The 70,675-nt window shown below is 34.4% G+C and overlaps 8 protein-coding genes, 1 long non-coding RNA gene and 2 pseudogenes across 9 annotated transcripts; 5 read left to right on the top strand and 6 right to left on the bottom strand.

Moving 5' to 3' along the window:
* Positions 1–5,281: 5,281 nt before the first annotated feature.
* LOC120176090 lies at positions 5,282–6,690 on the bottom strand (annotated as a pseudogene).
* Positions 6,691–12,713: 6,023 nt separating this feature from the next.
* LOC120176050 (9-cis-epoxycarotenoid dioxygenase NCED1, chloroplastic-like) lies at positions 12,714–14,750 on the bottom strand. Its single transcript, XM_039182561.1, has one exon. It carries the CDS (start codon positions 14,748–14,750, stop codon positions 12,942–12,944), a length of 1,809 nt encoding a protein of 602 aa, XP_039038492.1. The 3' UTR covers positions 12,714–12,941.
* Positions 14,751–34,047: 19,297 nt separating this feature from the next.
* Positions 34,048–34,639, top strand: LOC120176049. Its single transcript, XR_005521293.1, has 3 exons — positions 34,048–34,092; positions 34,197–34,397; positions 34,608–34,639. It is a non-coding gene; the product is annotated as an uncharacterized LOC120176049 (long non-coding RNA).
* Positions 34,640–35,572: 933 nt separating this feature from the next.
* Positions 35,573–39,488, top strand: LOC120176088 (polyadenylate-binding protein-interacting protein 9-like). Its single transcript, XM_039182594.1, has 10 exons — positions 35,573–36,135; positions 36,611–36,721; positions 36,805–36,849; positions 37,811–37,883; positions 37,980–38,092; positions 38,244–38,303; positions 38,410–38,457; positions 38,566–38,634; positions 39,285–39,346; positions 39,431–39,488. Exons 1-10 carry the CDS (start codon positions 35,863–35,865, stop codon positions 39,486–39,488), a joined length of 912 nt encoding a protein of 303 aa, XP_039038525.1. The 5' UTR covers positions 35,573–35,862.
* A 501-nt stretch (positions 39,489–39,989) lies between these two features.
* LOC120176087 (exopolygalacturonase-like) lies at positions 39,990–41,814 on the bottom strand. Its single transcript, XM_039182593.1, has 6 exons — positions 41,734–41,814; positions 41,236–41,306; positions 40,862–41,147; positions 40,442–40,792; positions 40,282–40,308; positions 39,990–40,196 (listed from the first exon to the last, which is right to left on the bottom strand). Exons 1-6 carry the CDS (start codon positions 41,812–41,814, stop codon positions 39,990–39,992), a joined length of 1,023 nt encoding a protein of 340 aa, XP_039038524.1.
* Positions 41,815–45,412: 3,598 nt separating this feature from the next.
* Positions 45,413–46,745, top strand: LOC120176086 (receptor-like protein 14). The gene is made up of 3 exons (XM_039182592.1): positions 45,413–45,437; positions 45,522–45,659; positions 45,847–46,745. The coding sequence occupies exons 1-3, from the start codon at positions 45,413–45,415 to the stop codon at positions 46,743–46,745; spliced, it is 1,062 nt and encodes a 353-aa protein (XP_039038523.1).
* A 640-nt stretch (positions 46,746–47,385) lies between these two features.
* On the bottom strand, positions 47,386–50,912 carry LOC120176085 (protein NARROW LEAF 1-like). The gene is made up of 6 exons (XM_039182591.1): positions 50,892–50,912; positions 49,997–50,347; positions 49,693–49,836; positions 49,305–49,545; positions 48,172–48,672; positions 47,386–47,698 (listed from the first exon to the last, which is right to left on the bottom strand). The coding sequence occupies exons 1-6, from the start codon at positions 50,910–50,912 to the stop codon at positions 47,610–47,612; spliced, it is 1,347 nt and encodes a 448-aa protein (XP_039038522.1). The 3' UTR covers positions 47,386–47,609.
* A 72-nt stretch (positions 50,913–50,984) lies between these two features.
* Positions 50,985–51,584, bottom strand: LOC120176073 (serine/arginine-rich splicing factor SR45-like). The gene is made up of 2 exons (XM_039182584.1): positions 51,316–51,584; positions 50,985–51,057 (listed from the first exon to the last, which is right to left on the bottom strand). Exons 1-2 carry the CDS (start codon positions 51,510–51,512, stop codon positions 50,985–50,987), a joined length of 270 nt encoding a protein of 89 aa, XP_039038515.1. The 5' UTR covers positions 51,513–51,584.
* A 654-nt stretch (positions 51,585–52,238) lies between these two features.
* On the top strand, positions 52,239–54,123 carry LOC120176070 (DNA-directed RNA polymerases II, IV and V subunit 8B-like). The gene is made up of 4 exons (XM_039182582.1): positions 52,239–52,345; positions 52,754–52,911; positions 53,679–53,770; positions 53,853–54,123. Exons 1-4 carry the CDS (start codon positions 52,270–52,272, stop codon positions 53,962–53,964), a joined length of 438 nt encoding a protein of 145 aa, XP_039038513.1. The 5' UTR covers positions 52,239–52,269; the 3' UTR covers positions 53,965–54,123.
* A 146-nt stretch (positions 54,124–54,269) lies between these two features.
* Positions 54,270–54,994, bottom strand: LOC120176072 (auxin-responsive protein SAUR76-like). Its single transcript, XM_039182583.1, has one exon. The coding sequence runs from the start codon at positions 54,773–54,775 to the stop codon at positions 54,359–54,361; it is 417 nt and encodes a 138-aa protein (XP_039038514.1). The 5' UTR covers positions 54,776–54,994; the 3' UTR covers positions 54,270–54,358.
* A 4,424-nt stretch (positions 54,995–59,418) lies between these two features.
* LOC120176126 lies at positions 59,419–66,642 on the top strand (annotated as a pseudogene).
* The last annotated feature ends 4,033 nt before the right edge of the window (positions 66,643–70,675 follow it).

Below are 70,675 nucleotides of genomic sequence, written 5' to 3'. Positions count from 1 at the left end.
CTCTCAAACCAGGTAGCTTTCTCTTTCCAATAAACCAATAATTTGTTCTTCGTTTCTTGACAAGCAATAGCCATCCTCTACTCACCAATGCTATTTATACAAGCCACAATTAATCACACTAAAATCTGTTATATTTGCAGACTAATTAAATCATTGTATATATTACCTGGAGCTAATTCTTCTGAGCTGGTGAACCAAGGTTATGGACATGGCGAAGTCCACAACAGTTGAGTTTCTGTTCATATACATAAATCAAACATAAGAAGCTAAAGATCTATATACATGTATGAGAAATAAGAACATACAGCAAAGTGGTGAAGTGGGAAATGGAAGCTTCAGCATCGTGGGAGAACATGGAAATCACATCTATTACGAACTGAGGATTTTCTTCATTTTGTAAAAATTTTACATGGTCGAAATGGTGATCTAGTATTCCCAGCAACCAACCATTTAACTCAGATATAAACTCAACATTATTTCATAAAAACAATAATAATAATAAGAAAACATGATCATGCATGGTCTGAATGTAGTCATTGAGCTGTTCTGAAAGTTTTGTCCCCCCACCTTCTTCTTGGGGAGGAAAAGATCTAACGTTTCTGTCTGAAAGTGAAAAGACTGATAGTTATAGTCTCAGTCTTTCACTTTCAGCTGCTGCAGGTTATAGCAAATCTTTGTGCTTATCATATGTTGTTTTCTAGTTTTCAGACATTGTAGCTATCTTTGTGCAAATCGTTTCTGAGCTGGTTTAACGTGTCACATCAACATTCCATTACTGTAGTAACAGTTGTTAATGACTATTAACGTTGAGTGACCATTTTGTAACAAATGATAACGTTAGTGGCCGATTTATGACTTTTCAAACATCAGTGGTGAAAACGAACATTTATCTAAATATTAGTGACCATTTGTGTAGTTTACTCAACATATATTTGTATGATCTAGATATATTTTTGGGTAAAGTACATAAATGGTCCATCGACTATTGGGTATTGTTTTATTAAGTCCCTCAACTATTAAAAGTTACACAATGATCCTCTAACGATAGGATGTTACTATTTTTAGTCTTTCAACTATTAAAAGTTATAAAATGGTCACCAAATTATTTATGTTTCAAACTCATCATTTTTCGTTAAAAAAATGACAATTGTCTAAGTTTGACATTAACATGATGGTTGAGATATTATACTCGTTTGAGATTCTGTGATCAAATTTTATCATATTACGGTCAGCATGTTAACGTTAAGCTTAGAATCCCGTCAATTTTTTAAGAGAAAATGATTAACACATAATGAATAGTCAAGTAACCATTTTCTAACTTTTAATAATCGAGAGACTTAATAAAATATTATCCTATAGTCAATGGACCATTAGTATACTTCACCCTATATTTTTTTAGTGTGAAGTATATAAATAGTCCTCAAACTTTATGGCGCTTGTATTTTGGTAACCCACTTTTGAAACTTGCAATACAATCATCGAACTTTTAGTTTTTTTTCATTTGGTCCTTGTCGTTACCTCCATTCGTTTTTGCTTACGTGCACTTAACCCCATCAACTTTTGTGATGTGGTAGCTTCTTCTTCTTCTTCTTCTTCTCATTCTCTTTCTCTTTCTCATTCTCCTTCTCATTCTTCTCCTCCTTCTTCTTCTTCTTCTTCTTCTTCTCCTTCTTCTTCTTCTGCTTCTCATTCTTCTCCTTGCTTTTCTTTCTTCCTATTCTTCTTCTTCTTCTCTTCTCTTTCTTCTTCTCTTTTCTCCTTCTTCTCTTCTTCTTCTTTCTTCTTCTTCTTCTTCTTCTTCTTCTTATTCTTCTTCTCTTCTTCTTCTTCTTCTTCTTCTTCTTCTTCTTCTTCTTCTTCTTCTCTTTCTCCTCTTCTCCTTCTTCTCCTCCTTCTCCTCTCTTCTCCTCCTTCTCTTCTTCTCTTCTTCTTCTCCTTCTCCTCTTCTCCTTCTTCTTAATAAAATATTATCATATAGTCAAGGACATTAGTATACTTCACCCTATATTTTTTTAGTGTGAAGTATATAAATATTCCTTAAACTTTATGGCGCTTGCATTTTGGTCACCCAACTTTTGAAACTTGCAATACAATCATCGAACTTTTAGTTTGTTTTCATTTTGGTCCTTGTCGTTACCTCCATTCGTTTTTGCTTACATGCACTTAACCCCGTCAACTTTTGTGATGTGGCAGCTTCTTCTTCTCCTTCTTCTTCTCCTTCTTCTCCTTCTGCTTCTGCTTCTCCTTCTTCTGCTTCTGCTTCTGCTTCTTCTCCTTATTCTCATCCTTCTCCTTCTCCTTCTCCTTCTTCTTCTCCTTCTCCTCCTCCTCTTTCTCCTTCTTCTCCTTCTCCTTCTTCTCCTTCTTTTTTTCTCCTTCTCCTTCTTCTACTTCTTCTTCTTCTTCTTCTTCTTCTTCTTCTTCTCCTTCTCTTCCTTCTCCTCCTTCTTCTCCTCCTTCTCCTTTCTCCTTCTTCTTCTTCTCATTCTTCTTCTTTTTCTCCTTCTTCTTCTTCTTCTTCTCCTTCTCCTTCTTCTCCTCCTTCTTCTCCTCCTCCTCTCCTCCTCCTCCTCCTCCTCCTCCTCCTCTTCCCCCTCCCACACTCTCGCAATGAAATCTCAAAGAAAAAACCTTGTCATTTCTTGAGTTCTTTTTCTCTCTTTATTTTCTAAAGAAAATTCAGCTTCTCTATCTACTTTCTCAGGAAAATCCACTTAAAGTAGTTTGATCTGTTGCTATTAACTGTTAGCTTTTTCCTCAGATGGGAGTAGGGAGAAACTGGGAAAAAGCTTCTTCTCACACACTCTCTTTTCCTTCTCTCCCTACATACCGATATGCATTCGGATACTGAATTATTACTAAAACTGAATCTCTTGAGCTTTTGTCTCGTACAAAACTTGGCTACAGCAATAAGAAAGAATTCCGGTAAACACGAAGTGCTAGATATGGAATATCACAGTGGAGAATTTAATGAGCTTCAAAGACGATCGATGCCAATGCATGAAGTTATCATGTTCCTCATTAATTTGCATTTCGTTAAGGATTGAATTGGCTTTTACATCACTTTATGCAACTTATCATGTTCCTCATTAACTATGCTTAAAAGACCAAGAAATAACATGTTTTTTTATTGGAGAGTTTCCGTTAAAAACGTTGATTTGTGCTTTGTGCCAGGAGGAACATCCATCTTGCAGTTGATATGTCTGCTCTTTACACTGATGCTTTAAGTAGCCAACTTAAGTTCACTGGAGTCGTATAAAGTTTCAGCTTCTGCTTTGTTTTTTGCTTTCATTTTCATTTGATTCTTTTACATCCTAGAAATAAGGACTTACATTGAAATTGCTCGTACTAGGCATTGAAAATGGACATTCGCGTCAGCCATGTTTTACCCCGATCGATCATTTTGTTGTCAGAGAGTGTATAGATGGGTAATAATCCTAAGAACACCGAGTAGCATCCGAATGCATTCTATTAGCATTTATATTCTATTTTTGATGATATATTCATGCAACTTCGGGAAATGGATGCAACGAGTTTCAAGAGTTTCAAAGACATGAATGGCACATCGGTGTGGTAAGCTAATTGTATTTTACACACATTTCTTTGATGGTTGTAACTTCATGCATCGGCATCGATCGTCTTTGAAGCTCATTAAATTCTCTACTGTGATATTCTATATCTAGCACTTCGTGTTTACCGGAATTCCTTTTTACTGTCTTAGCCAACTTTTGTACGAGATAAAACCTCAAGAGATTCGGTTTTGGTAATAATTCAGCATCCGAATGCATATCGGTATGTAGAGAGAGAAGGAAAAGAGTGTCTGTGAAGAAATTTTTTCCCAGTTTCTCCCTACACCCACTTGGGAAAAAAGCTAACAATTAATAGCAACAAATCAAACTACTTTAAGTGGATTTTCCCGAGAATGTAGAGTGAAAAGCTAAATTTTCTTGAGAAATAGAGAGAGAATTTAAGAAATGGCAGGTTTTGGATTGATATTTCATTGAGAGAGTGTGTGAGAAGAAGAAGAGAAGGAAGAAGAAGAAGCTGCCACATCACAAAAGTTGATGGGTTAAATGCCACACCAGCAAAAACTAATAGGAGGTAACATCAATGACCAAAATGAAAATGAACTAAAAGTTCAATGACTGTATTGAAAGTTTCAAAAGTTTGATGACCAAAATGCAAGTGCCATAAAAGTTCGGGGACTATTTATATACTTTACCCATTTTTTATCGTAAAAATTAATCAAAAGCCTTTTGACCATATCTGATTTTATGTGAATATATAACCTTGAACAAAAACAACATGAATTGTGAATGAGGAATAAAGGTTAAAACTTCACTAGGCCTTGTCGAAACACAATGAAGTCGAAACAATAATGCATGACAACACCTTAGAAACTTGCCAAATGCCGATGGCAACAATCTCCTGTAATTAGGTTAATGTACATGATCGTAAAGGCAAAACCACCATTCCCATAAAAGAGCTAGCTTCCCTGACCTCATTTCCCTATTATTTGAATTCCAACAAAGTAAAAGCCTTATACTCCAACTAAAATAAAACAAATTGCCATATGAAAAGAAAACTAAATTAACATACAAGAGCCTCAAATTGAAATATGATGTTCAAGAAGTATAACAAGGAGACGGCCAGACATTTCAAATGACAGGATTTACTAATGCCAAAATGCCGAAAACTTTCAGGTTACAGATTGCATCTTGGTAGCATAAGCTTTTAGGCTAATGCCAGAGCATATGACACAGATACAAGAACAAACTATGATAGAATAAAATCAAAACCAGAGCAAAAGCGGCAACCATCAGACACATTCATTTACAAACCAAATCTGTAATTACCTAGATAAACTGTTACCAAGGTTCCTGGCAGGTATTAGAAAACTAGACTAGCCATGTTATTACGAAAACCATTGTGCATGCCAACTAAATCGTAAGGACGACCAGAACAGTAGCTACAAGAGCATGGCATGATACATTCATAGTGCAATGGTTTAATCAAAGCAAATCAGGTGAACTATGGATCAAAAAGAAAAGAAAAAACATGGTCATGAAAGGATCAGAAGCCACGATCCTGAAACGCCCTACATTAGCGGCATGTTTTTAATAAAATAAAATCATGAAACAAATTCACATCAAAGCAAATAAAATTAAAAAAGATAAGCAATTCCAAACATAACAAAATATGCTTACCTACGTGCTATTTCGCAAGCATGCAACGACAAAACATAGAAACGGCTTCATAAGTTACTCTCTATGCAAAAAAAAAATATTATCCCAAGTTACCAACAATGCGGGCTACAAAATAACCATGATTGGCTACTCAAAGCCAGCTTATCTAATAGGCACAATAAGTTATCATTCTTTAAAATGCACATAAAAAATATCATTATTTACTAGCACTTTATTTGTCTTCAGACTTGTAAAATTCCAGCATCAACCTGGCATGCTCCTTGACCAATTCACTTCGCTCAATGAAAAGCTCCAATTCGGCAATTTGCAATTTCCTCCATTTCGCTTCCAAGGCCGCCTTCTTTTCGCAGTCAACCATATCCAAACCATTCTTTAGAACTTCCTCTTCCAAGCTAGACACACCGAACCTCTTATCAAACAAACTATTGCCTGAACTCTTAGCCACCTTCTTATCCATCTCCATTGGCAGCCCAGCATCTACTTTTTTATCAGGTGAAGGGTACAACTCTGCTTTCAATGCAACCACTGCCTTGTTATTTGCCTTGGCCTTCCCATTGAACTTAGCAGAAGACTCAACTTTCCCACTAATCCCTTCTTTGCCCCATATCTTTTTCGATAGCTCGAAAGCATTCTGCTCATGGGCTTTAGAGAAAGTTCGATCCTCACCCTTTTTACCTTTTCCGGCATTGTTTTCAAACTTTTTCTTTAACCTTCTAATCTTATCCATCAATTGTGCTTTCGTAACATCGGTATGAATTGATTTCTTAACAAAATCATAAAACGCATTCATATCAGCACAAGGGTCAGCCCCTTTTTTAGCAGAGTAATCCAACATACCTTTCAACAAGGCAATCTCGTCTTCACTGAAACCCGCTGGAAAAGCTGCTTCTTCGCATCTTCACCAGTCTTTTTCACCTCCTCCACAGCAGTAGCCGTTGTATTCCCTTCTTCCCCGGCTTTCTTCTTGGGTCGTTTCGCATCCTTGGCATCTTGCTCAATCTCAGCTGGCCGTTTCAACGAGGAAGAAGCCAAGGGCTTGTAGGATCTGGGTTTCTTCGCATTCATGTCTTCCATGGGTTTCGACGCAAGAGGCTTTACAATCGGCATGGCCATATCGGATTCGGATTCAGATCCGGATTCCGACCGGACTCCTCAGATTCTTCGTTTCCCATGACGGGCGTGAGGGTTTCAGGCTTTCTAGGGGGCGGGCTCTTCTGGATCAATGGGTTAGAGTGGGTTTGGGGTTCTTCCTCTTCTTCATCTTCTTCTTCTTCCGCTGAAGATCCTTCGGAGGAAGTCTCCTCGTCATCTTCAGATGAAGAAGCGGCCGGTGGGACTTCAGTGAGGTTTGAACGTTTGGGTGCCATCGATTTTCGATAGTCTGAGAAAGAGGGAGAGAGGCTGATTAGGGTCTTGTTTTGTGTTAGACGGTTTTGTAGGGGAACAGCGAGGCGTGGAAAGTCGAATTGAACGTACAAAAAGAGAATAGAGACGCATCCAATCGGTGTATCCGAGTCCGACTCACCTCCGATTTTGATTTTCAAGTGTCGATCTCTTTCAAATTGACTTAAAATTTGGGCCGATCATTGTTTTTTATACATGGGACAGTAAAATATATAATAAATTGAACACATTTAATATTTAAACTATCAATTTTAATATATTTTAATATATACATTTTTAATTTTTTTAAAATTATATTTAATGTTTAATTTCTGTTTTATTTTAACATCTTATTGTTAAAAATTTAATGGACAGATTTGTCAACCGTCGTGTCTACAATCGTCGACTGTTGAATATGTCATTGATGAAGCTTAAACTTTTTAGTCCGCACATTTTCGACCCCTGAACGCGATTCATCCTTCGTTTCACCAGGTAACGCTTAAATCTCTCCAAATCGATGATGGATTCTTTGATTTCTTCATCGTCTGATCTCCATGATCTATCGCCCGATGAGCTTGAAAATGGACTATATTAGTAACTCTTCATTCTCTCGTGGTCCATCGTTTGGATTGGTCGTCCGACCACCGAAATTATGTCATGTCAGTTTTTTCATTAAGTTTTTAAATACTGATATTAAATTGAAACAAAAATTAAACATTAAATATAATTTAAAAAAAATATTAAAACAAATCAAAACTGATAGTTTAGATATTAAATGATAATTTACCTAAAACATATTTATGCGTTGATGTATTAAGCAAGTAGACTGTACCTCTCTTTGTTATTGATATAAACCTACTATTAACTCATGGCTCCACTGTACACCACTTTTAGAGAATTTTTTATAAAATAGAACGGTTAGTTTTACTAAAAGCGGAAATATTTAAAATTATAATAAAAGTTTATAATTATCATTGTAAATTAAATATATAATTTAAATATTTTTTTATAATATTAAAATTAATTATTTTAGATTATATAAGGATCATACATAAAAAATATTAAAAATCCAATCAAAATACTCGAAAAAGAAATAGATATTATTAATAAATCTATCGGTAAACGAACCATAAAAGGAGATTAAACTATTAAAAGATCACCGTGTACAACAAATCAAAGTTGAACGTCGTGAGAAACCATCCACGAACGAAAAATCGCATATCCAAGTTCAATCTGAGGGTCATTTATGTAAGGAATATCAACATGATTACAAATAAGCATCATATTGACCCGTCGTAACCTCATCAAATCAAATCCTGAGAAAACATAAAATAAAAAGAACGGTCAAACGGTGAAATAGTAGGTGTCTTCTACGGGTGAAGTGAAATCCAATTATGAGTAAGATTTAAGTTTCTTCGACTATTATCGAGAATTTGAAGATGAGTTTGTCACGTTCTACGAGTGACGTTGAGCATTATTAAAGATTAATATTGTTTAGTATTATTAATTTAATTTATAAAAATTAAAAATTTTAAAGTACTCTACGTATAATTATAAATTAGTTAAAAATTTAAAAGTAAATTATTTAAAATAAAATATATATATTATTTTTCATAATATTTTTGTAACAATAAAAAATCTATAATTTACCTTTAAAAATTATTTAAAAATTTGTTAAAAGAAAATAATGTAATTGATATTTTATTTTAAATAATTTACCTTTAAATTTTTAACAAATATATAATTTTATGTTCAGTTGTTTAGAATTTTAAATTTTATAAATTAAATTAATGGTGCTCAGCGGTGCTCATTGTTAGTAATGCTCAGTGATACTCGCCAAATGTTATACAATTTTTAGAATTTGAATCAACTATTTCACATGCGGCACTTCAAAAACTTCTCTCGAAAAAAATAAAACATTCATCAACATAATAAAAAAGGTAAATTGCATATTTAATACCTACACTATCAGTTATGATCCATTCTAGTACTTAAATTTAAAAAAAATCAAAATCATACATAATGTTTAGTTTTCATTTCATTTTAGTACCACGTCGTTAAAAACTTAATGTGTTTAGTACATAAACTATAAATTTTGGTCTATTTTAACACTCAAACTTTCAATTTTTTCAAAACTTAACGTTAAATTTTGATATGTGTATTAAAATGAAATAAAAACTAAACTTTAGGTATAGTTTTAAAAAAATGGAGAATTTAAGTACTAAAACGGATTAAAACTGAACTGGACGCGTAATTTACCCTAATAAAAAATACCAAACGCCCCAACAATATTTTAGTAATTTGGGGTCACTAATCAAATACATCTCATCAAAGGCACCCACTTGATAAAAGGGAGGGGGGGTCACAATGCCAATTTGCTTTGCCGTTTAGGCCAACTTCTAAACAAACTTGTCTTAATCAGCCATTGATGTCTGCATTTAAGCCTTCCTCTCAGCTCAGTTACCTCGTATGTGGGCAGGCGGCGGTTTTTGATCAATTTGTCTATTACTCCTTTCCATTTGCTGCCAATACTCTTCTTCGCCTATTCCTCACGTTGAATTTTTTTCACCTTTAAAACATCATTTTCATTCATTAAATGTCAAGTGCATATATGAATTCTTAATCTTCGGTCTACAGCACACCATGTCCTTTCGAGTGGAGCTTCCACCATAAGGGAAATCTGGCATGAAATTAGAAACAATGGTGATAAAGTCCCTTGGCACACCTTAATTTGTTTCCCTCAACACATTCTTAAACACAGTCTTATAGCATGGATGGCATTTTTAGATAGACTCCTACTTGTTATCGACTTTTACGTATGGCGATAAATTCTAACGGGATTTGTGTACTGTGTAACGATATGCTGGAAAATCGGAATCACTTGTTCTTTAGCTGCTCCACTGCTTCTTTTTTGCGCACAGAAATTCTGCTCTTTAACGGTTTAAACACACACATCTCTTCTTGGGAGGAAATGGTATCATGGAAAGGTAAATCCCTTATTTCTACTATTCTTAAACTTGCTTGGTGTGCAAGCATTTATGTCTTGTGGGAGGAACGCAATCGAAGAATCTTTAAAGGATGCTCCAGAATTGCCGAGGAACTTCTCAACAGCATCAAAGACTTTGTTGGAATTAAACTTAGGGGGAAAACATCAATAGACTTGATCATGTAAACTCCAATCTTTATAATGCTTGGGGTATTGCTTAATTAATCACTTTTTGCATATATGAATTTTTTTCTCTCTTTTTTGGGGGATATTTTTCATTTTACGTTCAAAATATAACGTTCGTGATTGCCGGCAACCATGTGTGTGTGAGGCGTTGCATGATGCAAACACTATTGTAAGTGTTCATGTTATAAATTAGGGTACAATATGTGTGTTTAATACCTAAACTATCAGTTTTGATCCATTTTAATACTTAAATTTTTATTTTTTTCAAAATCATGTCTAACGTTTAGTTTTTATTTTATTTTAATACCCTTGTTAAAAACTTAACGTTAAGTTTTAAAAAAATGAAAGTTTAGGTACTAAAACCGACCAAAACTGATAATTTAGGCACTAACCGCATTAAATTTTTAACGACGGGGTACTAAAATGAAACAAAAACTAAACATTAGATATGATTTTGAAAAAAATTAAAGTTTTAGGTACTAAAACGGACTCAAACTGATAGTTTACGTACTAAATACGCAGTTTATCCTATAAATTTAATATAATGGTAAAATTATATTTTGATTCCTTAAAAAAATCATAATTCAATTCATAAAAAAAGATTCTAATTTCTTTTCATGTCATTGCATGTCAACATTGATTTTAAGGATATACCCTCCTCGAAAAGGCATTATGTACATTGCCTTGTTCATAATCACTTTTTTCCACCTGAAATATCATCTCTTTTCATTTTCCTTCGTCCCCTTCCCTGGTCCATTATAAACGAATTGATGTCTTTGTTTTCTTTTTTTCTGCTGATGACAATGAACAATTCATCTGCAGGAGAAAGATTTATGCAAGTAGCCAACACATAACTTTATGTTATAGGTGAACTTATAACATTCTATGGAAACAAATTTATAATATTTTAGGAGACAATAATAAATTATCAGTAGAAAATACAAAAAAAAAAAAATAACTAAAATGTAAAAGAATCTAAAACTTTTAGGAGACAATTACCCTAAGTTCCAGTACATCACTGTAAGTAACACAATGGGACGAAACATGATAGTCATGTGTACGAAGTTGCTTATTGCATGTTTGAGCAATGCTCAAGGGATATGAAAAAAAAGGCTTAAACGTCAAAAAGGTGTCCATCGTATACCTTTTTTTCCAGTTTGGTGTCTGCCTAACGTTTTTTCGTTCCAGTTTGGTACCTAACGTTTCATTCCGTAATTCAATTTGGGTATGGCCGTGACGGACCGTTAATTTCGACCATTAAATGCCACCTGACATTTATTTAATATTAAACAATGAATTTTATAATTAAAAATATTAATTAATTAATTCTCTCTCTTCCCCTTCCCTCTCTTCCTATCCCCTCTCTTCCCCGTCACTCTGCAACATCCATCCATGTCTCAACTCCCCGACTATTATTTCTCCTTTTCATACTCCAATGCTCTCCGATTGAACCTCGAAACCTCCATAAACAACAAACCATTTTACTGTAGTAACCTCGAAACCTTTTCATACACACAAAGCTTTGCTAGTCTGGTTACGGGCTGTCAGTTCGACACCAAACTGAGTTACGACCGAAATTAACGACCCATCACGGTCTAACTCAAACTGGGTTACGGAATGAAACGTTAGACACAAAACTGAAAAAAAAAAAAAGACATCACGTTCGACACCTTTTTGACGTTTAATCCAAAACAAAACAACTCCATGATTTTTTTAATAAGGTAAATATTTTGTATCAAGTTAAATCATTAGAATTCATAGAAGTATTTATGTTACATTATTTGAATTTTTACAAAAAATATATATTTAATATATTAATATAATAATGTTTTGGGTAAACTACGCATTTAGTATATAAAGTTTTACTTTTGGTGTGTTTTAGTATCTGAACTTTTAATTTTTAGTAAATCATACCTAACGTTTAGATTTTTTTTCATTTTAGTACCCGCCGTTAAAAATTTAAAGGCAGAGTTGACGTTATATTTTTAAATTATTTTTTAATTTTTAAATTATTATTTATATTATTATTATTTTTAAATATTATTCAACTAATAAAGTAGTGACACATGTCACCACCTTATTAGATACAAAATTAGAATAAACTCCCAAAGGGAGAGCTTGCCGATCTTGAGTCTCAAAGGGGAAGAGTGAAATTAAATAATAATATAAATAATAATTTAAAAATTAAAATATAATTAAAAATGTCACATCAGCTCTATTGTTAAGTTTTTAACGGCGGAATACTAAAATGAAACAAATATTAAACATTAGATGTGATTTTGTAAAAATTGAAAGTTTAAATACTAAAACGTACCAAAAGTGAAACTTCATGTACTAAATGCATAGTTTGCCCTAATCTTTTCTTTAAAGAAAATATTTAAAAAATATTAATATCCTTTCTTTTCATGAGGGTAAATCTGAATTATTAACATTTTCAAGTTGTTCTTACACTCAAAGGGCTAATGAAGTTGACATGAAAATTATCCACTCTCCAAATCGAGAGCTTTCACGATTTGCACGATAAAACTTGAAGAAGAAAGATTCTGACAGAAAGTGTTACAGTACTTAACAACTTGTAGGAGTTGATGGCTTCAGAGAAACATTAAAAAAAAAGTCCAATCTGTCGTTTTTCCATGAATGATTTGGCATTTAACCGTGCTGTATTCTCATTTGCTCATTGTTTCTAAAAATTTCAAACTTGGTTGTTCTTTGTCAAACCAGACCAACCACTAGACATGCAAGACAAATTGACTTGTCCTGTCGGCTGTCTATGGAAATTTAAACAATCCAGGCACTTTTCTGGTACAGGGTAGATATTTAAGGTAATAAACAAAGGGTAATTAAGAAACATTTCATTTACTGTGGATTTCAGGTATTCACAAAGAACCGGAGAATTACAGAGGAAATACTATTTTTCCTGTGATTTTATGTACTGTTTGATGAACACACAGTGAAACAATAAGCAGAAACCAGCTGAGCTTCGATAGTCAAAAGCTACGAGCTGTGTTTCTCAAAATCTTTTCGCCTTAAAATATAACCAAAAAGGTGGTGTAAAAGTGTGGGACTAATCCCAAAAAACAGGGTTTAAAAACAGAGGAAGAGATTACGGGGACAATCCTATGCAAAGCATCCCTCTGGTAAATTCTTTCCTTTTTTAGCATCGAAAATGGCTGATGGAATTAGGCCTGTTTTTCCAAGTCCCTTGAGCTTATGAATGTTCCATGAAAACCGTATGGAACTCGAGACGGAAGTTGAACCGTGGATTCTAGCTTTAAGTGCATGGCGTTCACTATCTGCAGTTCTGATGTCCAGGTCTTTTCGTCGTGGCTGAAGGCCAAAATATAGCCATCGTCTTCGTCCGGAGAATCGGGGTTTCGAGGGAAGAACAAAGGCTCGCCGCCATACCTTTGTTCTCCGTAGATATACTTGTTAACCTCGCCGGTGGATAGGTCGACTTTGGCAAATCCCGACACTTTAGGCCAAGGCTCGGCTAGAGCTAAATATGCATACCGGGTTTTTCTTCCGAGTAAGTTCTTGTTCACCATCCCTGCCTCCAAGTTAACTTGCTCGGATTCAGATATGATGGCGCGGCGAGTCGACTTCCCGGTCTTCAAATTCAGTCGAATTTCGGACAGAACACTCTTGAGATTCTCTTCACATTCGTTGAAGATGGAATCCGGGGGAGTCATGCAAGAGCCGATCACAACAACTTCATCGGTCTCCGGCTCTTCCCATGCATTCCAAAGATGGAAACAGAAGCAATCAGGTGCCTCAATCCATTTAATCCCGGAAGCATCAATGGCATTCTTGTCCAATACCCCAAACCTTGACACCTTGTTCTTGTCATACACAACTGGTGAACCACCATGAACCATTTCACCCAATTTGAAAACTACTTGCTGGTCCGGGATCACCACAAAATTCTCAGTGATTGCGAAATCGTGCATCATGGTTGGTCCGTTGACCGGAATTTCGACATCAGGTGATTTCTTACCATTGGGTGAGAATTTAAAGTACTTGAGATATGGCTTTTGGATAACATCATAGCTGAGAGCAAAGAATTCACCCGTTTGGGGATCAACTTTGGGGTGAGCAATCATTGTAGACTTTAACTGTCCATCAAAATCATATCTGCCCCTGGTTTTCAAGTCACCGGACGGTGTGATACGAACATGGTAAGGCAAATCATCTTCGGACATGGCGAGAAGGTGGCCATTGAAGTAAACTAGTCCAGCGTTCGCAACGCCGGTACCATGGCTCGGATCGACGAGTCCGAATAAGCCTCGAGCGTAGAAAAGTAACAGCCTAGCTATGCCTGAGTGGCCATGGAGTTCACCTATGGCCTTGGGGAAAACCGGACGCCCAAAAGATCGTTCTTGAACAAGACGGTTGGTTTCAGTGAACCTACAAGCGTAGCTAGCTGAGCCATTTTTGAACTGAACCGCATGAACCATCCCATCCCCATCGAAGAAATGGTGTCCGGCCACCGGCTCATGAAGCGGGTTCGCCCCGTTTCGAGCGTAGACACCCTGTATACATTCCGGGATTTTTCCGATAACGGGGAGTATCTGCTTGACTGGCTTCTCAGGGACAGGCCCAAAGTTACCGGCGATTTGAACTCTGGGATCGGCTGTTTTGGGCAAAGGATGCCGACGCTCGTGAGAGACTAAAGCATTCTCTACTGCATCTAAAGCCATAGCCGCCGCTCTCTGCAAGGGATTCCATTGCTGGGATTGAGCTTTCTCATCATCACAAGAAGCATGCTTCGTGGAAGGACTGGAAGAAGGCGACGGAGGGAAAGCGGGTGATTGTTGCTTAGGAAAATGAAGAATGGAAGGAGTCTGAAGAGAACACGAAATGTAGGGTTTCCTCTCATCCCTCCTCTTGAAAGCTATGGAGGAAGAAGCTGGTTTTGAGCTTGAAACAGGGAGTTTAGCCTTAAGACAAGGACTCCCACTAGCAACTGATGATGCCGATGAAGATGCCATAGGGCCAGTTCCTATGTTTTGGACTGAATAAGTGAAATTTGATTGGCTCTTTAGAAAGATTAACAAATATGAAGAGAAAATGTGTGCTTTTGTTGGCTTAGGTGACGTTTGGTTGAAGAGAAAATGTGGGGATCCAGTGGAGTGAGTGTTGGGGAGAGATGAAGAAGAAGGTATATATAGAGAATGGAGAGAAGGGACGAAGTCCACTAAAGACATGTAAGAGGAGACCACGTGTTACATTTCAGTAGTGATGATGGGGCTCACCCTAGGGTGAGTTTGAGTGACAATTTTTAAAGTGATTTAGACGACCTGTGTGGCGGGTTTGCGTGACATATTTGCTTAATCCACACTGATCACCACCCCACCTTAACTAAACTTTTAAATTTTTTAAAACTAGATTTAAAGTTTATTTTTTGTTTCATTTTAGTATCACGTTCAAAATTTAACGTTAGATTTTGAAAAAAAATAAAAGTTTAGGTACTAAAACGGATCAAAATTGATAATTTAGGTACTAAACGCATTAAATTTTTAACGGCGGGTACTAAAATAAAGCAAAAACTAAAATTTAGGTATGTTTTAAAAAAAATTGAAGGTTTAAATTCTAAAATGGATAAAAAACAACCGTTTAGGTACTAAATACGTAGTTTATCCTATATTTTTTCTTTCTTTTCTATAACGACATCAATTTTTATGTATTTTTAAGATATAAGTTGATGTTTGGAATTGTTATTTAATAATAATGATCGTAAAAATTAATTAAACTGAATCTCATTATCCAAATTTGGTAGCAATTACTTCTGTTTAATTAAAAAATTTGTGTAATTTACATTATTAGTAATGTGTTATGAACAATTGTGAGTAGGAGAAAGGGAAATAGAATCGTAACTTCATAAAAAAAAAAACTTAGTAGTTAGCATCATATATAGAGTAATTTTATGCTTCGATAATAAATCAAATATGATACATAATCATAAATTTTTAATTAAAATGATATATAATAAAAATAATAATATGAATTAATAATTTTGAGAGTTGATGTTCGTATTTCACCCGTATAAGTCGTATGTAGATTAAACTATAATTATTGTACTTATAACTTCACTAATATTATATTAGTTTTTAATATTATTTTTGGGTAAAGCACACAAATGGTCTCCCAGTTATAGGGTACTGCTTTATTAAGTCCATCGACTATTAAAAGTTACAAAATGATCCCCTAACTATAGAGTGTTGCTTCGTTGAGTCTCTCAACTATTAAAAGTTATAAAATGGTCTCAAATGGTCTCCCAGTTATAGGGTACTGCTTTATTAAGTCCATCGACTATTAAAAGTTACAAAATGATCCCCTAACTATAGAGTGTTGCTTCGTTGAGTCTCTCAATTATTAAAAGTTATAAAATGGTCTCAAATGGTCTCCCAGTTATAGGGTACTGCTTTATTAAGTCCATCGACTATTAAAAGTTACAAAATGATCCCCTAACTATAGAGTGTTGCTTCGTTGAGTCTCTCAACTATTAAAAGTTATAAAATGGTCTCAAATGGTCTCCCAGTTATAGGGTACTGCTTTATTAAGTCCATCGACTATTAAAAGTTACAAAATGATCCCCTAACTATAGAGTGTTGCTTCGTTGAGTCTCTCAACTATTAAAAGTTATAAAATGGTCTCAAATGGTCTCCCAGTTATAGGGTACTGCTTTATTAAGTCCATCGACTATTAAAAGTTACAAAATGATCCCCTAACTATAGAGTGTTGCTTCGTTGAGTCTCTCAACTATTAAAAGTTATAAAATGGTCACCTGACTATTCACGATGTTCCAAAATTGACGGTATTCGGAGGTGAACATGTTAACTGTATTATGATAAAAATCTGACCTAGAATCTCAAATGGCAATCATATCTCAGTCATCATGTTATGTTAATGTTCAACTTAGACAATCACCAATTTTTTAACATAACATGACGAGTTTGGACGATAATGAATAGTCGAGTGATCATTTTTGTAACTTTTGGTATTCAATTGACTTAACAACACAACATTCTATAATTGAAGGATTATTTTATAATTTTTAATAACTGAGAGACTTAATAAAGTAGTATCCTATGGTCGGTGACTATTTGTATAAATTACCCTTTTTCTTTTCTTTTTTTACATTGGTAACAACCGTAGAAAATTAAAATGGAAATGAGTAATGGAATGTCGCAGCATGGCACTACAGATAGATAGGGAGGGTAGCGGCAGACCACGTCTAACCCCGCGTTGCGTCCTCAAACGAGAGTGGTTTAGGGAAACACGTGGCGTTTGCTGCTTTCCAACCCCAGAATCCAAGTCACATCGTTTGTCCCACCCACACGCTTCTCCAACAGTAACACCATATACACATTCTTTAAGAAATTGTCCGACCAGCTCAGTTGGTAGAACGTAAGGTTTTTAATCTTGTGGTCGTAGAATCGAGTCTCACGGTGGATAATTTATAATTCTGACTGTCGGAGGTCTTCCACGAAAACTGCTCTCAACCTGGTGTTGGGGGCAGCCTACTACCTTACCTCCCCTCACCCCATTACATATGGAAATAATGTCAGCTAATTTATATTATAATAAGATTGAAGCTTTTGAAATTTTAATTTTAAATAGAATATACAAACATAAATGAAATACATTTTTAAATTTTAATCATGTTTCGATAGACTCGATCTAATTCATGTTAACGCCATGCTTATAACGTTTGCTAGTTGGTGATCGAAAATATCAAAGCCCATAAATATGAAGTGATGACTCGGTTTGAGTTGTCCATAAAGAGCACGGCATGTGTTATATCTAATACATGTTATGTTAATTAAAATTGACGTCCAATAATTAATGATTACTCTTCATCAATTTAAAGTCATAACGCACGTATATTTCTCATTGATATACGTAAATAAAACAGATATTTCCCATGCAATTAATACTTAATTGGTCAATAAATCAATACTTAATATTTTTAACAGATTACACTTGGCAGCAAGGACCATATATGTAAGTGACAGTGGAGGGAATATTTATATAAATATCATACAATATTAGCCCTACGTAAGACGACATAAAGCATTAAAGTAAGTTAGTCTCGGTGCATACAAATATTATGGAAATATTTTTACCCAAAACCCTATAATATTTGTTGTTATGCGTTTTTATAAAATAATTGTCCAAACTATAGCGTTTTTATGAATATGTTTTTAACGTTACAAGCGTTACGACTTTAAGTGTCCGGGCCGTGAACGTCGTTAATTTTCTCCGTTAGGTGCGCATGTCGCATTCAAGTAATTTTAAAATTTTTATTTAAAATTAAAAAAATAAAATTATATTTAAAAAAAAATTCAAAATAGACCCACAACTTTGAAAATCCTCATTTCAACTCCTAAACCCACATTGGTCGTCGACCTTTGTCGTTTATGAAGCTCCACTCGACCTCACCTCTCCCTACCGATCAATAACCCTATGAAATTGCAACCAATCGATGATCAATCGATGTTTTGTACCATGCGTCGCGATCCCGACGCTCAATCGACGGTAATTATGGCAGTGTATGACTAGGAAGATGACAGAAACTATGTCGACGATGATGGTCGTGGCCGGCAAGGGCGATGGTGGTGGGTTAGAATTAGGGGTTCAGTGTTTTTTTCTTGTAATTTAAGAGAAATTAGGGTTTTATACATATAATAATAATTTATTTTTAAAAAATTCAAAATTATCAGAATGTGACACGTGTCACTTAACATAGATAATTAACAACAGTTACGGCCGGGACACCAAAAATAATGACGTTTATAACATTAGGCACTTGGATCATTCAAAAAAAAAAAGTTTAAACACCTATTCATGAAAAACTCTATAGTTTGTATACTTTTTTATAATTAAGTCTTTTATTTATTGTTGTTACTTAATTTCATGGTTAAAATTACCGGACTCTAAAAAATTTAGATTTAAATCGTAAAGACGATATTATTGGAAAGGATGATTAAAAATCTTGAACATAACCTATAAAATGTATCAATAATAAAAAAATATTAAATGGAATCCATGTTCAATTATAAATAGATAACTCATACATAATTTGCATATAAATTAGAAAGGTTTGAAGACTATCAACCTCTCAAAATGGTTGTCCCTTGTTCCCATATGTAATGGGGTAAGGGGAGGTAAGATATTAGGTTGCCCCCAACACTAAGTTGAGAGCAGCTTTCGTAGGAGACATTCGAATTATGAAATGCCCTCCATGAGACTCGATCCCACGACCTCAATATTAAAAACCTTGTGCTCTACCAACTAAGCTGGATGATCATTTCACTATCAACCTCTCAAAGAAGGTCTTAATATGAACTCCAACCCTCCAATTTTTTTAACACTAATTATTAGCATATCTTCTGGGAAAAGATTTTGTTTCCTCAAAAGCAAATAATTGTTTTTAAAAAATACTTGATTCCCTATTCCAATTTATTTTATAAAAAGCATACGATTTTGCAGTGGGAGATTGTCTCTTCCCCTAATGTCATGCATGACCTTAAACCGCTCAAAAGTTTAATATTACACTCCTTCACTTTATGATAATATTATTAAAATTAATTAAAAGCCAACGGTTGGTTAATTTGTCGAAAGAAGACATATTAATTTATAATAAAACACAACATTCTCAAACCCTTCAACGTGTCCATCAATAGGATGTCTCGTGCCCACAATGGTTAGATTTAATTATTTTAATGTGTATATTGTATTTATTCTTGTATAATAGAGATTTCATGAGTTTAGCGACTAAATTATGTTAATTACGACCTAAAACCATGTTATTCAACCTACCTGCATGGAATCATAGATAGCATATACACGTGCACATCTGTCTTTTTTGTGTTTATTTGTAAAGCACTCACATGTTAGATTTTTGGCAAATAGAAACAACAATCATGATTTATATTTGCATTATTGATTGCATTAATGAATTGATTTGAGTTTAAACTTATATAAACATGAAAAATATTTTATTTTTAATAATTTTTTAAATTTTAAATCGTTCGTTTCGATTTAAATTCGTACATATATATACATTTTGTTTTACTTTTCATGTTTCTATTGTAAAAAAATATATATGTTTTAATATTTTCATTTCTGAAAAAACAAGTACTATTTCCATTTACCAAATATTTGTTTACAAATTGTGAAAAAATGAAAATTATCAAAAAAAGGTTAATTACGAATTTAGTACCTAAACTATCTGTTTTGGTTCGTTTTAACAAATAAACTCATTTTTTTAGAAACCATACTTAAATTTTAGTTTTTGTTTCATTTTAGTACCAAACCATTAAAAACTTTAGGTTTTGTTTTATTTTAGTATCCCGTTCAAAATCTAACGTTAAGTTTTGGAAAAAAAATGAAAGTTTAGGTACTAAACACGTTAAATTTTTAACGGCGGGTACTAAAATGAAATAAAAACTAAATGTTAGGTATGATTTTGAAAAAATTGAAAGTTTAGGTACCAAAACAGACCAAAACAGAGAGTTTAAGTACTAAATGCATAGATTACCCAAAAATAAACAGAAAGTGATTAAAAAGGGACAAAATCAGTGTTGCAAATGTAATAGTTGCACATGTAAGGGCATGGAAGTGGTAAGCACATCTCATGGTAATAAGAGATGAAAATGCAGGCCGTTGGATCACATGTCCACATGGTGACATGTGCTACTATCAGCATAATTATAGTGAAGTGGAAATGATAGCCTAAATAAAACATGTTAAAAAAACCAAATTTGGGGTGGAAAAAAGCCAATAAACTGTTTTTTTTAATAAAATCACATGAACATAATAAATTTAAATAAAATAAGTATTAGTGGTCTCAAGATAAATATCTTTGATCTTGTACCATGAAATGAGAAATATCTTGTACCATTTGTTGCATATTCATATGAACTAGCAATATCATAGAAAGAAGAGTATTCTTGGAAAATATCTTAAACATGCATTAGCAATATTGTACATTATTTTGTAGCATTTTAAAGTGTGAGTTAACACAAACAATTTCTTAAATACAAGGGTAAAGTACACAAATAGTATCCTGACTATAGGATATTGTTTTATTAAGTCCCTCAACTTTTAAAATTTACAGAATGGTCCTCTAACTATAGAGTGTTGCTTTGTTGAATCCCTCGACTATTAAAAGTTACAAAATGGTCACCCGACTATTCATTATGTTCAAAACTCGTCCTTTTATACTAAAAAATTGACGGTATTCTGTGCTAAACATTAACATACTGACTGTGATATGATAAAATCTGATCCTAGAATCTGAATCGACTGTCATATCGCAATATTCATGTTAATGTCCAGCTCAAACGATCGTCATTTTTTAACGAAAAATGATGAGTTTGGAAGATGATGAACAGTCAGGTGACCATTTTATAATTTTTAGTAGTCGATGGACTCAACAAAATAAAACTCTATAGTCGGAGGACAATTTTATAACTTTTAATAATCGTGAGACTTAATAAAATAGGATCCTATAATCGTGAGGCTATTTATGTATTTTATCCTAATTATAAAAAAAACTAGCTGATCCTATTCCCATATGTAATGGGGTGAGGGGGAGGTAAGGCAGTAGGTTGCCCCCAATACCAAGTTGAGAGCAGCTTCCGTGAAAGACCTTCGGCAGTCAGAATTATGAATTGTCCACCGTGAGACTCGATCCCACGACCACAAGGAATATATTAGGATCACACTAGTAACAATTTACGGTGTTCATGTAAGAAATCGTCAAGTTTATTGATGTGAAAATATTCAATCGACTGAATTTTATTAATTTTCTTAAAAGTCGTTATAGATTTGACATTAATAATAATGAAAATATTTTAAATTATAAATAAGTTTAATAATTAATTTACATCGAATGATTTAAAATTTCTACAAAAATCAACCAAATTAAATTGATCTCACCCCTAAAAAGAAATTTGGAACATTTATTTCTTTATGAAGAACTAAAAGCGATGGTTAATTGCCACTAGTAAAGTTGCAATTAATTTATTTGATATACCCTGCAACTTGCATTACCAATAGCCAAAATTATCTGAATTTAAAGAAGCTGATGAACAGGAATCTTATGCTAGGGTGAATTTGAACTTATAAAATTTTAGGAGACGAAAACAAATTTTCAATAGAAAATAATTTTAAAAATCTAAAAAATATGATAATTTTAAATTTTTAGGGGACGAACGTCCGCACCTGCTCCATCGGGATCTATACATGCTGATCGTTGAATAACAGTCTTTTAGTGTCTCCATTGGTGATAGAAGAACATCCTCTCAAAGAATAATTCAATTTTAAACTATTAGACCAACAGACTTTACCTGAAAAAACGTCCAACTGCCAACTAACATTTACCTTTTGTGTGTGTTATCCTTAATCAATAATATACCAAATAATTAAAATTTGTTTTTATATACCCACTAATGCTTAGCCTATGAGCTTCAATAAAAGCATATAGATAAATTATTTTAACAAAGTGCATCTACTGTACATAAAAGTTTATAACACAATAATTATCATTAAGTTGAACCTCAGAAATTCTATTATTATTGGGAGGAAAAAAATACAAACTCCAAATATAGATCATAAAACGGACATAAAACATATTATGAATAACCCATGTACAGTACAATAATTAGACATTTGCATATGCATGCCTCAATTATTTACCATATTTTTGTTTATGTGACCCTAATATGAGATGGGATTAGCATTAATGAAAGGCAGCTGCATTGATGATTGGTCTTGAATATGGCCCCATATGAAAAGGGAGTGTTGAACTAAGGCACATGGAGGGCACATTGTTTGGCAGCTGAAGGATGGGAGGGTGGCTACCCAAAACAAAATTGGTGGGTGCTACTTTGTGCTGTGTTTTGTAGCATTGCATTAAATAGGGGATGGCTTTAATAAGAAAAAGAAACTTTCATTTTGTTTTCGTTGTACACTTATAAATACATGATGCATTAAATGTAAAAGACTTGTAAAATGATAATTAAACGATCTTAATCAACGTCTCATAGACATTGATCAAGTGGATTTTCACACCCTGAATTTTTGAGATTTTGTTCGAGGGATTAAATTGTGAAAATTTTAAAATTTGAGACCTATTTTGAAAATTTTCCTTTGGTCAAGGACTTGAATGGTGATTTATTCCTTTTCCCTTAATTCATGTTCGTCATTGGGTTTTTTTTACATGGGAGAGCCATATTAGTAGAAAACATTAGCCTTCACCCTCTGCCTCATCGTAGTTCATCGACCTCCGATCGCCGGTGGCGTGTACCACCACCACCAACTTGTTCTCCATTGTCCCCCGATCAAAACATTGTATTAATTTCTCGAAAGACGCCGCCGATCGATGTGCAAAACTAGGTGAAGCCGTCGAAACCCACTGTTGATTTCTTTGCAATTTCGACCACCGTGAGCATCTGTAGAACGTGACGTCACCACCAGTCGACTCGTCGTCCTAGTCCAGTCAAAATCCGACCAGCCTCGCCCTAGTTAAGGCCACCGTTCATCGCGAATTAGCAGGCAAAGTTCATACTTTTTATTCTTGATAATTTCCAAGCGCATTCGAAAAATATATGGATCCTATAGTGTGTTTCTTATTAACAAAAATGTTTTCTCTGACTTATACAAAGTATGTTTTCTGATGTCTGATTTATGATTTCTGACACAAGGTACAATTAGCTCATGATTTCTAATATTAATGCCTGTTATCTGATATGTTTTGCTGGGGTACTGTCCGGGTAGGTTTCTGGAGGCTCTGAGGTTCAGCTAGCTGGTAATTCTTTATGTTCTGATCATTAATAATAAACTCCTAAATCCTAGGGGTATAAGGTAAGTCCTTATGGATGTATGTTCTGGGGGTACTGTATTTGGTGTACGGTTAGAGGGAAACTCTATATTTTAAATAAAAACCCAACTTTGATTTACGTTTTCTGATATTACTGGTTTTATCTGAAACTGTTTTATTGGGGTATTGATTGGGTAGGATTCTGGAGTCTCTGAAGTTCAGCTAGCTGGTAAATCATTTTTGTTCTGATCATTCATATTGAACTCCTAGATCCTAAAAGTCTAGGGTAAGTCCTTATGGATGATGTCCTAGGAAATTTAACATGGAGTATTCAGATGGATGGTACTACAATGATTTTAAAAACTTATTTTACTGAAATAACTACTACTGTTTTTAAACTATGATTACATTTTATTCTGGTTTTGAAGGAACACACTAGACGTTTGTTTCAATCTCTGAACCTGGTCTTTTGAATGTTTCCTCTAAGCTATAAGCTACTTGTTTGTTACCTGAAGAAATATCAGTGGAACCTCAGCTCATCACGAAAACCTGTAGATGCTTGAATCAATGAGAAAATTTTTATGCTTGTCATTTATTTTCATGTCCTTCAGCATCACCTAGTAGTTCTATATTTTTGAGCTACCAAAGCTCACTCTTTTACTCACCATTTCAGGTTAAATGAATCAATCCAATGCAACTATCGACTTTAGTAATGGGGGTTCATTCAGCTTGGCTTATAGAGTAAGATACAAGCGTAATTAGGGGCATGTAGGTCATATTTGATTTTTATACCGAGTCAAAAAGTTGTATGATTTAAATTCTGTTTTTAATAGTTGAATGGTTTTTCTGTTTGTTTTTTCATATATAAATTGTTTTACGATTTGAAATTGTTTAGCATTTTTTTAATTTCTCATAGACTTTTTTATTGTGGGTCGCTCAGTGGCTCTAATGTGACACATCGGATCGGATCGGGTCACCTTTGTCAGTCTGAGGGTGTTACATGGATTCTTTGAAATGTCTTGGCAAAAACAATTTTTCCCAATGCCTTGCTTGTATTTTATTTTTATTCTTTTGAATTTAATTTAAAAAATTTGTTGAAGAAATAAAAGATATATGAAGATTGTAAAAGGTCCATCTTTTCTAGTTTAAACGAATAATCACAACCGGTAGTTAAATGGCAATTGATTGCTAGCATGATTTTCAATATCCACTAAGGATGAGGATGATAAATCAGTTAATATGGTTTCATGTCATTCTTTAAGTCTTGGTTGAGAGATTTATAGTGACCGTTAATGTTGTTATCAGACGTTAGATTATGATGACTATTTGTAAAATGATAACTTTAATAGATATGATTGGTTGATTGAAATTGTTGGACTCTAACAAATGATATGAACCCGCCATAAGTTATGTCAAAGTGTCGCGATTTCCCGAGAGATAAAGACCTCTTGAAACCTATGTCTAGAGATGTTTCTCCAAAAGTCTTGATATACGAAAATTAATCCCGTGAAAGAGATACAAAGATCATACTATAAAAAGAAAAATCATTATAATGTGATATTTATTGTGAAGTATCGTTTTTATTGTCTGCACGTGTTAATCGATGGAATAATGACGAATAAATGGATTACTTCATCTATCACATAAGATGGAAAGTTTTTTTCCTGATTAATGGTAATAATAAGACAATATTTATTTAAAGATATCTCTCAGTCATTTTGACATTGAACACTCACCCCCTAACATTCCTGATGCTCGAACATGAGACCTCAAGAAATAATAACAATTCATTTACTACTAAGGTCGCTCCATTCATGCTGAGATCGAAAAATCAAAATAATAATGCTAGACAATTTTGTAACGTGTTTGAATACTTAAAAGTTTATTTAATTAATGTGTATATAACTATTTGTGTGTAAAATAAGTTAAGAAATGAAATGCATGAGAATATCTAGAATATACCGTATTCATGCGTCAAGAATTGTCGGCGATGACTTAGATTAATTACATTGAACTTTCCTCCCTCCCACTTATAGTAAAATGCCCACCCCATATGTTATAGATTTAATTTTTTGTCACATTGCTTTCGTTGGCCTAAAACCAAAACAATGGGGACAAAAATTAGAATGATAACAGAGAAAACTTTCTGCAAATAAGAAAATTGCAACTACATGACTGCGATATTTAATTACATATATGTGGTGCTCGAACCTGAGATCATATTTGAGACCATATTAACAAGGGATAATAACGAGCCCCTTAGGCCTTAATAATTGAGGTGACTTGATTATTTAAAATTTTAAAGGTAAACTACGCATTTAGTATATAAATTATCGGTTTTGGTCTATTTTAGTACCTAAACTTTTATTTTTTTTAAAACCATGCATAACGTTTAGTTTTCATTCCATTTTAGTACCCCGACGTTAAAAACTTAGCGCGTTTAGTACATAAATTATCGGTTTTTGTTCGTTTTAGTACCTAAACTTTCAATCTTTCCAAAACTTAACACTTAATTTTGAATGGGGTACTAAATGAAATAAAAAACTAAAGTTTTTAACGGAAGAATACTAAAATGAAACAAAAACTAAACTTTAGCCATGGTTTTGAAAATTTGAAAGTTTAGATACTAAAACAAATCAAAATTAGTAGTTTAGGTACTAAACACATAATTTACCCAAATTTTAAATAGGGAAAAATAGTGGAATGTAGAATAAAAGCTAAATGGGTTTAGATAAAGTGGATCCAATTTTGTTCCGTCACTCCCACCACAAAAATGTCGACCCACATTCAATTTAAAAGTTGACCTACCTAGGGCTGTAAATGAGACGAGACAGATCACGAGCTACTCGAGATCGATTCGGTCGATGCTCGATAAATACTCGGATCGAATGGACTCAACTCGAACTCGAGCTCGACTCGAATTCTTAGCGAGTCGAAATAAGCTATTTGATACTCGACTCGAAAAGCTAGTGAGCAGCTCGAAAATATAATATATTAAGATTTTATTTTTTTTAAATAAATTATTACTAATATTAATATTTATGTGTTGATTTTTTTTAAAAAATACAATAAGTTTTCATATATTTAAAGTTCAGGTTTGAGTTTGATTTGAAGATTCAATCTTGTTAAGTTTAATAATTTTTTTTTTCATTTTGAGCCTTTTCGAGCTGCTCACGAGCTTCAGTTCAGAATTTCGAGTTCGAATCGAGCTTAATTTCAAAGTTTTCGAATCGAATCGAGCTTCATTTCAAAGTTTTCGAGTCGAGCTCAGTAATACTCAAGCTCGACTCGACTCGTTTACCCCCTAGTCCTACCAATAGTCATGGAGAAAGCAAAAGGCAGCATAGATTATAACCGGTTAACTCTTTGGAACGTGTTTGGTAGTGTCAAATCAATCCACATTATGTTAAAATCATGCCTATATGGATAGAAAGCATGGCTGTTTCAATCCACTGGTCCCCTAGCATCGTTGTTTTTTTTTCATTTGCCAAACAGGCCGTTATTATATTTTTATCCCTATGTATTTATGATTCAAAGTTTGTATCAAATTACATAACTATTTTTCTTTTTCCTCATGCAATTACGCAGACCTCACCTGCTGGAAAGGGGGGAATTGCAAACAAGTGAAAAACCTTATGGAGTTATGGTCCTCATGCAAATACCCCTAAACGTTTAATTGTAATGTTTGCATGTTTAATTGAGATTCAATTGCATGCTAGCTACATTGAACATTGTGTGTGATGAATACTAAGAAATTTTAATTTGTTTTCTTCTGCGAAATGTGCGTAATGTGGATCTGATCTGTCCAACATGATTGAAACCTAATGTACGCTCAGGTATCCGGCTCGGACTCCTAGACCGGGTATGGAGTGTTACAAATATAAACCATAAAATTTGGGATCTTAGCACATAAAAAAGATTAGCATGCAATAATAATACCAAATGATAGCGTTTTTCAAATAGAATAATTTTATATTTCACGGCTTAATCCAAAATCCAAAGGGAATTGCTCAAAATGGAAAAAAAATTCTCTTACCTAGGGTTTATGTTCCACGTCCAAGAGGGAGAAAAGATGAACAAACTTTATGAAATTTTGATTAATTTCATATTAATTTATCCTTTATTTAAGCTTAATTAAATTTAAAATTTATTTAATTGAGAAATGACAATTTTGCCATTAATGAAACTTGATAATTACCTTCATACCAAGTCACATAACCCTTATCATCTTTCCAAAGTCAAGATTGACAAAATATTATGCCCTTTACCATTTTAGCCATGGATATTTCCAAAAAATTATGGAAAGATTTTTTTTTATAGACACATACGTTAACAGCATAAAATTTTTAAATAAGATGGGTACAAATAAAATTTTATGGTGGAAATTGTCTGTAAAATAAGTAACTAATCGAAGAAAACTCAGATTTCAGAGTGAAAACAAAAAAAATTAGTATAGATAGACACTATCAATAAAATAATTAACTAATTGCAGAAAATTCAAATTTCAAGATAGACACATGTCCATTACCACTAAGTTGTGGCTACACCACTGCTTGACGTTGATCATCAGAACTTTTTATTATAAATATTTGACAATGTATTTGTAACCATTTTCCTTTATGTTAAAAAAAGAACAGATTTGGTCGTGGTTGAATGCTCATATGTACAATGATGACTAGAATTAGATTCGGCATATAGGATCATATAATTCATAGAACCGAAAGGAAAATTACACGTTGGAAAACGCGTGGAATTTGTCCAAAACCTCATCCTAATACATACAAAGTAACATAAATAAGGGTAAAGTATACAAATGGTCCCTCGATTACAGGGTATTGCTTTATTAAGTCCTATAACTATTAAAAGTTACAAAATAATCATTCACTATAGCATGTTGTTTTATTAAGTCTCTAACTATTAAAAAATATAAAATGATCATCATACTGTATATCATGTTCCAAATCCGTCATTTTCTGTTAAAAAAATTGACGTTTATCTAAGTTAGACGTTAGTATGATGATTAATATATGATAGTCGTTTGAGATTCTAGAATCATATTTTATCTTGTAACAATTAGCAGGTTAACATTCAACTCAGAAAGCCATCGATTTTTAAAGAAAATTTGCGAGTTATATAATGAATAGTTGGGTGACTATTTTGTAACTTTCAATAGACAAGGGACTCAACAAACCATTTTATAACTTTCAATAGTCAAGAGACTCAACAAAGTAACACTCTATAATCAAAAAATTATTTTGTAACTTTTAATAGTCGAATGACTTATAATATCCTATAGTCAAGGGCTTATTTGTGTACCTTACCAAATAAACAATTGTGACAATGATAAATCACTTCAAGGGATAACTAATTGATTATCTATACAAAATAGATACAAAATTGTCATCCGACTATAGAATGTTGTTTTGTTAAGTCTTTCGACTATTAAAAGTTACAAAATTGTCATCCAATTCATCATGTTTCAAACTCATTCTTTTTGGTTAAAAAATTGACGATTGTTTAAGTTGAAAGTTAATATGATGATTGAGATATGATAGTCGTTTGAGATTCTGAGATCAGATTTTATCATATCATAGTTATCAAGTTAACGTTCAAATAAGAAAATCGTCGACTTTTTAACGAGAAATGAAAATTTTGAAACATAATAAATAATCAAATGATCACTTTATAACTTTTAATAATCGATAGACTCAACTATATAATCAAAAGATTATTTTTTAACTTATAATAATTAAAATATTTAATAAAATAATATCTTATAATCTGAAAAATCATTTGTATATTTTATTTTTTTATTGTAATGAAAAATCTTGTATTGTTTCATGGACGCTCTCAATATGTGCCCAATCAACAACCGTCATTCCTATTACTTGTAGGTTAAGCTCAATAACCAATGGATGACCATCATTATCGACAAATTATTATAACCTTTAATTGTCACGTTTTAATCTTACAAACGCAACAAAAAGAAAACCAAAAACTGGACCCACAAGCTGCCGCCAAGGACAGTAAGCCTTTCATCTATCGCCATGTAATAATAGTTTGCACCTGAACGCGTGTCGGTCCATGCATCTCTAACCACACATCCATGGAGGCGTGCCCAAAATCCCGAACCCCTTTGAGTTTTGACTCGGTGAATAACTAAACTCATTCTGAGCCAGTCAACTCATCACTTTGCTTAAAACCAACCGCACCGCACTACCGCAGTTCGTGCTTTTCCAATCCGATTATGACAGAAAAAGGAGGAAAAGAAAGCAAGTGTAGCGTTGAGATGTAATGTTATTTAAGATTTTTTTAATCAGGATGGAAGTAAAATTTTATAATAGGATGAACTTAAACTTTTAACATTTTAAGGAGATAAATTTAAAATTATAAAATTTTAGAAGATAAAAATAAAATTTTAATAAAAAATACATATAAAATATTTAAAAATATATAATAATTTTAAAATTTCATGGCATTACCCTTCTCATCCTTCCCCATTTTTTAAATTTTTTGAGATTCCTTCACGGCATTACCTTTGCCACTAATATCAACTTTAATTTTCATAATTCAATAAAATATAAAAAATTTACCGGTTTAAATAATTCAAAGAAATACCAACAATGAGTAGTTGGTGTAGTGGAATAATACACTGATCTATTAAATAATGTTAGACATTCGAATCTTGACGATTACAAACAGAATAAATTGAATTATGAGAATTGTTATTGTCTCTGCAATACCGATCCAAATTAATCAATCAATAGATCATATATCAGTGGTTATATCAAAAAAATCACTCTTTCGAAATATATAGATGTTCTCTTAGTAATATTATTTATAAAAGTATAATAGAATCTAATAATAGTTCAAAATCATCCGTAAAAATATTAAGATCTTTTTCATTAATGAGCTAGAGGAGTTTACATCAAGCAAACATGTTTTTGTGAACCCAACATGAACTTTACGTACCAAAAATAAAACCCACATGAACCTCGTTATAAGCGGATGAAGTCTATAAAGGCCCAAGTTCTGTCTCAACAAAGGAGCAAAGCCTGTTATGCGTTTATACTCAATAAAGCCCACATGAACTTTGTTTATAAGCTAATATTTTTTTAATCGAATTAAATATATGAATTTTGAATTAAATTAAATTGAAATTTTCCCATCCCTAACTCCGACACCTCTTAATTTATTCTTCATTTTGAATATCCTTCAAATCACATAGCCCAAGATACAATGAGTGTTTTCGGCCATCTTCTTTGTAGGACTTGTTTCACTATTGGGTGAGCTAACCCAAAATTTGCAAGGCTTTGTGGTTGAATGTAGTTTATTTATTAGTTTGGGATGCATTATTTGATAGTATATGTTCAAAATATTTTTAATGATACGATAATGAACACTTAAATACCCTATAGACATATTAGGGATAATAATTTAAAGTGAAATCGATGGATTTCGGTTCGACCCAATTTGATACGGTCGATTTTTTTTTTCAAAATTCCGGTTCAAGTAGGATCAGGTTGAATTTTTTAAAGGGGTTAGTTGGGTCGGGTGGAGGGTGAAAAACTCCGACTCAACCCGACCTGACACGAGTTTAAGAGTATAATTTATTCAAATAAATTTAAGGATAATTGCTATAATAATTCCTCTCTATTACTATTTTTAAGTTCTTATTTTATATAGGGTCATGTCGTATCAGAACGAATTTTACTGTAAATATTCAGGCTGGGTCATGATCAGGTAGAGGATATATATTTTTAAGGTTAGATTGGGTCGGGTGGAGGGTATATATTTTTTGGATCGAGTCAGATTCGGGTTGAAGGTATGTATTTTTTTGGGTCGGGTCTGGTTGACAAAAAACCTGACACAACCAAACATGTTGCCTTCCTTAAGACAAACGATATGCTCGAACTCAATACCTCTAGGGATAACAACTACCCTTTAACCACTGTGATTGCTTGATTCATGCTTGAATTTAGTTTTATTATGTTTGTCTACATATTAAATTATTATTTAAATTTAAAAAAATATTTTTAATAAAACTAAGGTGATACAAGGTAATATCTCTTTTAAAGATTTTAAATTATTTAACAATGAACGCTCAAACATGTCTACAAATATTAGTACTCGAACTCGAGATCTCTAAGAACAATAACCATCCCTTTCACTATTGAAGTAACTTAATTCGTATAAAACAATTTTTTTAACTTAAAGTATTGAAAATTTTCATTTTTTTATTTCACTTAAAGAAATTCAAGTTTATATATATATATATATATATCGATTAATTTAGAGTATTTACAAGTAGTATGGTTGTAAAAACTTCTAATCATTTGACATTAAATATTTAAATATTATGTACTCTTTAATACTCAAATTCAAAACTTCTAAAATTAAGAATCATTTCTTAATTACTGAGATAATTAAGGTCGTGCTAATTTTTTTTATATATTAATTAAGCACTACCAATAGTAATAAAATAATTTAAGAAACTAAAGAAAAGGAAAAAAAAGTTGCCATCCAATACAATTACCCATCTGTCAAACTCAAACGTAATCACCACCGTTCATCGTGACCTCAGTGAGCGGGTTCCACATCAGCAATAAGTAGTAACCGTCTCTTGATTAGCTCGTCTATTACCAAAACTAAACTCACGGGCGGGCGACAACATCATTATGCCGCCTACTTCTTTCTGGTTTGTGTTTACATCCCGACTTTTTTTCCCACTCCCTTTCTACGTAGGCAAGCTCCCGCGTGTATAGGGAGATCGTCAAAAGGCTGTCTTAATGGGCAAAAGGCTGCAATTAAAGCTGCTAAAAAGACACAATCCAACAAGGTAATTTTGATCTTCGGGTTCATTTTAGTTGAATTTTCCCCATCTTCTTTTGATTCGCTTTTCAATTTTGACTTCTTTTTGTGGGGCAGCTTATGGGGGAAATTTGATTTGATGTTTTAACTAGAAGTTCTACTCGATTGATTGCTTTTTTGGGTAAGTTTCAGTTTCTGAAATTTGGGTCTTTTTCTTTCTAATCTAAAGCCCCACCATTTATTCTCTGGTCAAGATTTTACTTTCAGTTGTAAAGGTAAGTTTTTTTTTTCAATGATTTGGGATTGGACATCATGAGTGGTTGAATTGGTCTTAAGTGTGTAATTTGTTTTGATTTTTTGATTTATTGTTTAATCTTTTTCATGGTTGTGGAACTTGGATATGTTTTTTTTTGGAAGTGTTACGACTGTTATTAGAGATTTGTGTAAATTTCATAATTCAATTGTCTTCTGCTAGTGTTTAGCTCTCACTATGTTTTGTGGATGGAACCTTTTTTGTTCCTTTTCGTTTTTGTTATCATAAAATATAATTTTGAGATATTGCTTTTCATTTTTGTTCAACTTGTTGCAACTTTCGTTGTTTAGCCTGAAAACTAGGCGTATGTATTGTTGGGTCTTGCAGGATCCAAGTAGTCAAGTGTCTTTCTCGATGTTATCAATCATGCCTATTTGTCCATTCTTAAATGTTTATTGTTCATAATCTTGTGTGTGCATAATATGTATATCTGGAGAAACACTAGCATATATACAAACACAGTTCAGATATGTTTTGTGTCCTATTTTACTTATGGATGGGTTCTAACTCTTAAGAGTTCGGTGGCGCCTTTGAAAACAGTAATCTTTCTTGTACTTTTATTCGCCAGCTTAGGTTTTATTTTGATTTTTTGCTCGTTTTCCGTTTCTTTGTCATTTATGCTTAAGGGTGTGATTGTTAGCAAGACATTGGGGAGGAAAGAATAGGAACAGAAACTGGGTAGGATTATGTGATGTTAGATTTGGCATAAATATGATGAAATCTAGGGCATGTAAATTGTATGTTTTATTCTGTCTTCCCTGTTATCTTGTAATCAAATGGATATGTGAATTGTTTATGGTCTGCCTTTCTTCTTCAGATATATGAAGAACAAGTGAGAGCTTAGGTGGTTCAGTCAGAATGGATTCTTCTTGCAACTGCATAGATCCACAATAGCCCCCCGGATGATCTGTTGATGAAATATCAATATATTTCCGACTTCTTCATTGCACTTGCTGAATTCTAGTAAATGGGCTTCATGTTTCATTAAACCTGTCTCCTGACTTACCTGAATGTGCCGTTGGTGATGAGAAGCGCCTGATGCAAACAATTATAAATGTTGTCGGTAATGCTGTGAAGTTTTCAAAGGATGGCAGCATTTCAATCACGGCTTTTGTTGCAAAAGCAGAATTACTGAGAGATTCTCGAACCCCTGAATTTTTTCCGTGCTTAGCGATAATCACTTTTATTTTCATGTACAGGTTAGTTCCATTGGTGTCAGTTGTAATTTTTTTTTATCTTAGAGGTTGCTAATGTTTATGTTTTTTTTTGGCTACTGATACAGGTGAAAGATTCAGGCATTGGGATTAGCCCCCAAGATATTCCCAAGTTTTTTACCAAATTCTGGTGGCAGTGGATTTGGCCTTGCAATTTGCAAGAGGTATACACTTTTTTCAGAGTTCTTCGCGTCTTCCAACCCCTATACTGGTGGTTCAGTTTTTCAGCTATCTACCTGATGTTTGCCTTTTTTAATTATGTGATCAGGTTTGTAAATCTAATGGAGGGACATATTTGGATTGAGAGTGAAGGTCTTGGTAAGGGATCTACTGCTATCTTCATGGTAAAAATCGGCAGCATCCCAGAACGGTTGAATGAATCCAAACTTGTTTTCATGCCTAAAGTACCACCAAATCATGGTCCAACAGCTTTTCCTGGGCTTAAAGTTTTGGTTATGGATGAGAATGGGTCAGCTTCATTGTGTTCATGTTAATTTCTATTTATTTGATGAGTATGTTTTTGTCCATATCTCATAGTTGCCGGTAATAAGATATGTCGGGTACGCGTTGCTTGTTCAGTTACAAATTCTTTTCATGTATGCATATCCTATTCATTAATGGTACTTCTTTCTTCCATGCCAAGTGAATATGAGCATTGAGTTGTTATGTTGTAATGCAGGGTTAGCCGGAAGGTGACCAAGGGGCATCTTGGCTGTGATGTAACAATGGTAAGCTCGAGCGAGGAGTGTTTGCGTGTGGCTTCTAACGAGCACAAGATTGTTTTCATGGACGTTTGTACTCCCGGTATGGATGGTTATGAAATAGCGATCTGCATGCACGAGAAGTTCACAAAACGCCATGAGAGGCCGATAATAGTAGCGCTCACTGGAAACACGGACAAGGTGACGAAAGAGAGCTGCATGAGGGTTGGTATGAATGGTGTTATATTGAAACCAGTTTCACTTGATAAAATGAGAAGTGTTTTATCGGATCTTCTGGAGCACCGAGTTCTATTCGAGGCAATATAAACAGAGACGAGAGTTTCGGGTGATGGACCGGTGACGGTGAAAACGGAGGCCGTGGAAGAATTTCTCTTGGACGGCGTACATAGCAGGCAAAAGCAGAGCATTCGAAAGGAAAATGGAGAATTCAGAAGTGGGGGCAAAATAACAAATAATTTTTTGTGGGGTTTCTTGTGCAAACATGCAATGCAAAGTGGTTTTTCAATACTTTGTTTCAAGGAACAAAACTTGTAATTTACAGATAATGCATAATTTTGTTTATTAGTATTATTTCAAATTCTCTATTACTAATTTTAAAGATTTAATTAGATCTTAAGAGTTGAAATTCTAAAGATGAAAAAAATAAATTATAAAATAAATAGTAACTTGTAATCTTAACTACCCAGCAAAACAGGAGTTAAATATCCCCAACTTAATCTGATATTAAATTTTAAAAAAATAATTAAAAATATTTTTCTTTTATTAGATACATTTAATTTAAATTTCAACAAATGTGAAATATATTTTTATAGGGAAAAAAGATAGAAGCTAACTGAATTTTTTTTTATGTTATAACACTCGTATTCTCCCATTTTTTAACTTTCATCGCTGCAGTCTCTTCCAGTTTTGCTTTCTCTTTTTTGATTTTGATGTATTTGTCAGTTTAATTAAATCACATCCAAAAGAAAAAGAGAACCCAATCTGCATTTTCACTGTCATTTCCATTTCTAGACATTTACAATGGTTATCTATTATGAGGCACATCGATAATCTTAATTGTTCTCTCTAAAGCTCTGAACTTTTTTGCTCCGTAGTGAGAAAGAAGAAATAAAGACAACATATTTACCAAAATCCAATTACCATTTCCTCTGTTCATTGGGTTATATTTATTTATTTATTTATTTTCTTTGGGGGGTTTTGGGTTTTGATTCTATGGCTGCAGTTGCTGACAAGTCAGGTGAGGCAGCGCCAGTAGCCGCAGCTGCTAATGACAAGAAGAACAATTTGGTGGTGGAAACAGCCAAAGCAGAATCAAAGGAATTCAATGTGCAGAATCTGGTTGATATGTTCACAAAGCTGAATCCTTTGGCCAAAGAGTTTTTCCCGTCATCTTATAATCAGAGTCAGACAAAAAATGACAGTAAATTCGATCAGGTGCCTGCTGATAACAAATCAGCTGGAAATGTGAATCACTCCAACAGAAGGGTATTTTTTGTTCTCAACTGAATTACATTTTTGTTTAATACTATGTTCTGAACGATGGGTGTTTGCTAATTCTTAGTGTTATTTATTTTTCTTTTGGGAAAATGGTCATCTTTCCTGTGAGGGTTTTTGTGGATTATTGATGGATATGCTTTTGATTGCTTAGACAGATCGGGGTTCTAAAATTTGCTTCCTTTTGTAATCCGAATGGTTACGCATTTGCAGTCCGATTCCTGTCTTTGTTTAATAAAATTCTTCATTTTGAACTGGTTTCTGTTTTGCTGTCATTTGTAAGGTTAAGCTCAATTAGTGTCAGCTGCTCTGTTTTTGAACTTTTTTTGGACTGTTGGGTCTCTATTAATAAAGTTGACAGAATTAGCTGAAAGGTTAAGCTCAATATTAACATGTCATGGTGTTGCATTTGTTCTTTAATTTCCGTTGGTTACATTTGGCAAATGGCTATTTTTGTGTTTTCCAGAGAAGAAACAACTCTAGCCAAGGTAGGAGAAGGCTTAATGGTAAAGCTTTTCGAGCTCAGCGAGATGATAGCATTAGGCAAACAGTATATGTTTCTGATATTGATCAGAATGTAAGTTTAACCAGTGACACCATTTCTTTTTTCGGGTTTCATTCTGATTTGGTGAAGTCACTTTTGAAAATCATTTCTTTCAGGTTACTGAAGAGCAACTTGCTGGCTTATTCAGTAATTGTGGACACGTAAGTTAAAGTTCTGGCTTTAAAGTTTCCGTTTTAACTCTGTTTGTTCCTCCGTGATGCTGCATCTTGCACAACTTCATTCCTTCTAGGGCTGTAAATGAACAGGGCTCGACGAACTACTCATGAGCTGTTTGTTAAGCTAAATTAATGTATATGAAAGAAAATTTTATGTTCGTTTATTAAATGAACAAGTTTGAATAGAGGTGCGTTCGGTTCATTTTTGTTTACAAACAAGCTTGCTTATTAGTTCATTTATGATCTCCTTTATTAGTTTGCTTATTTATATTTGATCTTTTTCTATCAAAGATACTTAATAAATATTTATATTTATGTTTGATTATTTTATATCTAAAAGTTTAGAATTATGTTCATTTATGGTTTGTTTGTTTGTTTATTATTCATGAAAAGATTTTTAATTGTTTGTGAACATGTTCAATAATACGTTCATGAACATATTTTTGAATATGTTCGCGGACATTAAATAAATACTCCTATCTTTAAGTAAACAAACATTAATGTGATTATGAAATCCTTAACGATCACGAACCATACCTAAACAAGCTTAAAAATAAATAAGCAGACATGAACAAAAGTCTGTTCATTCGAACTCGGTTCATTTACAACCCTAATTTCTTCTCTCATACTACATGTGGAATAATTAACAATAATGTTCTAGCTTTATCATTTAGCTCCATCTCTCTCTCCATTTTCCACTTTTGTATCTTATTAAGGCATGGTTCTGCATTTCATATTTTGGTTTTTTGTTTAGAGCCTCATAAAATTCCAAAAGAACTTATGAATTTGATTTCGAGGGTTTAGTATCTCCTTTCTTCCCGGGAAAAAGAAAGGATGTTGCCGCTTTGGTTGATACTGCTTGATAGGATTACTTTCTTTGATAGCTTATGGGGCAGATTTCTGTATGTATGACATTTCTAGAGTGGGTTGGAAATTATTATTGAAGGTTGTTGATTGCCGAGTTTGTGGTGATCCGCATTCAGTTCTTCGGTTTGCATTCGTGGAATTCGCAGATGAAGGTAAGCAGCTGCTAAGGACAAGACATGAACTTTTGTTTTGTAAATCAATGCACATTTATTCACATGTTACATTTTATATGAACTTTGTTTTCACAGAAGGTGCAAGGGCTGCTTTGAACCTCAATGGGATAATGCTAGGGTTTTATCCAGTTCGGGTCTTGCCATCAAAAACCGCCATCCTCCCTGTGAACCCCACACTTCTCCCTCGGGTATGGACGAGTAACTTTCCGGCTCTTAGCTGTCTCGGTTTGGAATATAAGTTCACTTTCCAATGACATTTCAATATTACTAAATAGCTATTGACGTTTCTCTATAGTTTTCTTTTCGACTTGCCGTTAATTATAATAACTACAATTGCAGTCGGAAGATGAAAGGGAAATGTGCACCAGGACAGTTTATTGTACAAATATTGACAAGAAGGTAAACCCTGTGTTTGCTTACATTAATGTTTTGAGTTCTGGACTTTTATCACTGCTGTAATTGGTTGGCATCTTTTTTTACTAGAATATTTTTACTTTGCTTGAAGGTTTCCCAAGCTGAAGTGAAGAATTTCTTTGAATCAGCCTGTGGTGAGGTTAGCATTGTATCGATACTATGCATGCCCTTTTCCGGCTGTTTTCGACTAGAAGACTGAAGGTAGAAAGGTTTTGAAGGTTGACATCGATTTTATTTTAATTCTCAGGTCACTCGGTTGAGGCTTTTAGGGGATAACGTGCATTCAACCCGTATTGCTTTTGTTGAGTTTGCCATGGTAAGTTCATATTTTCAGGATTCAAAAAAGATCCGGGTTCAGATTATGTTTATGATACTTTGAAACCTATTTTTTTGGCTCTGGTTCTAACCAGTATACCACAATACCTGTTATGCTGTTAAATTTATTTTCATCCACGTCTCTTTGCAAACTATTTGTGCAAAAATCTATCCGCTCTAATTTCTTCTCTTATACTCTAAATGGAGTAATATGTTCGGCTAAAATCAGCCTTAACTCCTAGTTTTGAAACATATCTGCAATTGGTTCATAGTTTTCTATTTGAACCTCACCTCTTTATCTCTAAAGAGGAAATGATTAGTTGATTAAGTCGATTCTATATAAATATGAGTTCTTCTTGGAACAAGTCTCCTATCTATGACTACATTTAGCTTGTAAAGGATGTATGATACTGATCGCATGAGTCGAATGGCTTCTACCATAGTTCATTAAAATGTTGCAGAACATCATAGATGTTATAGCAAAATGTTGCAAGATCAAACGGTGTGTTTGAATGTATGTGCAACGAGCATAACGATGCTTTTGTGCATGCATCCTCTGTACGGTGCAACGAAGCTGTGCTTTATTACTTGTTTTCCAAGTGATAATATCTCCTTCATAATGTTGTCTGATAACTTTTCCTTTATGGACAGGCTGAAAGCGCCATAATAGCTCTTAATTGCAGTGGGATGGTGCTAGGATCCCAGCCCATCAGGTGCGTGTCCCTGAACTTGTTGCTTTAAATTCAATGATTGCCATCTAAAGCTAATGCTGTAATGCTTATATTCTCATTTTCCAGGGTAAGCCCTTCGAAAACACCGGTGAGGCCCCGAGTTACCCATCCAACATTGCTTTAACCATTCAACCAAGTCATTTAAGATCATGGATGGAGGAAGATGATATCCCAATGGAAAAAAGTGTCGAAGGGATGCTCGAATACTTCCCTTTTTTCTTCTTCGCAATCGTTTTTCATTTTTGACGGACGATATTGTGATTATGCTTCGGATTGAGATTTGTTTTTAATCTTATTCCATAATTTTGTTTAGACAATGTTAATCCCATTAGGGTTTCTTTGCCTGCTAGTTTATGATTATAATAAGCATGGTCTTGCCCAGGGAGGAATCAAATGCACCTGTCGTAATCGTACTGTTTCTCGTAGGAAAAATATTTTTACCGCATGTGCTTCAAATAACTATCTTTATAGAATAATGACTACTAAAATAAGCTCTCTTTTTTTAATTAAAGAGTTGAAACAGGAGAGCTACACACTATATATACCGAGAATCTGCAGCAAAATACATAGCCAGAACTACAGTGTAAATATAGGTTTTTACTAACTAAAAGCAAGGGCGAGGGTTTTAAAGGCCGAAGCTACGACCAATAACATTTGAACACGTGGATTTCAAAGATAATCCACGTTTAGAATGAACAAAATTAACGTCAGTCATCACTATATTCTTGCATGGGAATTTCTTGCTGCATTCAAAAGAAACAGCAACTTCAGAGCTTGTAGTTCCACGTGTGTTCCTATATGTAAAATCTCTTATTTGAATATGAGATGATGCCTGAAAAAACAAAAACAAGATTAGATCATTAAGATTTTGATTAAAATGGAGAATTATATTAGCAAAAAAATTGATTAGAAATTACCCCTTGATCAGTAAGAGGGCAATACGTCTGATCAATAATGATTGGGTTTAGAACTCAGTCCATAACAATATCTTGAGGCAAGAAGTTTGAAGCAGTTTCCGGAAATTGAGATGCCCATTATTTAATTCTAACACCATTGTCGGTTTGACTAAAGGTACACCCCTGTCACGGTCACGCCATGAACATGCAGTTCACCATGGTACTTGCCAAGGCTTCCGATGCTGATACCATGTCCAGGACCACAATGAACATTCGAAACTTCGATGTTCGAGCTCCTGGAAAGGATGGCTACACAGTCGTCACCGGTGCTTATTTTCGAGTTCAATATCCGGATGCCGGAAGACCTCCCCATCTTGATTCCGTCGGTGTTGGAACTTTCTGCCGGGGCCAGTACTTCAACGTCTGTTATATTTACGTTCTTACATCCGTGGAATGAGATGTGAGTTTGGTTACTATTGACTGATTTTACGAATTCAATCCTCGAGTTCATCACCGAATCAAATTTGAGATTCTGGGATTAGAACATATCAGAAATACTAGATAACAATTTTTTGTCATGAAATAAAAAATATATACTCACAATTGGAAGCGGCCTGCAGTTAGGGTCCTTGTGACAATTATTGAAACGCCAAGCAGAAGGTCCTTGACCATCAAATGTTCCACCACCTTTGATCAACAGAAGACTTACATTTCGAAAATTTATCCAGTTTGAAACAGCAGAAGGTCCGGGTAAAGCCTTCAAGACTCCGGTCATCAGAAACATTATCGGACGTTTGCATGGACCGGAAAACACAACCGGTCCGAGCACGTAATCTCCTTTGGGTACATACAATACCGAAGCTCCATTTCCATTGCATGCATCGTTTCATGCCCGAAGAAAACCCTAAATATTACAACATAAGCATTCATTCAGAGAAACAACAAAAAAATCCAGTTTTGGTACTGTATTAATACCTTCTCATTATCTGTTCGACCGTCGGGAACGACGCCGTAGTTTCCAACGTTGATAGTTCTTGCTCTTTATGCTGATGCAGATGAGATGAACAGGAAAGTTGAGAGCAAAATAGTAGCAAACACAGTTTTGAGAGCCATTGCCTTGTAAATTATTCAAAATTTGTGGAAATATAACTATTTCACAAGGGGACACATATGGGACACGGGTTCTTTTATTGTGATCGAAGACTCGGTGTTTCGGGGCCACACATTTACAAGGCCATGCTTGGTGGACGTTTTGTGAAGTCAGCTTCAGCCACATATGGCAATTTAAAACTACACGTGGATAATCTTTAATGTACGATTTTTTAATTCGAAAACAAATGTTCATAATTAAATCCATAATTTCTAAGAATAATGATCATTTCTTTAGTTATTAAGACAATTTGATTCGTGTACTTTTAATTTTCTTATTTATTGGTTTTGTTTCAAATCAGTTCGACATAGGTAACGTAATACGATTATATGCTGTTGAGTTGAAGAAATCCAACAACGACGAAGAAAACAAGAAGTCAACCAAATGAATATTGCAGCCGTCATTGAATAAATCAGCCTTGAAAGTTCCTTAAAATGACATTAGAATTAATTAAATGAATCCATACTAATTTTTTTTGTTTCTTTTTCCGGAACAAACATATCACAACAAACGAAAGATTACAAAACCAGCAAAAGTTCAAACACAAGACAACAGATTTAAGTACAAATCTGAAACACGAAAAACAAATTAATAATCATCGTGAAAAGGAATTAATATTAAAGATATTCAAGCATCTAGTACCCGATTCCCTAGTAATTTATTCTTTTAATTCGTTTTCATATTGCAGACAGCTATATAAAAAGCTTATATAAATGATTGATTGTGTTCTGCATTTCCTATTCGTATCGACGGAGAGTTAAGGGATTATAAGGATGAGTGGGGGTGCGGTTGTTTCAGTCATCTTTGCTATGGTGTTATTTATTGTGTTAGGGTCTGTAGTTGTGGTTAACTGTGCAGAAAAGAAAGGTAATGAGCAGCAGAAGGAGGAAGAAGGTGCAAAAAAGGAGAAGGAAGATGGGGTTGATGCAGGTGAAGTTTTGGAAGCAGCCGCAGATATGGTTGAAGTCATGGCTGAAGTCGATGCCGAACAAGTAGAAGTTGGCGTCGAGGTCTGTTGTATCTGCTTCTCATGATACTTTGGCTATATGCGTATATTATATAGATGAAGACGAAGACTGAAGATGAAGGTATATATATTTATGTTATGATAAATTTAGTTCTCGTGTCGTCTATATCTTTTTGTAGTTCTATGTACATAAAGCTATGGTTCATTACTTTTAAGGGTAAATTACACAAATGATCCCTGACTAAGCAGTGGTGGAACATAGTGATAAAGTTTGGGGGCAACTTTAAAATTAAAAAAAAATCAGAGCTTTAAATTAAGAATTTTAAAGGGTTTAGTTTGTATTTTCCCCCCTAAAGATTAGGGTCTAATTAAATTTTTTAAAATTTTGAGAGGCTTTACGAGAATCTCCAAAAATTATGGAAGGGGCTTAATTAAGAACATTCAAACAATTTAAAATTTAATTTGAATTTCTAAAATTTTGGAGGGCCAAATTAAATATTTTGAAAATTTAAGGGTCTAAATTATAATTTTTAAAATTTTGAGGGGCATGGCCACCTCTAGTCTAGCTTGTGTTCTAGTGTTAAGACTAAGGGTACTATTTTATTAAGTCATTTGACTATCAGAAGTTATAAAATAATCACCCGACTATTTATTATGTTTTAAACTTGTCATTTTTCGTTGAAAATTGGCGATTTTCTAATCTGAACGTTGACATGAGGACAACAATATGATAGTTTTTGAGATTCTATGATCAAATTTTGTCATATCATAATCAACATGTTAACGTTCAACTCAAGATACTGTCAATTTTTAACGGAAAATGACGAGTTTGAAACATAATAAATAGTCGTATGACCATTTTGTAACTTTTAATAGTTAAAGGACTTAACAAAATAATATTTTATAATCAGATGACCCTTTTATAACATTTAATAGTCATGAGACTTAATAAAGTAATACCCTGTAATCGAGGGACCATTTGTATGTTTTACCCTACTTTTAATTCGTTTCATAAAATGTATATTGATTAATGAAGATATGAATTATCGGTGAATGAAAAATTAATCAATTCTTTTAAAAGTTATTATTTCAGATAGGGTTCAAATTAAATATTTAAATAATCAATAAGATATTATCAAACTCGATTCAACTATAATATGATGATATGTTACAAGTAATTTTTTTATTAATAATTATATTCTCTATTGATTAAAATGTCACAAATTGTATTTTTTTTGATAAACCTATCGTAAATTATTAAGTGGGTAAATTATATAATTCGTCATCAGATTTTAGATTTTGCCTTATTTTGATTATTGAGATATAAAAAGTTTTAATTTTATTGTTAATTTTTTTGAGCTAATTTTTTCTTTAAAACTAAAATATTTTTTAATAAATCTGAACTGAATAAAAGATAATATTTGTTGAAAGATTTTCAACCCTTTTACAATAAACGTTCATACTCCTACATAAGCGGTGCTCGAATCTGATACCTTATAACATGATAACAAATACCTTAACTACTAAAATCTCCTGATTCGTGTTCAACTTTAAACTATTTCAATTTCATCACTGATCGATTGTCCCTGATTTTATAGTATTAATATTAAAATATCTATTAAAAATAAATATTAAACATGTGTGTTTTTCTCTTAGGTTTAGTTGACTTATAAAAATAAGTGGACATTATCTTTCTTTACTTTATACTATTGAATAGAAGTTGAAAAATTTTATAAAATTTTTTAAGGTTAATAACGAACTAATCCTAAACAAAAGTTGAAAATTAGAAGGGTATATTTAGAGAATGTGAATACTTGACTACAATATATTTTAAATATTAGAAAAATTATAAATATAAACTTTCCCCTACTGTTATCTCTAATCTATATTATCAAGTACGAACCAAGCGACCTCAGTGGTAAATGAATTGATGTTATTCCTCAAGGTTCCGGGTTCAAGCACCAGGAATGTCAGTAGTGTGAGCGTTCAATATCAATTGGTTGAGAGTTATCTTTGAACAATGTTACCTTGTACTTACCCAGATTAATAAAAAAAAATATCTATAGTACTAATAAACATCGCTTCAAAAAAAGTTAAAGCTCAACTTGGAGGACATGTTTGAAACACATGAATAGCCAGATGACTATTTTGTAACTTTTAATAGTCAAGGGACTCAACAAAATAACACTTTATAGTTGAATGACCATTTTTTAATTTTTAATAGTCAAAAGACTTAATAAAATAATATCCTATAGTCGAGGACCATTTGTGTACTTTACCCTATAATTTGGTCATCATGTTCACTCAAGCTGATGCGCAAAGAGCTTGTTCTGAAGAAAAAGAGGACAGGGCTGTTAGAACTGAAGTCGTTTCTTAAGATACAAGTCATGAATGGTGCAGAGCATGTTGTACTGCCTTCATGGGTCGATGATCCGATGAGTGATTGCTGTGGCTGGGAGAGACTTAGCTGCAACTTCACCACCGGACGGCTTCAGAGGCTCTCCCTCTTCAATTGGAACATCACCTTAGTCCAGTCTTTTAAACATCTAAAAACTCTCATTTTAGCCTACAATTGTATGAGATGGAAAGAGAACCAAGGTATGGTTATTACATACATGATCACATCTAATATCTTTAAATTTTTGGCTCATAATATCTTGTTTATTGGGTCTAATGGTTGGTCTAGGCTACAACAGCTGGAGACGTTGGATCTTTCGTATAACATTTTAACAAGCAGCCATCTGCATTCTTTGAGGAAACTCAAATCGCTTAAGAATTTGAACCTTAGTGGCAATTCCTTTAACGGATCCTTCCCTGCCCGAGGTATACATGTTGGAATTTAATCAATATATATATATATATATGACGATGATGATGATTCACACTCGTTGATTTGTGATAATTATCCTGGTTCTGTGGATTGCTCAAAGCTCAGGAACGTAATTCTGCATGATAACTCCTTCACCGGTACTAATATTATTAGGTTTCTGGGCTCACTTCCGCCCCTTAAGTCTCTTGATCTTTCCGATAATTTTATGCGAGGCACTCTGTCGAATCAAGGTACGTAAACATGCAAATTCTTTTTTTTATTTCTAAGGAAAAAAATATTTGATGAAGCTTACATTATCTTTGCTTTGTCCGTAGATTTGATAAGATTGGAGGTATTAGATTTACGCAGAAATATTATGGAAGGGGGTATTCCTCAAAATATTGGGAAGATATCCCATCTTAAAGCTCTGTATTTGGCAGATAATTACTTCAATGGCTCTTTGCCGGTCCCTGGTAATTGTATAACTAAATTGAGGTGAAATCATTGTTTTTCTTGTAAATTATTGAAACTCCTCCTGCCAGGGTTTTGTGAATTGAGGAGACTTCAAGTGTTAGATAATAGTTTCCAAGGAACTCTTCCTCCTTGTCTAAGCAATTTGACATCTCTTAAGATTCTTGATCTGCGTCATAACCTCTTCAGTTACATCATATTCAAAACCAAGCCAAAACTTTCTTCGGTTCATGGATATTAGCCATAATGATTTTGAAGGTTCCTTCTCTTTTAGCTCCTTATTCAATCACTCCAAGCTTGATGTGGTCGTAATTGGGAGCACAGGAAACAAACTACAGATTGATAATGATGAACAAGCAGGGATTCCATTGTTTCAGCTAAAGGCATTGTGGTTTTCGAATTGCAACCTGAAGAATGCTCCTCTGTTTTTGCTAAACCGGCATCGGTTAATATGGGTTGATATCTCGCACAATAACTTGAGCGGAGCCTTGCCTATCTGGTTGCTTGAAAATAACACTGATCTACGGTTTCTGTACCTTGGGAATGGCTCGTTTATCGGGAATCTCGATCCTCTTCCGGAGAATCCTATGAGTCGTATGGTTTATGTTGATGTATCAATCATATTGAAGGGCAACTTCCAATGGATATTGGACTGTTTCTTCCAAATTTTACAGTATCTCAATTTATCCAACAACTTGTTTGTAGGCGAGCTCCGGTCCTCGGTTGGTGTCATGACGAAGCTGTCGTGGTTGGATTTATCCTTCAATAATTTATCAGGGGAAGTTCCACATGAACTGGTAGAAAATTGCATTGATCCAGTTGGTTTGATGTTGAACAACAGTTTTCATGGTGAATTCTTTTCCACTCACTTTAACTTGAGTGGAGTACAAGTGTTGAGACTGAGGAACAATGAGTTCACCGGAAGTCTAATAACAAAGAAGGAATTCTATAGTTCCATGAAACTCTTTGATGTTAGCAACAACAACATGGCCGGTGAGATTCCTAATGGAATAGATGCTGAGGTTCTTTTACTGCGGAGCAATTCTTTTGAAGGCCACATTCCATGTCAGGGACGGATCTCCCCTTAGGCCCAAGGGGCCCCGACCCATGTTAAAATTTATATATTCGATATAATTTTATATTTTAATATCATTTCAATTCATGTAAAAATAAATATTTAAATTTAAAAAATTTATTAAATCTGTGTTCTCAAAATTTTGATCTAATTACAATTCAAGTCATTATAAGTTTAAATATTAAACAAATTAAAAGTTGTCTTTTGAGTTTTGAGTTTTTTTTTAATTTAGGGTGAATACAAGATAATATCAGTAAAAAGACTTTCAACTATTTGACAATGAACACTCATACTCCTACATACGTGTTTGAACTCGGGACCTCAAGTATAACAATAATCCCTTAATCACTAAGGTCGTTTGGTTCAAGTTAAATTTCGAGTTTAAATGCCTAATAAGTCTTTATATTTTTTTTAAATAGTCTAATATAATATTTAATTCTGGCTCCGTCCCTGAATTTCAGCCCTGGAAGAAAATAAAACACAGGCAAAGAGGGAAAAAGAAAGTTCTTTACTGAATCACTCTTGTGTAATTTACTTTGGTTAACTCGACCTAGTAAAGTTACAAAGTTAGGCTCCCAACCCTCAAGCTCCAAAAGGGGTTTTCACTTTGGTTCTTTTGTGCTGGTTGAGGCTTCGGAACGCCTCCGCTTGGCTTCGGAGACAGCCTTGTCGAATAAGTTTTTATGCATGGGAGATCTTCCGATGAAGCTTGGAATGAACTGGTGCTCTATGCTAGGACCAGCATTCATACCATCTTCCAAATGGAACTCAGTTTTTATTGTCGACGGATTCGTTTCTGGGCTGTTGCAGTCTACTTCTAATGGGATCTGCCGAGTCTTAAAACCTAATGGCTCAATTTTGTTTTCGCTCATGTCCTTTAGAAGAACACGTTCCGGGGGTTCAAAGAGTCCCCAACCGTGGAGGCAATAGCTGCTGCCAAAGCTCCTCTTTGTTCTTGCACTGCTTCTGCAAATAAAAAGAAATGAAAGTGACATTAGGAAAAAGTTGTGAAGTCTCATAGCCAGTTTGCATGATGCATGCAATAGATGAAAATGGCCTTTCATAGCCTAAAGACCATAATTGAAGTGTAAGGTCAATTTTCCGGCATTATATTTGGATTTTCATTCATCATAGGGGTTCGATCATTCTCGGTCTATGTCTATCTCGCCAAAGAAAACTCTTAATGAGGAAAGTCAACCATGATACATAAACCCAGATTACTCACTTGGAAACGAAGAGAATATGTCCTTGAGCTAAGGGCCTGTACCTATCTTTATGATCAGCACGAAAATAACACAGTAAAGGTTCAAAATTTCAATCACGGCATCAAAGACGCACGTCGCTCCAGTTGTTCTAAGCATCATTCTGAAGACGAAATATGATATAAAATAAAACTAAAATGATGGTAGGCAAAACAAGTGTTAAAGGAAACGAAAAACCTTTAAGCCCTTCCTCTGTAACTATAATATCAAGCTCAAGGAGGTTCAGCAGTCGCCCAAGATCAACCCCACTGGTCCAATTTTCGGGTTGTTGTCCAACTTTTAGCTTAAGCCGACCCCGGTTTGCAGTTCCACCCCATATAATTCCTATTGGCCTTGTCTTCTCCCCGTTTTCACCTTTCATAATGATGAGGCTTCCACTATCCCCTTCAAGGTCGAAACACTGCTGATTTTCGCCGACAACAAGAAAATCGGTTAAGAAGCATATGCCTTTTTCATCGTTATATTCAAGGGCATAAGCTAATACGGTTCCCGAGGTTAAGCCAGAACTCCTTCCAACCTTCATAACTTGCTTGCCAATAAGGCTACCAATTGGATACTGTAAATCGATAACCTTGACATCACCAATCTCACCAACACCTTTAACGGATGTAATAACAGTGGACATGTCGAAATCATCAGCGAACGGGATAAATGCACCATCTGCTCTGACAAATGTTTCTGCAAGTTAATGGAATTGTTAGGGACACGATTGAAAGTCAGTTCAAGAAGTGAAAAATGGCAAACACTAGCAAAACCTGCTGAGCAGATCAGATGGGAAACATGAAAGAGGATAAGGAAAGAATAGCAACAAAGCTAGATACGAACGGCGGGAGTTCCGCATTTAACCAACTAGTCCAATGATTGAAAAAAAGTAATCCCAATGAGATCCCATTTCAATGGTGCCATAACTACATATCATATTCCGAATAATGCAAGGCATTGAAAAGATACATAAGCAATATGATATTGAGACAAATACGTCAAGCAAGGTAAACAAAATCCCATTTGAAAACAAATGCAAAATTAATCGAACATGAAGAAGGAAGCAAAGCATAAATCATATCCACCTAAAAACCAATAAAAAATGCATAACGGCGAGCTGATTAAACCTTAAACGAAAAATGGCACGGAGTTTGTAATGAACCAATGGTATTGTCTAGATTTCTAAAGAAAACTGAAAAATAGCAGTTCAAAAGCTTCATAAAGATAACTTCAAAATAGTTAAGTAGTTCGTTCGTGTTGCAGCATAAGCTTCCAACACAAAATTAAAATGTGAATTAGCAAAACCCAAGTTATCATAAAATTCTTACCCGGGTTTATTCCGGAAAAAATGCCATACCAAAGATCGTCTGTGATGAATGAAGTAGCTCTCTCCACTGCACCAAGATATACACCAGGGCCAAGTGTTGGAGGCAAAGGATGGAACATTTTTTGATTTGGGTAATCCAAGTCAACTGCAACATGGCCATTTGTAAGAAACCCAACCTGTCGGCTGCCGGTTTGACTTTTCACAATCGCACCCAAAGTCCCATATGTTTCCTGGTTTGCTACCTGACAATAATATACCATATAGGACTAGTCTGGAATCTAAAGCTTGCTTTGGAAGTTCAGAGTTCTCAAACATGCTTGTATACCATAAAGATCTACCAACTACCAACCATAGAATTAAAAACATTGCGCAAGGCAACTTGAGAATACCTGAGAACCAGAGCCAATAAGCGGGTCACCCCCACGCAAATCATCCACAATCTCCGTGTACAGCTGCTCTTTGGGTGCTGGCTCAGGCGCACCGAAATACGAGAACTCCACAACATCCACATCACACCATACTCCTCCTGGCCCCTGATTAAAGGATTTAATACTTATTTTACCAACATATTGACCCGAGCCCAACTAAAAGGGGTTGAAACAAGATAAAAACCAGTGTAGTCAGAAATGGAAAGGGTCAAAGAATACGAGCAACATATGAAAGGGGGGATGATAGGAAGTAAAATTGAATAACCTCTAATGCTGTAGGTAGACATTGGATGGGACTGAGCCATTGCTTGTCAACTTTCCTGGAGACGAAAACGAGGATAGCAGGTATGTCAGTCAGCACTCCCTTTTTAATACGAAAACCGATTGCCGTCCCAAGACTGCAGCATCTCAAAATCTTGCTATGAAATGCTCTTATGGTCATCAGCTCGAGTAACGTCATTGCTTGTTGCCCTTTCGGCATCCGACCAAGAGTCTCGGGCAGAACTCCTGTCTGTAGATTAGCGAACTGAACGAAGGAAGATGAGGATGGCAGCAGCAGTTCCTTTCGGAATCCAAAGCCGATTCCTCTGATGGTGTCGAACCAGAGTAACGACCCCTCGTATTAAGTCTGGTTCGCTCCATCCTTTAGACTAGCTAAAAAGATAGTCGCGGCGAAACACCTGGAGACCAATACAAATGAGAATGACTCAACACACAATTTGATTTTTTTTTAATGATTTTTCGAAAAAGAAAAAAAATACAATTAAGAGCTTTTCATCTAGAAAATTCGCTCATGAATGAAGAGAACAGGAACCAATGAAAAATTCCCCGTGCTCAAAACTGTTTTTTTTTTGTGTTTGGGGGGGGAACAGGACAAGTGTATCATAATAAACTAACATAGATAACACTTATCCTTTCCTGTGAGATGAATGATTAAACTAAAAACTGCTTCGTAAAAGATAATTGGTTTTCTCTATCACTACAAAACCTCATACACTAGCTTCAAGCAAATCATAACTTAGTTTCTTTTTTGACAATTCTGTGATTTCCTAAATAATGGATTACCTTTAAAAGTTCATTACCTAGTTGTTAATAATATTGAACGTATGAAATGCACAGAGAACAACATAAAGCCTTACAGAGATTTAAACTGACAATACTGGATAATCTGTAGCTAACATAGCTCATATCCAATACTTAAGGCCTCTGAACAAATTTAAACTGACAATGCTGGTAAATCACTTAACATGGCTTTACCTTGGAACAGGAGATGCCTTTTTAGATTGTGGAGGAGGGGAACGACCTAGCTTAGATGCATCAGCCTGACTGTGTCAAGGAAATAAAAGAAATCTCAGAAACACAAATTAAATTTTGAAAAGGATAATCTGAACCTAGCATAGCACATATCCAATACTTAAGGCCTCTGCACAAATTTAAACTGACAATGCTGGTAAATCTTTTCATATACTTTTGCTATTGACAAAATGCAATCCCATTATTAAAATTTTCAAAACTTCTAAGTTACTCATTTTTTAGAACAATTTCGAAAGCGTCCTTAATCTGACAAGCGAAAAAGAAATTGACCTTCGGCGCTGAGGAGGGCTGCGACTTCGAGAGCTGGCGCTGCGAGGGGAAGATGAGATAGATCTGGAGCGAGACCGAGAGCGAGAACTGGACTTGGAATCTGAGCGGGAGTAAGAGAGGGATCGTGACCAAGACCGGGAAGAAAAACCAGAGCCGGAGACAGAAGGCGAGCGACGGCCTTTCGTCGGCTTCGCCATTGGTGGAATACAAGACAGGAACTGAGAGAGATAAGAAACCCTAGATAAACCCTAGGGGCGTAGTTGAACTTGAGATTGTATTCAGCTGCACAGAACGCAATTTATCTGAAATATATATAGAGAGAAAAAATGTTTAATGCTCAATTTAGTCCTGAAGTATCTCATTTTCTCACTTAAACTGCATACTTCTTTTATAAAGTCATATTAAAAATCTAAATCCATATGTTTTTTTTATTTAATACTTTAAAAATAAATCCTTAAATTATTATATTAATTATTTATGTGAATTAAAAAATAATTTAGGTACTTAAAGTAGTTACATATAATAATTTAAGGATTTATTTTAACTAAAAAATTATTTAGGAACTTAAAAGTAAAAAAAATAGTCTAAGAAATTATTTTTATTTAAACCTTTAAAATACTATAAAGTACAATAATTTGATTGTTGTAATCAGTTAATTAAGTGGTTAAGTAATAATTCTAAAATACAATGAAGTAATTATTTATATGTAATAATAATAGAGTGACCTGTGGTCTAATTTAACCAAATAGAATCGGTGTTGCATTTTTTTTTTGGCGCGCAATTTATAGAAGTTATCGAAGAGAGTAGAGTCCGAAGCCCTGCAGAGCCTGAATTTACGCTAGGTTTTGGGTTATCTTATTATATTAAAAGCTATATATAAAGCCAGTTTCTTTGTTACCCGTCGACCCTTTTGACGTAGTTTTGCTGCGCTTGAGGGTTAAAAATCTGCGCACAATGTCAAGCATAATACAATTCGAGGATATCTTTGTTGTTGATAAGCTCGAACCGGATGGTAAAAAGTTTGATAAAGGTCAAATCTTCAATCTTTTCTCTCTATGATTGTTTTTTCTTTCTCTAGTTGACGTACTTTGGGTATCATTGTTCTCACTGAGTTTCCTTCACTGTTCTCTAATAGTTTCAATTATGCATGAAATATTAAGATGCCACTGTAATTTTATAAATGATCAAGCTTTTTAATGTTTTCCCATTTTTTTCTTATTATTTCCATTTAAAATATAAAATAATTATGCATTTATGCTTGATTTTTAGAAGTGCATCTTGGGTTTGATGTTTACTTGTGGAAGATATAAAGTAGTTTTAATTAGAGTTTTCAATCCAATTTTTTGCACTTGAAGTATATGCACAATGATCTTTGCTTAAAGGAACAAATAATATCAATCAAATTCCAACTTGCTTGAACTAATCGATTCATGCGCAGTTTCTCGCATCGAAGCGCGGAGCCAGAACTGTGATATGTTCATGCAGCTGGATGTAAATACAGAGATATATCCTTTGCGTGTCGACGATAAATTCATGATGGCCTTAGCTCACACGTTGAATTTGGACGGAACGCCTGACACCGGCTATTACACTCCGGTAATCTTACCATTGCCTTTCTGATGCTTTAACACTTTTTGCAATTTCTTTTGATGCTGCAAAAGAGATTCTTGTTGGTAATGAAATCATTCATGTAGGCTCTACTCTAATCTCCAGAGCTTGAGTTTGAACTTTGATTTCTTTGATGTTTTACTGCCTGATTGTTTGAGTTGATTCCGGACCGGAAATTTGGATAAGTAGAATATAGTTTGCCCTTCTCATACAATATTATCGCTGTTGAAGTAAACTAGAACAATGAGCATAAATCGAGTTTGCTCTATCTGTTTCTCTGTTTTTCTGTCCTCGTACGCCTGTGTTTGGGGTTTTGGAGGGGATGCTTGGGGAAAAAACATATCGATATGTTTCCGAAGTGTCTTAGACGACCAGGTGCTACACCAAGTAGCTACATTGAACTGATTACTGTTGAGAATGTTGTATTCTGTCTTTCTCATGTAGGAGTAAATAAACAATTTTCTCTTGAAGTTTGGTCTCGATAACTAAGATGTTCTCTTATGTTTCTCATTCTAACAATCAGATGTTTTTGATAACTTATAGGTTCAAATGGTTAGCTATTAAGTCTTGTTGGTCTCAAGCTAAAAGAGTGTTTTGAAATTCCACTTTTTTGCCATGACTACTGCACATTGTCTTTCATGCCGGTTTGTTGTCATAGTTATATGCACGCATGCATGTATGAAATGCGCCTATAGGTTAAACATGCCTGGTATTTTGATTTCTATATGCCTAAAAGATTTCAACATGTGCTTCAGGGGAGGAAGTCTCTTGCAGATAAGTTTGAGTATGTCATGCATGGGAAGCTATACAAGATAACAGACGATGCTTCGGGGGGAGGACTTAAAGCGTATGTCTATTAAATGTAATCAGTCGTTAATCTAATCTTCATATCTTATCTTAGACTTAATATATGTGTTGTTTTTTTCCAGGGAGTTATACGTATCATATGGCGGGCTTCTAATGCTTCTCAGGGGAGAAGTTTCTCATGTCTCCCATTTCGAACTTGACCAGAGGATATTTCTTCTCATGAGGAAGTTCTGAAACTTAGTTACATTTAGCATCTCCTTTTAAATCGGAGAAATTATCTGAGTCTTACGAGTCTGTATTAGCGTGAAGGGGAACACCACACGGCGTCGAATTTCCAGCGCATTATGCTTGAGTAGTAAATAACAATAGATTATATGCATTTTCATTTGAAATTCTTGTTGAATGACTCCAATACCTGAGAATAATATTGTTGGAGAAAGTACTGTTATCTTATTATTTCCTTTGTTCAACCAGAAAAAAAAAATTAATAAAAGGTCCTTCACAAATATTGAACTATCACATTAGACCTCTAAATCATCATCATCACAACCTTACATGAATACTTGATCATGTTTTTAGCCTTAGAAAACAAGATCAACATCATATATATATATATATATATATATATTCAAAACACATAGAGGTTAGTCAATTCCTCCAAGGAATCCAAGATGAGATTTGGATCAGAATTCTCAAGTAACCACAAAAGATGATCAAACAAAACCACCTCACATTTAACCAACAAAATGTGATCTTCCCCTCCATGCTTCTCTATCAAAGCATTCAACAACGGATGTTTAAGGTACTTCGAATTGATCACGTACCGTTTTCTTGTACTCCCAACGTATATCGTTTGGCATTCTTGACCTTCATCGTTACCACCATCGTTGTTGTTGTTTCTTCTTCTTCTTCTCATATGACCCCACACGTGGCAATGATGATCTTCCCTAGCCGACTTCGATCTCAGGCTGCTATAAGAGGATGACCTGCCTAGTTGTCTCGACAAGCTCTTGCATTTTCGAAGTATGAGATTGATTTTTTTCATTGAATTTTGTTTAGATGGGGAAACTGATGAAGATATTTTTTTGGTTGGAAGATGAAGGGAGAATTGACTTACACTCTATGAAGGTGAATGAAAAGGGTACTTAAAAGGGTTGGATACATGGTGGGTGCAAAGTCTTTGTATTTCGGTGCTAGAAAACAGAATAATTTGTGGGGATCGAACTTAGCAACCAAACATTTTAATTATATAATTTTAAAGAGATGATGGACTCAATTTTTCTAATGAATTTTGAGGGAATATAAGGTGGGGCTTTAAACAATGAATCTATTGGTCTATCATATTAAAATATGTTAAATCATAACTATAAATAAAAGTTACAATGCTTAAAGAAACTAGACCCAAAATACACAACAGAAAAATAAGATAATGAAGACGGTGATATAATAAGAAATGTAAGATAAAGACAAAGATGAAAGGCATGTCCCACACAGGATGGATGACCCTTCGTCGTCTATGGTTTAAGCAACACTGAGAAAGGGAGTGCACGTGGATCTCTTTCTCACTCGGCTAAATTGCTCATCAATACACCAACCAAGTAACCTATGTGATAAAAAAGTTATTATTGTTTTTTTGAGTATTTGAGTTCGAACACTATAAATACCAGCAGTGGCGGATCTAGAAATTAAAAAATAGAGTCTAAAATTTTAATATTATTTTCTTAGAAATAATGGGTACTTAAAAAAATGTATTTTTCCTTAACGTATTAAACTAAATTTCACAATTTTTCCTAAATAATGGGATGCACTTGCCCCCTATGGGGCTTAGTTCATCCACCCCTGGATACTAGAGGTGTGAGTGTTTAATGTCGAAAAATTGAGAATTATCTTTGAACAGATATTACCTTGTATTTACCTTAAATTTATATAAAATAAGGGTTGCTCATCAATCTTTCTCTCATGCCCAATATATTTCTACATGCCTTTTTTTCACAAAAGGGGATAAATCTAGGGGTTTTTTTTTTATCATGCATTAATCATACCCATGTGACTGAGAATGTTGACATATATTTGTAATGGGTGGTTTCTCATATTTGTTTATAATAATTTTGTACGAATTGTATTACTGATTAAATGAATGATTATTATTTCTAAAATTCTCTAGTTCGAGCATCAGCAATTACAGTAGGGATGATTTAATGTTCATTGTCAAATTATTAAAAATTATTTAAAACAAATACTATTTTGTAATCATCTTAACTTAATAATATATATATAACAAATATTAAAATATTAATTGTCAAAGAATATTTAATAAGTTAGTTATTACAATATTAATTGTAAAAGAATTTATGAAAATACGGAAACATAAAATTAAAATAAACACATTTATTGGAGGAGTTATCCGAATAGTGGGCTACGCGAAATACATCGGTCGGTGCTCGATATCAGAAGCGGAGCTATGGGGGATCCTTGTTGGACTTAAACTGGCTTGGGACTTGCAGCTGAAAGCGGTTGTGATAGAAACCGATTGCAAAGAAGCGATTGAAGCGTTGAAGGAAGAAGGAGCTACGTGGAGTCGTGGAGTGCTTCCTCCCTGATTCCACATATTGTGGATCCACTTAGGAGAAATTGGCAGCTTGTTCTAAACTATGTCCCTCGACGCTGTAATGCGGTGGCGGACAGAATGGCGAAGTTAGCGCGATCGGAGGAGTCTGGGTTCCGATACTTCCAGTCCCCTCCGGAAGATGTTGGTCGACAATACCATCAGGATGCCCTAGAGTGCAGGCAGTATAGCGGTTGTCTTATTTTAGCTTTTGTGTTTTCCCTTTCATTCAAAAATAAAAAATAAACACATTTATTTATTAGAAACCCCACTGTCTAAAGTACTTTCAAGTAGTTAGAATTTGCTGGTGAGATATTATATTCAACATTTTAATTGATGGTTACGAATCGTCCAAATAGAAAGAATAAAATATTTAATGAATACCTTATCTTAAAAATTAATGTTTGAATTACCTGATACATAAAAATAATAATGATAGTTGGTAAGGGGATAATTTCTTTAAAATATAATAATAATAATATAATAATAATAATAATAATAGAATTGGGTTGCAACAGCATATCATGATGGTCCATTTTGCCCAAATTGTGACCAACTTTTCAAGTTTCCAACTAAATTACAAAATCATGCAAATAATTGAAATTTTTAAATGGCTCTCTACACATTTATATTTGGGTAAAATATACAAATGATCCTCTAACTATATGATACTACTTTATTAAGTCTCCCGACTATTAAAAGTTACAAAATAATTTCTTGACTATAGGACAGTCCTTTTTTAGCCCCTCGACTATTAAAATTTATAAAATGACCACCAACTATTCATTGTGTTCCAAACTCATTATTTTTCATTAAAAATTGATGACAATTTGAGTTGGATGTTATCCTACTAATTGAGATATCATAGTCGTTTGAGATTCTAGGATCAACTTATATCATATCACAGTCAATAAGTTAACGTCAAATTCAAACTGTCATCAATTTTTTAACAAAAAAAAAGATGAGCAATGAATAATCGAGTGATTATTTTATAGTTTTTAATAGTCAAGAGACTTAAAAAAATATCTTATAGTCAGAGGATCATTTGTGTACTTTATCCTTTATATTTTTTAGTAAAGGTGTTTACGATCAAATCGAGTAGGACTCGAGTATTTTAATAACATCATACATAGTTAAATCACTTTATATACAAATATGAATAAAAGAAAAAGTAACATTATAAAATTGAAAAGTGAGAAAGCAAATCATGTCTCCAAAGAATTATTTCATTTGAGGTTGTCGACGACAAAACATCATGATTCTCTAATATACAGACAAACAAGACACCCAACAAACGACATGAGCAGACCAGGATGGGAACCTTCAACTTAGCTTACAACCATGGATTATCTCACTTTGATTTGCTTACAAGCAAACCCTTTGATCAAGCCAAGCCAGTGTTGGGTGGATTGGTTCGACCTTAACGTTCGTTAGCGTCGAACCTCACCTAAACTTTATAGGAGACACCAAAATCCGACAATCATACCCGAATCCAAGTAACATAGCTTCTAGTTGTGTCAAATCCATGTTAAGGATGTTAGGTAATTCCATTGTCAAAAGTAATACGGTATATGAACTATGAAGAGCAATATGCAATAGGTTCCAAAAATGTTTTCAATTTAGCAGCCTGTCTTATCTTCTTCGACTGCAGCGATAATCTTCTTCACTTTCTTTATCCTTTAAGAAGCCAAGAAAAGCAAGAAATCCGAAGAGGAAGAATCCGCCAGACCAGTTGCCCCCACCGCCTCCTCCGCCACCATCATCATCACGGGGTGGAAATCCAGAATCCCCATCATCCAGCTGCGGCGATTTCTCCTTTGCTGCATTTCAATAAAACATGTTAAGCCAGTTACATTTTCTCATAAAATTATATGTACTCATAACATATAAAATTTCTCATGAAGTAGAATCATCAAGGGTTTTAAACATCTAGCTCCTGAGTGGGAAAATAGTTACACAAAACTTAGCAAGAAGGTAATATAAAAATCGGTAGCAGCTCATGGTGAAATCCAGTATGGCAAAAGACATCATGAAAGTATGTATGTTTATCACTCTTGTAAGATTTTCGCTAAAAAGAAGGAAAGGCAGTAGAGAAACTAGAAACAGAAAAATGAACACTGTTGATGCTTCAAGCGAACGAGCAGCATCTGGATTCTTACATACAGTCATCCTACCAAAGCTGATGGTGCATGGAAGTGCAAGCATCGAAACAGCATGGCTAAATTTCTGAAACGAGTATGAGGCGATACATGCCTATCATTATCCCTTTCAAGTACTCAAGGAAATATCACTTACCACACTGTAACCTTACCACAATCAAACTTCAGGTGGGACTCAAGTCTCTAGAAAATCAAGAAGGAAAACATCTAACAAATTTTGCCAAACTATTGAAAGTGTATGTGTTTGTTATTAAGTGAACAGGAGCTTGGGTGATCGTTGGTGCTTCCCGAATCATGGTTTGAGTTTGCCCTGAAGCACTGCAAGTTGCATTCTGCAGGAAGAAGAAACCAGGTCAGAAAATCCCAGCTCCAACATTGTTAAAACTCTAGTTCGAGCATGCGTAAAGTGAACACACGTTCATAACCAAGTTTTGATATGTTTCATTACATCAATTTTTGTGGTTCGTTTGTTAACGTAATCACATTTATTCATAATCCATCTTTTGTTTACGTTTATTTGATTAGATTTTAAATCATTTTACTTATATTGTCCTCGTAGTATCTTGAAAAGTTAATTTATTAGGTTAATAATTATAAGAAAATATCCTACTACGTATGTGTATAGTCTACTCTTATAATTGTAAGTATTTATTAGAATTTTAGATATTTTTAATTTTTAATATAAACATATAAAAATTAAATTTACTATCTTATAATATAAACAGCCTATCAAAAATGATTTAATATAAATAGTTTGCAAAATCTTCAAAGCCAGAAAAAGCTAACAAATTGCAAAAAACAAAGTTATCCAATAAATAAATAACCTTCATCATCTCTTCTTTAGGGTTCCTTTTTTCTGTTCAATTTGTCTAATCAATATTGACTTGGAAAAAATTGAAGGAAGAAAAAAACATATTTCCTTAATGCTGCATAGATCTTCTCCCCCATCAGACCCTATTTCGTTTCAAAGGGTTTATGCTTTCAAAACCTCTATTTTTCCCTTTCTCTTTGAATTCCTTTCCTTTATTTTTTAAATCCCAGATTTAGTTTTTTTTTAAACCCGATAGATCGACGATTCAGTTAAATTATTCAAGTTTTCGTTTTTTGGTTTTTTCTATATTGAGTAGTAATTTTAATTTGTTTATATAATGGATGCTCCTGCGAATCCTGAGCGATTTGGCGATACTTCTACAGGTTTGATATTCGACTCTTTTTCCTTCAATTTACTCTATTTATGCTCTTGATGGGATAAAATCAGCTATGGGTTTTGCTTGCTATAGTTTGGTTTAAGCTAGAATTTTAGGTTGTATTAGATTTAAAATTTAAAATCAAATATGTTTTTGTACATATGGAGAACTACTGGGCCTTTGGCTACATAAAGGGTGGTAATTTCTCTCATTTAGATTATCCCATATCTCATTCGTTGCCAAGGAGATAGAGTTTCAAGCTATAGATATTTAGGAAGCCCCTTTGGGCATACACTACAAGTGGTTTCTGTGGCGGCTGTTGTTAAATTGCTGTTTGGTTTTAAAGGAAAGGAAACACAAGACCCCCCCCCCCCTTCATGGTTCCCGTGGTCTTGGTTTTAAAAAGCGTAAAGCGCCCTAAAGCGCTTAGGGTTCTAGACGCCGAAGCGCTAAGCGAAAACGCTTGCTTTATGCACAAGAAGCGCCAGAAAGGCCGAAATTCACAAAAAAATACAAAATATTTATAAATTATCTTATAAATACTTAAATATCAAAGTGTCAATACATATATTCAAAACTTATAAGTACTTAAACACTAAAATATAATTCTCAATTTACTTATAACTTATAAGATATAAATACTTATATACGATTAACCATACGACTATACGAGCATACTAATCTCAAAAGATGGTCTACACTAAAAGTAGTCTAAAGTGAGATGAACAAAATTATTTTTCTAAACCCTCAATTCCTTATAACTAAAAATCCTCTAAATCGTCATCGTCATCAACTCGGACAACACCATCTCCTTCATCACTGGACACTCCAATATCTTCTTCCATCTCATCTTCATCAACTAAGCATCTACGAGATGGTCTACTAGAGATAGGATTATGAGCAGGAGATTTTCCTTTATCATTTCTCGATGATCCGGCTCCATCATTCACTACTTTTGATGCTCTAGTTAGATAACTAGGCTCATATGCACCAGAAGCGTTAGCAACATCACTCTATGTCAAATCCTCACCAACAAACACCGCCTCATCATCTTCTTCCATTCTTCCCATCAACCACTCATTGCTCTCATCAATATCTTGCAAAAGAATGGGATCGGTCTCCTTACTTTTAGCTCGGAGCTCCAAGGCATGATTGAATTTCACAAACACCATGTCATTCAATCTAGATTGTGCCAATCTATTTCGTTTCTTAGTGTGAAGCTACAAGAAAAAAAAAACCAAAACTGATAATTTAATAGCCTGCTAAACCTTAAATAAGCCCAAAAATCGTATCTGCTAAAGCCCAGAATCGTATCTTCTAAACTCGCGATTAAGCGCCGATTAAAACGCTGCAAAAGCGCCGATTACTACCGCTTAATGAATTTGTAGTGCTTTTGCTATGCTGAAGCGCCAGGGGCCTCGCTCGAGTCGCTTAGTGCTTTAATCGTGCTTAAGCGGCGCTTTTTAAACTAAGCCCATGGTTGTGTTTATACTTTGTTTACTGGTGAAAAGCCTGAATTAATGTTGTTTCAGTTTTCTTTTTATTGTCTGAATTTATCTCATCTTTATCTTGTGAGTTTTTCTTTTTAATTATTGGTTGAAATATGTTTTTTTAACTAATTTTTTTTCTATGATGCAGGTGATGCATTATTTGATGCTTCGCAATATGCATTTTTTGGAAAAGATGTTCTTGAGGAAGTTGAATTGGGGGGATTAGATGATGACGAGGAGGATTTACCTGCAGTTGGACTTAATGATGAGGAGCTTTTGTCTGAGCGAGAGGAGGTTAATATTCTTTTTTCTTTTCACTTTTCTTTCATTTTTTAGTTTTTCTTGCAAATTTATGCAGAGTAGGATAAAATCAGTGGTTACTTGTTTGAGAAGAAAATTACTTCCTTCGGAAATCATGCTGAAAAATATCCTTCTGGCGTAATGTTTGATGTTCTTTTTCTGAACAGAAGGATGCCACTACATTTAATTAGTGGCTGGCATGCTATTCTTATTTATGGAGTAAAACATTGTGGGAGCTCATATTATATATTTTTATTTTTCCGGGCATGACACTGTAAACCTTGTTTTATGTATTTGTGAGTTAACAATATATCAATCTTGGTTTGGCTGTTTTCTGAAGTTAATTTGTGTTTTTCTCTTCTCAATGTGAGGCAGCTCTTGTGTATTGTGTTAGAGGCTTGTACCGTACAAGCTGCAGTGGTACAATGGCTTAGTTATATATCAATAAAATTGTATTCTACATTGGAATAGGTTTTGGAGATTGTGTTAATTGTACTTTGTTGTTCTATATGCTTCCCAAAGCAAACATGTTGGGAAGGTAGTTATGGTGGGATTTTCCCTTTTTTTTTGGGTTTTTAGTTTCCTAGGTTCTTGGGTATTAGAGTATTCATTATTGAAGTACTGTCCTTTTTATGTTTGTAAAAAATAAATTGTATTTGATATCAACCGAAATTTGATTGGTTATTCTAATGTATTTAAAAGTTAGATTTAATTGTGGGTTTAAGAAATTCAGTCTTCTCATATGTCTGAAGAATTTGCAGTTTATGGATCAACTAGTGGAGTTAATTGCAGAAATTTATTTGAATAAATTTCTAACACTTTTTCGCACTTAGCCAATCCAATGAGATGCATGTCTCACTAACAAAGAGAAATCCTAAAATGTAAGAAGAGAGGAAAATTTTCTCTTCCCCTCATCTCTCTCTGTTGTATTGTGAAGTCTGATCTGTTATGTGATAAATTTCATGTTTTAATCTAGAATTCTCATCACTCTTGGTGTTTCTTTTGGCCCATCTAAATATCTTCAAGCTTATCATTTTTTTGTAGTTGATTTTAGCAGAATATGTGTGCTAGCTGCTTTAACTAATTTCTTTTAATATTTGCGGGGTGAAGTTTTGAGTTCCTTATTGGACATTGATGATCTTGCTAATACATTTTCAAAGGTTAATCCAGTACATGATCATTGTATTTTGCAACTAGTGAGATAATCAAATATCTTTTCCTCTCCTGAGGATTAGCCCCCAAATTCGCATTTACTGTTAGCTTTAGATCATATCCCATTTTGAGTGAATTAATGGGACCAGAACCACGGCACATTATTGAAGAACCTGCTTACTTTTGAACTTGTATCTCTCTCGTTTATTAAGATATACAAGAAATATTTTACCAAATCCTTTCAAAATCATCTGCTAGTGTTTCCAGAATATTGTTCCTCAAAACTTTTATTGTAACACTAAAAAAGGGCACTAGCAGCTATCAGAATCTTCGCTTGATATTTGGCCATTTTTATAAACAAGAAGTCAAATTATTAAATTGTATCTCCGTGTTTCTCCTATATTAAATCTTTTGGTTGTAAATAAGTCATAAAGAACAGAGTCCTATTGTTTGCCACAATATTTCTTAAATCATAACTCACCAGATGCGTGCATGTTTCTTGGTGGTTAGTTGTAGCTTGTGTTTAACAATTGCTGATGCTAGCTTGTGATGTTGTTGCAGTTGGACACAGCTGTTAGTGGACCACGAGGCTCTGGGATAATTGGTGATGGGGGATCCAGACAAAGTAAGTTTATTAATCTCATTTCTTTGTTCTGTTAGTCAGTTGTTGATGATTGATGTTGTTGAGGTACCATCTTTTTTGGATTTGTTTCTTGCAGAAGTCTTTGATATGTTCTATTTAGCATCAATGCTGATTGTTGAAATTTGATTAAAGTATCGGTTACTTTATAAAATAAAATAAAAAATTAAATTATTGGTAGTATGGGCTGTATCTGTATGTTTCCAAATTTAATGTTTAAGTTCAGGAATACTATTATACGTGGATAGGAAAGTTGATTTTCAGACTGCTTGACCTCTTTTAAAGGAAGAGTCAAGGATCATCTGGTTGTAGTCGTAAATTCTCAAACAGATATTCCCTTGCCTAATCTGTCGATGATGCATTGTCATGGTTATAATTAATTAATAGTATACTTGCCAAAGGTTTCCTTTGCTATCATTTTTAATAGAAGGTTGTGCATGAATTGTACTAATTGCTTTTGCTGTTATAAATGAATAGCTAGTCAGTAAGACCCTACATCAGAGTGAAGAGACCCATTACTCAGACCAACAGACAGGCAAGATAAATACCATACTGATATTGACTTCTTTCATTATGTTGTTGAAGGTTCATCTGCTGCCGAATTGACACACGGGGAGGAATTTCCTTACTGGCTTGGTCAGCAGCCACTTGGAACTGAAAGTATTCCAGAAGGGAAACACTGGTCGTCACAACCATTGGCCAATTTGGACTCAAAGAATCTCTACAGGACATCCTCATACCCTGAGCAGCAGCAGCTGCCACAGCAGCAACAACAACAACAATACCATCAACATTTCTCAAATGAACCGATTTTAGTTCCAAAATCTTCTTATACTTCATACCCTCCCCCGAGGGCAGATCTCCTCAGGCTTCACCGAACCAACATGCTGGACACCTGAATATTCCTTCTAAGGTTGGTGGGATGCATATGGAATCTTCACCAAACCTCTCTGCCTTCTTAAATTCTCAGCTTCAGCCGCCTGGCTTACACCATGGGCCACTTTTTCGTGGGAATATTCCTCAATTTGCTTCTGGTCTGTCTGTCGGTAGTCAGCCTTCAAATCAATGGGGGAGTCAGCCAAAATTGTATGGAGATAATTCCATTGTTTTGAACAATATGCTGCAACAACAAATATCTCTTCAAATGGTTTGATTCCACAATTAATGCCACAGCTGCGGTCGCACCAGCAGAGACTGCAGCATCCTGCTCAGCCTTCCATTGGCCAGTTTTCTGGGATTCAGTCACAACTATTTAATCCTCATCTTTCTCCTTCCCCACCTTTAATGAACAAGGTTGAGGCTATACTTGGTATTGGTGATCTAAGAGATCAAAGAGTCAAATCAGCACAGAAAGGCAGGCAAAATCTATGGTTTTCACAGCAAGGCTTGGATAGTGATAGACTGAAGCGCGATCTTGGATGGCCTCAGTTTAGATCCAAATACATGTCAACTGTTGAGATTGAGGGCATTGTTAGAATGCAGCTTGTTGCAACCCACTGTAATGACCCCTACGTTGATGATTATTACCACCAGGCTTGTCTTGCAAGAAAATCAGCTGGGGCAAAGCTGAGACATCATTTTTGCCCAACTCAGGTTAGGGACCTTCCTCCTCGAGCTCGTTTGAATTCGGAGCCTCATGCTTTTCTCCAGGTTGATGCTCTCGGGAGGGTTCCTTTCTCTTCAGTTCGCAGGCCTCGCCCTCTTCTAGAAGTTGACCCTCCAAATTCATCTGCTGGCACCAACAATGATAAAAAAGCTTCTGATATGCCCCTGGAACAGGAACCTATGCTTGCTGCTAGAGTTACAATAGAGGATGGTCTATGCCTTCTTCTTGATGTAGATGATATTGATCGGTTTTTACAGTTTAATCAGTTGCAGGATGGTGGAGCCCAACTAAGACAAAAACGACAGACTTTGTTGGAGGGGCTAGCTACATCACTTCAGTTGGTTGACCCACTTGGCAAGAATGGTCATACGGATGAGCTTGCTCAGAAGGATGATCTTGTGCTTTTACGGATAGTTTCCCACCCCAAAGGTCGGAAACTACTTGCAAGGTTCCTTCAGCTTCTTCCTCCAGGTGGTGAGCTCATGCGAGTTGTCTGCATGTCCATTTTCCGTCATTTAAGGTTCTTGTTCGGAGGCCTTCCTTCTGATTCAGGAGCTGCTGAAACTACTATTAACCTTGCAAGGGTTGTTTCCTCTTGTGTTCATGGGATGGATATCCGTGCACTTAGCTTCTGTCTTGCATCTGTTGTTTGTTCCTCAGAGCAGCCCCCTCTTCGTCCCTCAGAAGTCCTGCTGGAGATGGGGCGTCCTTTATTCTGAAGTCTGTTCTTGATAGGGCAACAAAACTCATCACTGATTCTAGAGCTACTGGAAATTATAATATGACTAATCTGTCCCTTTGGAAGGCCTCATTTGATGAATTCTTTAACCTTCTTACCAAGTATTGCATAAACAAGTATGATACTGTAATGCAGTCCTTGTGTATGCAGGCCAAACCAAATATGGCAGTCGATGAATCAGATGCTGCTAAAGCTATTAAAAGAGAAATGCCAGTTGATCTCTTGCAGGCATGTTACCCCAACTTAACGACCAGCAGAAAAAGCAGCTTTGGGATCTCTCTCAACGATCTATGCTTGTAGAGAGGTCATGATATACGAGTGGTACATAGGTAAAATTTAAATTCAGACGTGTTCGAGATAGCGTCAATTGATGTTCGCAATATGGAGCAAGTGTTGCCGAGTGCTGGAAGGAATTCAATTAGCTATATTGTTTCACACAAATGTGGTTATGACGGAGTACCGACAATGGTTCAGGTGAAACTCCATAGATACTTTTTCAAGTAAAAGCCAATATCCTTTGAGATTTTAGTTTTAGTTCTTATGGTTTTTTATCCCCTCTTTTAGCAAAACATTGAAGGTGGGCCTATGTGTATTATAGAAAGTCTGAAGGTTATTTTCCTTTGTGCCCTTACCATATAATCGGAGCTTGTTTTGTTGCTCTGTTGTGAAATTTCTGATATGAAGATATTAGTCGGTTAGCGTGCACAGGGCTTGGTACTGATATCTCATCTCCCGGCTATTATTTCCCGATGATACCGGATGGATCCTATCTTGGTCTCCCTCAGAATTGTCGTCACCGTCCAACTTAACTGACACCGGTTAACGGAAATTGTATCTTCACAGTGACGAAGGTGTAATTATCAGTCTTGCCTGCCTAAAATGTTGAGTTTAGCACAAATAATGGGAAAGTTGAAGCTTTTGTTTTGATGCTTGAAATTTAGTGTTTGTAATCCTTTTTATCTTTCCCCTCATTTTGTTAAAGAAAAGACTGTTCTATTATAAATCTTAGTTCTGCATTTTGATATTGGTGTTGATCAAGAGGCTCATGTTCTTTGTATATTTTTATATAATTTTAAAGGTTTTATTATCAAATACGGTTGTCTTACACTCCCAATTCAATCCACCAACATTTGTGTTATGCATTTACATATCTCAAAAGGCTAAGATGATACTAATTGTTGTAAAAGCTTGTGTTCTTTTTTCTACCAACAATCTTTAGCAATAGAACTCCAAAGCTGAATACCTTTGATTTCTCTGAAACCACTATAGTTTATAACATAGTAGTATTTGTTTAAAATTTTTATTAGTCTATTGATAACATTCATATACATTTTAGATGCAACTGTTTGAAATGCAATTGTTTGAAGTCGAATATTCTAAAGATAACGACATTCCCTTTCAATGCAAAAGTTACTTATTGGAAGATAAATTATTTATTTTTTTAGCAAGATGAAATATTTTTAATGATCGTTGTTATAATAGATTTATGCGTAAAGTGCATAAAGTGTAATGCCCTGGAAACTGAGCAGTAGTTTCGGTTAACCCGAAACCCGTAAGTCAAGCCAGTTAGACCACTTAAGATAGTTGGACCAGTTCACAAGGGGAATTGGGCTTAGGTTGACCCAATAGTTAAAGGATAGTGGTGTTCTTAAAATTGAGTTAAAGGGAGAAGGACTAAAAGTATAGTTTACCCATAGCTTGTTTTAAAGGTTAAAGAGTCATTTATCTCCATTGTTTTTCATGTGAGTCATTCCCCAAAAATATCTTCCCATTTTCTTCTTCTCTAGACTCTTCTTCTTCATTTCTTCTACTTAGCCAAGATCGAGCTTTAAGGAAACCTAAGCCTAGATTAAAGCAATCAAGGTAAGAAATCTATTCTTCATATTCTAAGCTTCCATTAGAGCCCTTAATTTCAAAGTTTGTCTTAGTTTTTCAAAAATGAGTTTTTATGGGTTTTTAGAAATCAAGTGTTTTAAGTCATTTTAGGAGAGTGTTTGAGTTGTAGGGAGTGTATCTAAGCTTTATCCAACACCTATTTAAGTAAGTAATCCATTTTTATACCTTGATTAATTAAAGAGGTTGAAGAGAGAGTTCAAGCCAAGGGAAAAGGAATAGTGGATCCCTAGTTGATTCAAGAAGTGTTCTAGCATCCAAAAAATCCAGGTAACACACTATTAGTTTTTCCATATCAGTTGTAGAATCATTATAAAGGAGTTTTAGCTAGAAAGTTGAGATAAAACATGTTTAGTAGCTTTCTATGGTAGATTTTATGTTTAATGTTTTCAGCATGTTTCTAAGCCTTATTTATGCTCCCTTAATATCACATAAGACTTTAATAATGTTTGGGGACCTCACTAGGATCTTTGGGATTGAAAAATAGAGTTTTTCGTGCTTGTTTTATGACTTCTGCAGGTAGAGTATCGATACTTGTTCTTCGTTTCTGGGTAAAATCATGTTTTCTGGGAAGGAGTATCGATACTCTTTCAGGAGTATCAAAACTTTGTTCATAGTTTCGAAACTCCCAGAAAGTATCGAAACTAGGCAGAACAAAATGTTTAAAAGTATATGTACTTATATAAAGTATCAAAACTTTTACAAGAGTATTCGATACTCTTGGCTAGTATCGATACTTTCAGTCTGTTTTGGGCAAAAAGGTAAGTTTTTGAGGGATTTAGACACGAGGTACCCAAACACTTCATTATATCATCAAATAAAACTATAAGTGGAACAATATTAATGTTAATTCAAACGTAGAAATCAAATAATTAAGGACAAATAAGGCTAGCCTTGTTTGATGATCGGGAAACGATTCGAACACTCAAGTTCCTTTAGAAAAGCTAGTGGAGTATAAAGTATAGATACAGTGTAACATCCCAAAAATCGGGATAATGACTAAAGTGTAAGATTTTAAAACTTAGTGACTAATTTCAAAAAATTTAAAAGTTTAGGGAGTTAATTTAAATTATTGGTGTAGGTTGATTAGCAAAGTTTGAAAGAGGAATGTGCATAATGGTCATTTAGCAAGGAAATGAATTTAAAATTCATTCATTGGGTATTATATATCCACATGGAAGGGAAAGGAGGGGTAAAAAGGAAATCCAAAATTCTCTTCATCTTTCTTGTTCTCCTCTCCATCGTGAGCTCCATAACTAAGGTAAGAATTCTTTCGGTTGGTTATTTATTGTAAGTTATGAGTGGTTTTGGATTCTTGGAGTATTAGGAAAGCTTGAGAAAACTTAAAGAGAATTAGAAACTAAAAGAATTACAAGTTATGAGTGATTAAGTAAAGGGGATTTTTGAGTGAATTGATGAGAAAGAGTTATTAAATGGATTTTGAAGTCATATTTGACTTTTCATAAACTGGAATAAGAAATATAAAGTGCTAGATATGGATTTGGGACATGTTGATTAATTGGTATGATTTTGGGTTCCAAGTGTTCTAGTGAGATATTGGATATTTAGATGTGTTAAAGTGATATAAGTTTATTTGAATAAGTGTAGTTGAATTTAAAGGCTTAAAAGGAGAGTAAAGTGAGAAATTTAGCTAAGTTTTGGAAATATTTCAGGTTAAATGAGTAAGTTCTGGGCAAGAGGTATCGATACTGGATGAACAGTACCGATACTTCAAAGCAAAATGAGTGAAATCTGGGTTTGGGTATCAATATTGGAAGAACAACATCGATACCATAAAGTAAACTTTGATGAATAGTTTAATCAGTATCGATACCGAAGGAGTAGCATCGATACCAAGGGAGTAGCATTGATACCATGGGTATCGATACTAATGGACAAGTATCGGTACCATTTTTAGAAGCCGAATTCCAGAATGTAGAAAGGGTATCGATACTGAAATATAATATCGATACCATAGTGAGAAAGTATCGGTACTGAGCCTAGGGTACCGATATTATTCAGACTGAAAATTTGAATTAAGTGCTTCTTTTAGCTTAATTAAATGAAGATTAAGTAATAATAATATGAACTCCAATATTCATTTAGATCTTATATTTGTGTAGATAACGAACGAAAGCAAGTTCAGAACGAATTGACGATATAACTTTGACCAAGAGAGAGATAAGAGTTTGGTTTTGACTAAGTGAGGCTAAGGTGAGTGCATATTACTTAATATATGATTATATGGAAATAAGACTTGCAACGAGTCTATTTCCAATGTTTTGACTTCATGATTTAATGAATACTAGTATATTATTGATATGGTTTCTATGTGTATATAAATACAAGCATATGTCTAAGTGTTATACATTGTTCTACATGATCTATGTGTTACATGGCATACATGATATATGTGTTACATGTCATCCTACATGTCACATGACCTATGTGATTATATGTCTATGTGATACAAGCTATGTGAAGTGTGTAAATGGTAAAGCCCATAAGTATGTGATATGAGAGCTAAAGGTATAATTGGCATGCCAAGAGTTGAGGGTTCTGCGCGGTTCTTCAGGATAAATCTACGTGGTCCTTCGGGACATTTCTACGCGGTCCTTCGGGACAATACTATGTGGCCCTTCGGGACATTTCTATGTGGCACTTCGGTGCAATTTCTACACAGTATTTCGGTGTAATTTATACGAGCTGTGGTGACATCATTAGTGCACAACCTCAATGCACTCACAGATCTTTAGTTCTCAATGATGTACCATGGGCTATTAAAAGAAAATATATAAATGAACCGTGCATGATGATGATGGTATATATATGCATGTATGCTTTGTTATATGATATGTTCTATGGTTTCTTATTGTATAATTTTATGAAATGCTCAGATTATGTTTAAGTGTTTACGGTTTTAATATGCACTTTATATGCCTCACTAAGTCCACGACTTAGCGTGTGAGTGTTTCACACGTAGGTACAAAGAAGCAGAAAGAACAAAGCTAGGATCAGGCAATACAACATATCTCTACCAGAAGATCAAATCAGAAGTAATTTACACAATATGTATTTTGTTGTAATAAATGCGTTGGCATGTAACTAAATGTGTGAATTACATATGCTCTAATCACTTTTGTAAACATACACTATTATATTTATGTGAATTGT

The sequence above is a fragment of the Hibiscus syriacus genome, unplaced genomic scaffold (genome assembly GCF_006381635.1).
Source record: "Hibiscus syriacus cultivar Baekdansim isolate YM2019G1 unplaced genomic scaffold, ASM638163v2 tig00112226_pilon, whole genome shotgun sequence".
NCBI lineage: Eukaryota > Viridiplantae > Streptophyta > Magnoliopsida > Malvales > Malvaceae > Hibiscus > Hibiscus syriacus.
The sequence above is the reverse complement of the archived record's forward strand: the minus strand, read 5'-3'. Positions and strand labels throughout refer to the sequence as shown.

Excerpts from the sequence above, each read along its gene's own strand:
- LOC120176050 (XM_039182561.1), bottom strand. The coding sequence starts at position 14,750 with ATGGCATCTTCATCGGCATCATCAGTTGCTAGTGGGAGTCCTTGTCTT.
- LOC120176088 (XM_039182594.1), top strand. The coding sequence starts at position 35,863 with ATGGCTGCAGTTGCTGACAAGTCAGGTGAGGCAGCGCCAGTAGCCGCA. Across the intron at positions 38,093-38,243 it reads ACCCCACACTTCTCCCTCGG|TCGGAAGATGAAAGGGAAAT; the intron begins GTATGGACGAGT and ends CTACAATTGCAG. Across the intron at positions 39,347-39,430 it reads CTAGGATCCCAGCCCATCAG|GGTAAGCCCTTCGAAAACAC; the intron begins GTGCGTGTCCCT and ends CTCATTTTCCAG.
- LOC120176087 (XM_039182593.1), bottom strand. The coding sequence starts at position 41,814 with ATGACGGCTGCAATATTCATTTGGTTGACTTCTTGTTTTCTTCGTCGT. Across the intron at positions 41,148-41,235 it reads GTCGAACAGATAATGAGAAG|AAACGATGCATGCAATGGAA; the intron begins GTATTAATACAG and ends TCTTCGGGCATG. Across the intron at positions 40,793-40,861 it reads ACTGCAGGCCGCTTCCAATT|AATCTCAAATTTGATTCGGT; the intron begins GTGAGTATATAT and ends TTCTAATCCCAG.
- LOC120176086 (XM_039182592.1), top strand. The coding sequence starts at position 45,413 with ATGCGAGGCACTCTGTCGAATCAAG. Across the intron at positions 45,438-45,521 it reads AGGCACTCTGTCGAATCAAG|ATTTGATAAGATTGGAGGTA; the intron begins GTACGTAAACAT and ends CTTTGTCCGTAG. Across the intron at positions 45,660-45,846 it reads TGGCTCTTTGCCGGTCCCTG|TTACATCATATTCAAAACCA; the intron begins GTAATTGTATAA and ends TAACCTCTTCAG.
- LOC120176085 (XM_039182591.1), bottom strand. The coding sequence starts at position 50,912 with ATGTTAGCTACAGATTATCCA. Across the intron at positions 49,837-49,996 it reads GTCTACCTACAGCATTAGAG|GGGCCAGGAGGAGTATGGTG; the intron begins GTTATTCAATTT and ends TCCTTTAATCAG. Across the intron at positions 48,673-49,304 it reads TTTTTCCGGAATAAACCCGG|AAACATTTGTCAGAGCAGAT; the intron begins GTAAGAATTTTA and ends ATTAACTTGCAG.
- LOC120176073 (XM_039182584.1), bottom strand. The coding sequence starts at position 51,512 with ATGGCGAAGCCGACGAAAGGCCGTCGCTCGCCTTCTGTCTCCGGCTCT. Across the intron at positions 51,058-51,315 it reads AGCCCTCCTCAGCGCCGAAG|TCAGGCTGATGCATCTAAGC; the intron begins GTCAATTTCTTT and ends TCCTTGACACAG.
- LOC120176070 (XM_039182582.1), top strand. The coding sequence starts at position 52,270 with ATGTCAAGCATAATACAATTCGAGGATATCTTTGTTGTTGATAAGCTC. Across the intron at positions 52,346-52,753 it reads TGGTAAAAAGTTTGATAAAG|TTTCTCGCATCGAAGCGCGG; the intron begins GTCAAATCTTCA and ends ATTCATGCGCAG. Across the intron at positions 53,771-53,852 it reads TCGGGGGGAGGACTTAAAGC|GGAGTTATACGTATCATATG; the intron begins GTATGTCTATTA and ends GTTTTTTTCCAG.
- LOC120176072 (XM_039182583.1), bottom strand. The coding sequence starts at position 54,775 with ATGAAAAAAATCAATCTCATACTTCGAAAATGCAAGAGCTTGTCGAGA.